Source organism: Cajanus cajan, chromosome 10 (assembly GCF_000230855.2).
Source record: "Cajanus cajan strain Asha chromosome 10, NIPB_CcT2T_4, whole genome shotgun sequence".
Lineage (NCBI taxonomy): Eukaryota > Viridiplantae > Streptophyta > Magnoliopsida > Fabales > Fabaceae > Cajanus > Cajanus cajan.
The window spans coordinates 45,897,578-45,949,519 of record NC_138526.1 but is presented as its reverse complement, the minus strand read 5'-3'; the positions used below and the strand labels follow the sequence as shown (position 1 = coordinate 45,949,519).

The 51,942-nt window shown below is 32.7% G+C and overlaps 4 protein-coding genes and 1 long non-coding RNA gene across 7 annotated transcripts; 3 read left to right on the top strand and 2 right to left on the bottom strand.

Annotated features, from left to right (window-relative positions):
* Window positions 1-1,733: 1,733 nt before the first annotated feature.
* LOC109817338 (uncharacterized) lies at window positions 1,734-6,482 on the bottom strand. Its single transcript, XM_020382569.3, has 6 exons — window positions 6,310-6,482; window positions 6,187-6,237; window positions 6,040-6,091; window positions 5,664-5,722; window positions 4,450-4,495; window positions 1,734-3,644 (listed from the first exon to the last, which is right to left on the bottom strand). Exons 1-6 carry the CDS (start codon window positions 6,391-6,393, stop codon window positions 3,529-3,531), a joined length of 408 nt encoding a protein of 135 aa, XP_020238158.1. The 5' UTR covers window positions 6,394-6,482; the 3' UTR covers window positions 1,734-3,528.
* Window positions 6,483-20,696: 14,214 nt separating this feature from the next.
* LOC145952600 (uncharacterized) lies at window positions 20,697-23,839 on the bottom strand. The gene is made up of 4 exons (XR_014430082.1): window positions 23,699-23,839; window positions 23,225-23,261; window positions 20,968-23,114; window positions 20,697-20,834 (listed from the first exon to the last, which is right to left on the bottom strand). It is a non-coding gene; the product is annotated as an uncharacterized LOC145952600 (long non-coding RNA).
* LOC109817334 (myb-related protein 2) lies at window positions 22,079-24,633 on the top strand. 2 transcript variants are annotated; one of them, XM_029275210.2, is made up of 6 exons: window positions 22,079-22,289; window positions 22,384-22,460; window positions 23,097-23,151; window positions 23,232-23,316; window positions 23,427-23,496; window positions 23,654-24,633. In XM_029275210.2, exons 1-6 carry the CDS (start codon window positions 22,079-22,081, stop codon window positions 24,398-24,400), a joined length of 1,245 nt encoding a protein of 414 aa, XP_029131043.1. In that variant the 3' UTR covers window positions 24,401-24,633. The 2 variants fall into 2 exon arrangements, with proteins under 2 accessions (XP_029131043.1, XP_020238153.1); XM_020382564.3 differs by having other exon boundaries at window positions 23,094-23,151.
* An 11,993-nt stretch (window positions 24,634-36,626) lies between these two features.
* On the top strand, window positions 36,627-39,112 carry LOC109817353 (large ribosomal subunit protein uL1). The gene is made up of 6 exons (XM_020382585.3): window positions 36,627-36,650; window positions 36,763-36,821; window positions 37,033-37,252; window positions 37,660-37,825; window positions 38,156-38,361; window positions 38,845-39,112. The coding sequence occupies exons 2-6, from the start codon at window positions 36,817-36,819 to the stop codon at window positions 38,896-38,898; spliced, it is 651 nt and encodes a 216-aa protein (XP_020238174.1). The 5' UTR covers window positions 36,627-36,650; window positions 36,763-36,816; the 3' UTR covers window positions 38,899-39,112.
* Window positions 39,113-40,658: 1,546 nt separating this feature from the next.
* LOC109817328 (ferredoxin, root R-B2) lies at window positions 40,659-42,748 on the top strand. Of its 2 annotated transcripts, none has more exons than XM_020382558.3 (2): window positions 40,659-40,905; window positions 41,933-42,748. In XM_020382558.3, exon 2 carries the CDS (start codon window positions 41,940-41,942, stop codon window positions 42,405-42,407), a length of 468 nt encoding a protein of 155 aa, XP_020238147.1. In that variant the 5' UTR covers window positions 40,659-40,905; window positions 41,933-41,939; the 3' UTR covers window positions 42,408-42,748. The 2 variants fall into 2 exon arrangements, with proteins under 2 accessions (XP_020238147.1, XP_020238148.1); XM_020382559.3 differs by lacking the exon at window positions 40,659-40,905 and adding an exon at window positions 40,927-41,811.
* Window positions 42,749-51,942: the final 9,194 nt, after the last annotated feature.

The window sequence follows — 51,942 nt, the reverse complement described above, 5'->3', positions numbered from 1 at the left end:
CATACAAGAAGTCAAGAACCTTATTCATATCTCTTTTAACTTGGTCAATCTATTTAATTTCTTTTATCACGCAAGTTAAATGTTACAAGATTAGTCATGCACTGAGTCCAATATGCTGAACTAAAGGCCCATTACTGTTTTCCTATCGTCCAGTCTTGAAATATCTATCTCATCTCACCATCTAAATTATTGTCTATTAATAAGCTTCTTGGTCAACGATTCTATTAACTAAACAGCTAATTTCTCAAACACTTGCACAGATTGAGTTCATGACTTTTGTTCTTTGATAAGAAGTGATCAAAATCCTAAATGTCTGCCATCATTGTTGATTAGTCAACATAGATCAAAATTAAGATTTCGAGTATCCACAGTCAAAATGATGCATAAACTACTGAATTCAGTCAGTAGTTAGCAAATGCTCCTATTCAATTAGACTAACAAATAATTGACCTATTCCACAATCAAAGCAAGCAATATGCTATTCAGACTTAAACTTTAGTGAAATTGGCTTGCATCCGCTATTCTTCATCAAAATTTTCCATCAAAATAGACAATCCTTGCAGTGCTGATGTGCGGAAAATCGTTTACTTCAAGATGAATGATCTCTATAATGTGTCAAAAATTATGTGTCAAGTGCCCTAATCAAAAAAGTTGGCATAGTAATAAATCCAAGCACCCCAGATTGTCATCATTAGTATAAAATTCATTAGTTACAATGTTATGCAACGTAAACTTCAAAACTTAATCAAAAAAGTAATACATAGGCAAAATGAACGTTCTTATTTATATCTTGATTTGGTTTACTTGTACTATATTACTTGGTTGATATTTTTTTTTTCTCTTGATAGATTGAACGTTCTTATTTATTATTTAAGTTCTCACGATATACCTTGAAATATTTGGATTTCCTATTTTTGTTTCCATTTAACATCTTTTTTTACTTCTTTAAAACTGTACAATATTAAAAAAATAATTAGTGGTTTTCAAATTTATTGATTTTTATTTCAAGTTTCTAGCTTGTTTGCTGATAAGAATGAAAAGATAAAACCTCGTGCATCGTATTTCCCTCTTGTCATCATTTTTCCATGTATAATTGAGTGCCGAGTATTTGACCATGTTCGGAATGCTTATAATTCTACGGTTTATCTTTTTAAAAAATTGAATTATTTTTAAAAAAGACTTTAAATATTTTTTACTAAAATAAAAAATTCATTTAAAATAGTTTACTGTATGAAAATCAATTATTTACTGTATTTAAATAAAATTAAATATTCCTTAAAACTAATATCTCAAAATTACTTCTCATCAAATTTATATAAACAAAAATTTATTTCAACTATAACAATAATCATTTATTAAAATAATCTAATTTTCATAATTCATAATTTTTCCGTACACACTCTTAATTTATTTCTTTTTAGGACTTCCTTGCTTGATTGCGATTGATGTTATTTTGAACGGTATCTACCCCGCAGCAAGAGAGCTTTTGAACCTATTTTAGATTGTATTGTATTGAGTCACTATATAAATCAAGTTCTATGAATATTGCTGAATTTGTTATTTATCCTTAAAATTAACCGGAGGCATAATCAATTTTTACAAGTGTTTAAATTTATAAATTTCGAAATTATTTTTTAAATCCAGGAGAGTTCATGCTGGTAGAAATATACCTCGATTCGAGGGTTTATTGTCTGGTAGAAAAATAAATCAAGTCATAAATTGCTATCAGCCCATAAACAGTAAAAATTCTACCATAAACTGTAATAAAAATCTAATAATTATGCTTAACATATACACTAATAATGGAGCATATAAATAGGAAGCAACAAAATTACATTGTAGTCAGGTTGGCGAGTACAACCTTAACAATACAGATCCAAAATTAAAAGATTAGGCATTAAACTTTGTCTCAGGACATCGCAAGAAAGTCTCTTCAACCTGTCAAACCAATTAATCAACAACCAAAGAGAACAGAAAAAATAAATGATTAAATAAAATTAAAATAATAATAATAATAATAATAATAATACACATTTGTATAATCGCTTAAAAAAGGAACAAATAATTTAAAACAAAATAGTTGAACTGAACATAATACGTTAAGTAAATAATCATTATATCCACACACAAAAAAATGCAGAAAAACGTGAAAATCAGACGAAAATAAGACAACATGGAGAATTTAAAATAAAAGAAAGCAAAGAATAAAATAGGGAAGCCCGCGTGGCCATCACTGCCCGAAGCAATGAGAAACAAAGAAAGGGGCTCTGACCGCGGGCAGTCTTCATTGCAGGGTTCCAACGGCGAATTGCCCCTTTCAGTCGCGCTGAGTCAGAGTCAGGGGGCAGAGCCGCCAATCACGGAGGCTCCGCCGTCACCGTGTGCGCAGCGGTGAAAGGGGAAAAGAAGAGGCGCCGTGGCTTCCTCTGCTCAGATAAGATCAAGTAGTTTTGAGCTTCTGCTTAGGGTTTGTGCTCTGTTTAAATACCAAATCTCTCTTTCTCCTATTCCAAAACTACCCTTACTATAAAATCAACCCTCTCTTTATTTCTAAATTATATATATACGAATATGATTAAAAAATGGAAAAAGTTATGTAATTTAAAAAAAAAAAAAACAAGAAAACCAAAAATAATAGTTTTATTATTTTAAGACAATTAAATATAATAGTTTATAAAATAAATTTATGTCGTAAATTAATATTCTTAAACTTGAAGCAAAAAGTTTGGTAATTATATTGCAATGTGTAACCATCAGAGTTCTATTTATAACAAATTATTCTCTTTCTCTTTTTTATTGCAATAAATTATAGAAGATATTACGTTTTTTTCTAATTTTCCGTGCAATTCTATTTGTACTTATTCGTGAAATTGGAAATGAAAGACAACCGCGTGGTTAAATTATTTATTGCAAAACAACAATGTGTTATGGGAGCAAAGAAAAATAATGACATGAATGAGCCTTTATTAAATGAGACTCCGAAATGCAATAAAATAAAATGAGGGGAGTCCAAATTATATTAAGAAAAACTTTTATTAGATAAATTCTGGAAAAAGAAATTGTAAAAAACTATTTTTGGAATATTTTCTAAACTATTTTATTTTATCAGTAACTAGTAGGTTTTTTTTTTTTGTTTTTTTTATTTCTGACTATTAGTTACTACCAAAACCAATTTCCTATCCTCTCTAATCTAATGAACCAGTTTACAGGAGCTGAAATTACATACTGAAACACTAACTCAAAGTATGTAAGGTGAAAAATCGTAGAAATAGGGGGGTAAAACTTTAAATTTTGAATTGAAAAGTAATAAAAAAAATATAGAAATCAACTTTTTTTCTTTATTTTTCTTTTACATCCTCTTCAGTCAAACAAAATAAAAAACATTGTTATCTATGTATTTTTTTCCCTTTCTATTATCTTTCCTCTCATCCAAACATACTGAGTTCAAGAGCAGTATTTACACATGAAAAACAAAACTCTCAGCACACTCATCATGAATGCGTGATCAGAGAATGAAAGCATATTATATCATTTTCTTGACTTTTGAATATTTCCATCCTTTGATGGCGGAGGTAAGGTAGAAGTTGAGTATGCTGCATTATAAGACGAGGAAACAAGTTGTGCTGCAGCAGGAACAGCCCCACCTGCAGTTATGCAAATGAAACTGTGATCAACATGGTACATCCGCATATGGATGAGACAAACTCTTCCTATAAATGAAGACATTCATGACTTGAATTGTCAGATGGTAACAAGATAAAGACAAAGCTACTCTTCAATCAACTAAACCACAACTTAAAAAGTTTACTGCGTGAATCGAGAGTAAAGACTATTCAAATATATTACAACTTTCGTCCCTATATATAAGACCTTTCTACTATTTTGTTTGTCTTTTTTCATAAGACTCTCTTTTAATTGTCAGTTGTATAAATTATTTTTCTCTAAAATACCATTATTTAATTAACGATTCTTTTAAACAAAACATAATAAATGTTTGAAATTAATTGAATAAATATTTTCTATCTATTATTAGGATTGGAAAAGATAAATAGATAAATAGACACAGATATCCATCTCTTCCAAATATTAATTAAGTGAGAAATGATTACATGGAAAGAGAGAAGGTTAGTTTTGAAAAATTAGTTTAAATTATTGACAAATTTAATGTTCTTAATTAAATTAACTAATTTACTTAAAGAGTGTCATTTAGATGGAAGAGTCTTATAATTAGGGACAGAGAGGTAGTAATAGAATTGTTAACTCCATATAAACAAACAAATCAAGACAAGGACATTAAGTTGCATTAGTTTTTTCACTTTTGAACACAACAAATTCTTGCGAGTTTTGTGAAACATGGCCTACAAAGTTACACATTCTTCAGCCTTAAAACTGAAAACAAAGACCAACAGAGTGTACAAGCAGAGTATAACAACATGTTCAGAAACTCACCTGCCAGTCCTGCACAAGCTGAAGAGAATACTATCACTGGTGGTGCCTGAATTGCAGAGAGGTTTATGTCAGTATGACAGCAAAAAAGTTGACTGAATCAAGAATGCACGTAGTATTCAAATGTTCAACTTATATGAGTGAAAGTTCTATAATGCTTCAACATCTATGAAACGTCAATCCAAAAAGATAGCACAATATAGTGATTGCTACCCCAATGATACAAGTTACACAATTAAACAAAGAAGAAATGAGTCCAGCTGAATTTACAGGGGATAAAACAGCATTAAGATTAATGTATCATGTATGCATCAAAACAAGACTAGTCCAAAATGGATAACAACGAAGATCCAAGATGGTGCACGCAACAGCTTTAGAAGTTGTAACTAAAATTTCCTCAGACAAAGAAGTTCAAAATGGATGCATAAAAGCAACTTTTTAAAAAGCTGCTTAAATAATGATACACAAAAGTCTAACCTCCCCCAACCCCTTTCCCAAAATTATCATTTCCCCTGTTGAATAGTGAAAATTCACTATCTATCTAGTCCAAAATTTAGACATCAAAGAATTACGTGTAGAAACACGGCAGGAATGAACCTATGAATGATGCAAGTCATTTTACTTCTATCTAAAGTGGCAAAATGATTCTAGATCAGCAGAGGAAACAAAGGTGTCTAAGTCACAGGGGCTGTACCTTTAACAATACATGAAAGGTTACAGGGTACGGTTAAATGTCTAACAATGTCATAAATATGCGAGAATGATTCAATACCTTGCAAGAATTATTTTAGGGGCCAAATGGTTCTCTTTTGTATATTTAAGAATTTAAATAAAGTTGCCAACATCAACTGCATCATTTTGCCATTCATTAGGATTTAGGAGGATAATAAGGAAGAAGGAAAGACTTTTGAATCTTGATTAAGAAATCTATCCATGATTTCTTATTAAATGAAAGCAAAACTCGAAGTTCATATATGGTAACATTTTTAAAAACATGATATTATGTGCCAAGTCATACAACGGAATACTATGAAATAGTATGAATTGTTTAGGATGCTTAATTTTATAACCTAAGAGTTCAATAGTCAAAGATTTACATCTCCAAAGCATTGAATCTGTAGAAATCAATGAACTAGTGTTGCAAAAAGCCACAAACTAGTAAAAATGAGTGAACAAAAGCTAAAAACAAAAGCAATATAAAGCACAAACGAACTTACACCAATGAGAAAATGCAACCACATGGGTCCCTTTATCCTTCTCTGGACAACCGGCATAACTGCATTAGAGAACCAAAAATTGCTTCTGAATACATTATAAAATTGAAAACACGTGAGCTTCATGGGCATGATCATTAAGTCCCAAAGATTGGAAGATTCAGTGTAATGGTGCAATGATCTAAGAAAAGAAGTATAAATACAGGTTTATAGAGTTTCATGCTTTAAATTAATAGTTCAGTTTCCAAATATTAAAAATTAATCCTCAGTTTGGAAGATGAAAATTTGCACAATTAAAATTTACAAACCAATAAAAAAATTGATTAAATCCATATATGCTCATAAAAATGTATAAACAGTGAGAAAGAAGAATGCATACCGAGATTGAATCCATAAAATGCACTTGCAGTGCCGCCAACCGCAGAACCAATCTGCAGAGTATTGAAACCCCAGAAAGAAAGATAAAAAATTTCGCAGAGCCATGAATATATGGAAGAGTACAATGAAGTGGGTGGGAAGAAATTACCATAGAAAAGCTATCCCTGATAAGAGGCGATACGGTCCAGTGAGTGGTTTCCTGAAGAAAAGTGGAATGTTAAAAAGGAGCATAAAATTGATAAGGAAGAATAGAATAGTAATATTAATATACCATCTGGTTGGAGAGAGGTCCTGCGCAGTGATGGCATCGAATGTCTTCACTACTGCTGCTCAGTTCGGAGGCTTCCATGCTCATGGCATACAATAACCTAACCTAACCTAACCTAACCCAACCCAACACACACACTTCATCTTCATTATCAAACACATTAATAGGATACTCCTTAACTTTCTCTATATTACACATGCACCTCGGTTTTTTGTTTTTTATGTTATACAAACACTTCTCTATCCCATGTAAATGTTACCTTGTTACATTCCTGGCAAATACTATTAATTTCATTTATTTTTCCACTCACGGGATTTTTAATAAAAAAAATCATATTTGTATAAAAAAAATAATTTAAAAAATAAATGAACAACTAATAATGATATTACAAAAAAGGAATATCAAAGTAATGTTTTTAAATAGTGGAGCGGCAGGAGCCCATGTGTAATTATAATAAACTTCCAGAAATATTATTATAATTACTTTAATAATATATATATATATATATATTTTTTTTTTTTTTTGAGAATATAAAAAAAAAAAGATCTAAAGGAAAAAAGATGAAAATATGAATAAAGAGAGGTCTCTATTTTTCAATTCACCAATGATGATAATTGTTTAACATTTAATATTTTTTTTTACATTAATTATTCGCTATATAAAATGACATAATCAGATGCAACTATATTATATTAAAAAAATATAATATCATTTCAATATAAAGAGAGATAAAATGGTAATTATAATATTATTTATTTTACATAAAAATATAACTATATAAAATATAATTCAAAATGTCAATTTTTATGTATTTTTTACTTAATTTTATTCTCTTATTTTCTTCGATTTTTTGGATCTTCAATTAAAGTATAAGTAAAAATTACGTGATTAAAAAAAACAATAATTTTTTTAAAAAGTAAGTCTAATAAGTTAATTCACTAAAAATATGCTAATTGTACTATCTGTACTGCGTAACCGAGCTTCGAGTTCGGCACCATAACGCAAGCCGACCTCGGACACGCACCACGTGACATCAGCTCGGTATTTAAGCGAATCATAACTGATCTCTGAGGATCTCGCCCCAGACGAGGTCCGTTATCTAATCATATTACACCTCATCTCAGACTCAAGGCCCAAAGCAACCATAATTCACACATAGGTACGTGCATTACTTATACGAGACTAATACTCACACAAACACTAACTTTAGCATCGGAGTCTCTTTTGCAGGTACCACCCCCATCTTGGAGCATCAAGCGTACCAGCGAAGGAGGCTCACCGATCTTACCTGGCGGATCAGCTCTACAGTAGATTTCCGGTAAGAACATTTGGCGCCCACCGTGGGGCCGATCAAGACAGCTCTTATCGGCCACGCTTATGGTTTTCACCAGAAGCCATAGTAGACGCACAACAGACGACGCAAACCACTCAACCACCATGGATAACGAAGCAGCGTTGAGGAGACTAATCGACCGGATCGAACAGATGCGGCAGCAACATGCCGTCAACCTACAAAACATGTGTGCCAAGCACGACACTGACCTAGCGGCAATGTGTACCGCTAATGAGGCCGACCTGGCGGCGCTACGCGCCGAGAACGAGCGAATCCGCGCTCAACTCCCTCGACACCACTCCGATCATCCTCCTCATACGAGCAACCATAATGGAGAGGAGGAGCACTCAGTCTCTCAATCCCGGACTGCGACTAGGGCACCGACTTCATGACCCGCCACGCACCGATCTCATGCATCGACGCACAAGTCGGGCCTAGACGCCAGCAGAGCACCCACTCATGCCACAGAAGGCCAAGAAACCTTCCGCCGACATCCTTTTGTGGACGACATCATGAAGACCCCACTCCCTCGTGGATGGAAACCTCTCCATCTCGACCGCTATGACGGCACGACGGACCCCAATGAGCACATTGACCTGTACACAACCCAGGTAAACCTCTACACTAACAGTGACGCTATCCTGTGTAGGGTTTTTCCGACCTCGCTCAAAGGAGCCGCACTCCACTGGTACACCCAGCTACCCGCTGGGTCCATCGACAGTTTCAGCACCCTGGTCCGGCGATTCATGGCGCAATACGCCACAAGCCGACCTCATCACACAACCTCGACCGCTTTGGCCAACCTCAGGCAGAATGACGATGAACCTCTACGAACCTTCATGGAACGCTTCTCCAGCATCTCGGTGCGGATCTAGAACTTGAACCCTGAGGTTGCCCTGCACTCCATGCTCATGGCCCTAAAAGTCAGCCCCTTCGTCGACAGCCTATGTCGAGACCCCCCCCCCCCTGTGATATGGACGAGCTTCGCGCTCGCGCGGCCAGGTACATCCAGATGGAGGAACACTCCGTTTTACGTGACCAGGTTCGCGAAAAAGGTCCAGCAAAGTCAGAACAAAGGCATAAGGACAAAATAAAAGTCAACAACGACAGCCAGTTCAAGAAGTCAACTAGGGCAAACAGAGGAGGGAGATACGACTTCTACACTCCCCTAAACGCACCTAGAGTCCACATCCTGGAGGAAGCCACCAATAACAACCTGCTCGCCCTTCCATCGCCAGGCCACACTCCCAACAGCGCCGACAAGTCCAAGCACTACCGGTACCACAGGAACCATGGTCACACCACAGAGGAGTGTTGCACACTCAGGGATCATATCGAAGAACTCATTCAGGCAGGCCACCTCGGCCAGTACGTCCAGCGACAGCAGGGTAACCGAGGCGGCTACGGTGGTCGGGGACGAGGCAGAGGCCGTGGTTCGGGAGCTCGCACTGACCCACACCCGGGTTCCCATCAAAATACTAGCGGCGCAGTACAAGCCGAGATAAGCCAAGAGACAGAGTCGGCTCCCTTACGGGGAGTAATCAACACAATTGCGGGTGGCTTTGCAGGGGGAGGCGCCAGCAGCTCGGCTCGAAGAAGACACCTGCGAAGCATCAACTGCGTCCACTCTACCACCTCGGCCCCGCATCAAAACTCATCGCCGATCTCTTTTTCTGACGAGGACTACGCTGACGTCAGCCCTAACCAAGATGACCCCATGGTCATCGTCGTAGAAATAGCCAACTGGGAGGTGCAAAAAGCACTCATCGACTAGGGGAGCTCGGCCGACGTCCTGTACTGGCCGACGTTCCTCAAACTAGACGTCCCCCACTTTCTCATACAACCTCACACTGAGCCCCTAGTCGGCTTCGCATGAGAGCGAGTTCATACTCGAGGGTACGTAGACTTACTGACAACTTTCGGAACACCACTGGATACAAGGCGGGTCATGGTCCGATACCTCCTCGTGGAAGCCAACACTTCCTACAACATCATCATCGGAAGGCCCACCTTAAACCAACTCGGAGCGGTAGTGTCAACCCCACACCTCACCATGAAGTTCCCGGGCAAGGACGGTAAAATCATCTCCGTCAAGGCTAATCAGAAAACGGCTTGGCAATGCTATGCCGAGAGTCTGAAGGTCTCCTCGTCCAGCAAGCAAAGCAAGGGGGATCCCCCCACCGCAGCTTCTTAAGTTTCATTTCTTTTTTCAGTTTGAACAAAGTTGTGCACTCTTTTCCCGCCCCAGTCTTTGACTACGAGGGTTTTTAACGAGGCACACAGGCATAATAAATAAAATTACTCATTTTGCTCAATCCATACTCTTATCTTTCTGCTTATATAAAGGACGAAAATGAACCTTAAACGCACAAATGCAAATTCCGAGGTCGAATACGAACCTCAACACTCTCGCTAAAGGTCGAGTTCGAACCTTAATTAAATAGTTCATCTAAAATCTAAGGTCGAATTCGAACCTCGGTTTATTAAGGTCAAATTTGAACCTTCATTAAAATCTAAGGTCGAATTCGAACCTCGGTTTATTAAAGTCAAGTCTGAACCATCACGAAAATCTAAGGTCGAATTCGAACCTCGGTTTATTAAGGTCAAGTTTGAACCCTCACGAAGCTCTAAGGTCGAATTCGAACCACATAATCCGAGGTCGAATACGAACCTCGGCACTCTCGTTAACGGTTGAGTTCGAACCTTAATCAAATCGTTTCACTCAAAATTTAGGTTGAGTACGAACCTCAGCTCAATCGTTTCAAATTGAAAGTCAAACTTGAACCTCCATGAAAACCTAAGGTCGAGTCCGAACCTCGTGCTATCAAGGTCAAATCCGCACCCTCATGAAAGTTTCAGAGAACAGACATTAGAATGCATACACAACGAAAATCGAGCACAAGCGTAACTCAATCGTTTCCCTCAAAGTTGAGGTCGAGTTCAAACCCCGACACCCTCACCTATGATCGGATACAAAACCTAACATATTAATCTAGCGACGAGTGCGAACTCTCAATGAGTCACTCAAACTTAGGCCGAATCCAAAGCATACCAGGGACATCAAACATATGTCTCAAAGCACGCAAGTGTCGAAAATCAGACAAAGTCGCAGATGAAGAAAAACACATATATACATAGAAGCAAAGTTTCCAAGGTTCAATACATAAAGTCAGGAAAAGGAAAACATAAAGCAAAAAAGAGAACAAGAACGGCCTAGGCTGAGGCATTTCCACTCGAACTGTCATCGACATCATCCTCCCTGACCAGCCTCCCAAAGCGGATGACCTTTTCCACATGCAAGGAGGAGAAGTCGAACCCGGGAGCCAGGAGACGTGCCTGACGAGCAGCCTTTTGAAAGCCCCTCTTATGCTCCATCACAACAGAGCGTTCAACCTCCGCGAGCCTCTTCTCCGTGGCCGCTTTCCCCGCCGCCAGCTCCGCGAGCTCCGTCTTCAAGGGGGCAATCTCGTCCTCACGGCCACCAAGAATGACCTCGCTATGGAGGCGCTCCTCAACCGCCGCCGCCAACTCTCCCTTAAGAGAGGTCACAACGTCCTCCAGAGCCCGCACTTGGCTGGGAGAAGACGTCACCTCATCCTCCAAAGAGCGAGCGCGACGCCGAGAGAAGGCGGCGAGCTCTTGCAACTCCCCCACCTGGGAAGCATAAGCCTCGTTGGATCGTAAAAGCGATCTCAAGAGACTTCTGCACCCTTGCAAGATCGCCCCGCGCAGACCGAAGCTCCACCTCCTGCCGCCTCGCCTCACCAACAGCAACACTGAGAGCCTTGTTCTCCTCCCTCAGGATCTTATTTGCATCCTTCCAGGGTTGAAGTCGGCCCCTCAGCTTGGCCAGCTCCTCTTGCTGCTTGGCCAGGTCCTCCTGCTGCTTGACCCACCTCGGCTTCCAGTGGCCTAGGATGCCCATAGCCCTCTGCAGCAGGACCTGAGCAGCATCGAAACTATCCTCGGGGCCGACCTCCTCTATCAGCCCCTGGTCCTCGAAGCTCAACGAACCTTGAGGGAAGAACTTCTTAGTGGTCACCCCCGAGCTCCACAGGGAGTCCAGGTCGGCCGAGGCGCTCACATGGTCCAGCCGCACCTTTGGAAGGCCCCCCCGAAGCGATGGGCCAAGTATCGGCTCCGGGAAGCCCCCTGTGACGAGCCAGACGGCGGCGCCGAAGCTGCAGCGGGGGACGAGGGAACCTCCGACCTCACCTGCGGAAACCAGCCCCATGTCAAAAAAAAGATAAGATGACAAACAAGAAACCACGAAAGTCAGGGAATACTACTTACCTCAGCAGCAGGAGCGACCTGCTCGGTGGCCGGAACCGCCACCTCGGCAGCCTGGGCGACCCCCCCAGCAGCCTGCGTCGCCGCCTCGGCGGTATCTCCCTCTTACGACAGACGGCCCCAGGTCAGAACACAGAAAAACACAATAAACGACATTAAAAAAGCAACAGTAACAGGGTTTTCACCACCTCAGCAGCCTGGGCGATCTGCTTAGTGGCTGGAATCGCCACCTTGGCAGCCGAAACCACCTCCTCAAAAGCCACCTGAGGGGCCTCCTTGGGCGGTGGACTCTCAGTAAGGTCCACCGCACTCGCATCAACGGTCGTGGAGGTCACCTCCTCGGCGTCCGCAGGGGTAGAGGTCCCCCCGACCTCCTTAGCTCCCCTTTTCCTCTTTCGGCTGACCTTTAGAGGGGGAACATCCTCCTCTTGAGGCTCGGGGACCTCGAGTTCTGTGACATTGTAGCGATGCTTGAGCTCGCGCCACAAATTCTTCCCCATGATACCTACAGACAAGAAGCAAAACACATCAGCAAAAGAAAGCTACACAAACCCCAAGCCACCAAAAAACAAAATACTCACTCTTCAAACCCCTCTCCCTGTATGTCGAGCTCGCAAGCGACAGAACGAGCTTGCAATCCAGCGGGCGAGGAAGTGCAGTGAGGTTGTCGATAGCGGCCACCTCCGAGGCCGTCAGTTTCACCTGGCCTACCCCATGAAACCTAGACGGTTTGGGGCACCAGTAGAAAGGGAATTTCGGCAGCCCGCCGAAATAAAACGCCCCATCCTCCAAAGGGTCAACATTCACAAGGGCAACCCGGAAAAACTCTTGCTTGAAATTTTTATATGACTGGGAGTAGAGGGTAAACAAACCCCCATCCCTACTCCCACTCAAGGACAGAATGCCATATGGCGGAACGCCTAACTTTAACTGATAGAAATGAAGAAAGACGGGAAGGGATACCTCTATCCCTAAAACTGTACACAAGACTTGAAAAGCCCTCAAGAAACCCCAACTATTGGGATGCAACTGGCAAGGAGCCGCGTTGACATGGTTCAAAAAATCACACTCAAACTGAGTGAAAGGAAGATAGACACCTAAATCCCTAAAGAAACAATAGTACATATAGAAATGGGGAGAATCGGTAGACTTCCCCATGTACACACCCTCACCAGCCTGACAGGGTTCAAGCCGGATCATTCGGGAGATAGAAGGATCGCAAACCCTGCACGACCTGGCGATCCTATTGACCTCAAGAAAGGTCTGAAAGACACTTTGGATGCCCCCCACCTCGCACTTGACCCAGTCATAGCCAGGAATGCCCGGCTTTGGGCCCCGGGGCGGATCCCTCTTTTCGGCGGCGGCTTTCCCGGTAGCCACCGCCTTACCACGCGCCTTGCCCCGAGAAGGCGCAGAAGAACCGACACTACTTCCCCCAGCCATGAAAAAGACAAGAAAGACTTGAAGAAGGTTGGGAAAGAAGGAAAAAGAAGACTGTAGAAAGGAAGTACCTGGTACTCTCCCTCAGAAATTAACCCTAACAGTGACTGGGTTACCAGAAACGATGGCGGAAACGGAGAAAATGGAGATCGAAGACGAGCAGAAAAACGAGAGGAACAGCGCACGCAAGAAGCTGAAAAAGCGAAAAGTGAGCAAAGTGAGAAGCGAAGAGGCGCGTATGAGAGAAAAGAAAGTTTTCTCCCAAAATTCAAAGCGGTCATGCCACGTGTCAACCTAAGGGCACGCCTGACAACGCAATTAATCGCAAATTCATCATTGCATAACCGTCATTTCCCATGACACGCCACTTGCACGTTTCCGGGAAATGAACAGTCGCGACACATGTCACCACAACAAGCAAACGTACGCGATAGGTCACCTCCTCCCAGCGAGCTCGGCCTTAACTCCTCGACCTACGGTCTTCAGAGCTCGGGGGGCTAGTGTACTATCCAAACCTTGAGATCACATTTTCTTAACAAAGGTCGAGTTCGAACCTTTATATGCCAAGGTCGAGTCCGAACCTTGAGATCACATTTTCTTAACCAAGGTCGAGTTCGAACCTTGATATGCCAAGGTCGAGTCCGAACCTTGAGATCACATTTTCTTAACAAAGGTCGAGTTCGAACCTTGATATGCCAAGGTCGAGTCTGAACCTTGAGATCACATTTTCTTAACCAAGGTCGAGTTCGAACCTTGATATGCCAAGGTCGAGTCCGAACCTTGAGATCACATTTTCTTAACCAAGGTCGAGCTCGAACCTTCAAACAACAAATTTGGGAGCTCCTCAGAAACCCCTTCACTCTTACATCACTCGGTGCTTGGGGGGCAAGTGTACTGGCCAGCCAAGTTGTCGACTTGTCCTTCACCAATCTATTGACTCAATCAAAGGTTTACCAGCCTGACCAAGCAGTAAACTCATCATTGCCGAGTTCCTCAGCTCGGCCATGAAATATGAACATCGGAATACGACATCGGCCCAAAGAGGCCACGTCATCAAACAGATAAAAATACAATTTTGTTACCACGCCGCCTGCACGTTCTCGAGAACGAGGCGACAGTTGCAACACATGGCATCTTAACTCCTCGACCTACGGTCTTCGGAGCTCGGGGGGTTAGTGTACTATCTGTACTGCGTAACCGAGCTCCGAGCTCGGCACCATAACGCAAGCTGACCTCGGACACGCACCACGTGACATCAGCTCGGTATTTAAGCGAATCATAACTGATCCCCGAGGATCTCGCCCCAGACGAGGTCCGTTATCTAATCATATTACACCTCATCTCAGGCCCAAGGCCCAAAGCAACCCTAATTCACACCTAGGTACGTGCATTACTTATACGAGACTAATACTCACACAAACACTAACTTTAGCATCAGAGTCTCTTTTGCAGGTACCACCCCCATCTTGGAGCATCAAGCGTACCAGCGAAGGAGGCTCACCGATCTTACCTAGCAGATCAGCTCTACAGCAGATTTTCGGTAAGAACACTAATGATTAGATTTTAGTAGTTTTCATGAAATTTTAAGAACAACTTCAATGGAAGTTGCTTGTCCCATTTATTGTTTCAAGGCACAGTTTCTTCCTATTGGAGCACTCCTATGTGGCAATACGAGTTGCCTGAAGAAGAGAGAAAGTTACTTGTGCAAGCAACTGTTGTTTACCAAATTTTGGTGGGGGAAGAGATCAGCAGAGCAAGAGTGGACGGTAGAGCGCGAGGTTTGACTGCGGAGACACGGGGTTTGACGGCCAGAGTGGGGTTTGATGGTAGAGGCGTGGGATTTGACGGCAAGGGTAGGGTTGCAGAGGCGCGGGTTTGACAGCGAGAGCAAAGCCGCACATGACGACTTTATTAAAAGTGTCGAGAGCCTTACCGGAGCATCACCATGACCTCTTGCAATGGCCACAGTGCCTCCCACCAGGTGCGGCACACGAGCAACGCCATATAGAAGCGCTGAGAAGTGGGTGGTGGGGAGATGGAGGATGAGGGGAGGAAAAAGGAAAAATGTGAGAGGAAGAGAATGAGACAGAGAAAAATAGAGAGTATGAGGAAAAAAGTGATGGCTGAGGAGGAAAAAAAAAAAGTCGTTAGGCTTAAAATTAGAAGAATTTTTTTTCTATAAAAACTTAATTTTTTAAAATTTTTACTATTAAAATAAATTTGTGTTTAAATTACTTAATATGACATATTGTAAAATTTACACTTTTCAATACATAAAATAATTCAAATGAGTTACTTCTATTAAATATACCCTCCTTGTCATCTGTGGACCAATAGATGAAATACAAAGTCCAATTCAAAGCAGAAAATAATTTCCATACTTTAATGCCATCGGTCTTATCCGTCTCCGATGCTAACTTTTTCCTTTTGTGGACTGGGTTGATAAGAATGATTTTGTAAAATGGAACGAATTTATTACAAGAAAAAATAAATAAATAAACAGTGTAAAGATTTTTACAACATTAATCAATTAAAATTCCCTAATTATTACAAATTCACTAATCTTATCATATACAATTATTGTGATTTTTTTAATTTTGATTCTTATATACAATTATTGTGATTGGATAATAATATATGATACATTTATAATTAAATAAAAGTTTTATTATTCAAATAGTGTTTATTTAATTAGTCTCAAGGTATTTTATTTCAAATCCGTTTTAGCATGCCCAAAATTCAGGTGCAATATTTGAACTGACTTTTGTTGATATTCTATAATTAAAAATTGCAATAACCAATGTCAATTATTAATGTTGATCTTTATCATAAAATTATTATGATAAAATTTTAATTTTAATTACAAAATAATAACACACGAAACATTACATATAATTCATCCTTATAATATTTAAGTTGTTAGTTTTCATAGACTCTTGACTCTTAACATAGTTTAAAAAACAAAAAAAAACATAATAATAAGAATTGTTAGGAAAGATAATAAATAAAATTGTCTGATACAAGATCAAAGAATAAATTATTATTCATGAATCTAACTTTTTTCACACTTTATGTAATCATAATTAGATAATAAAATGAATAATTTCCATTAAAAATATAATAGTAATACAATAATAATAATTATCTAAAAAATATTTTAAACACTCTTTTAATAATTTACTCAAAAAAAAAAATTTATCGCGTAGAAGTAATGTTAAATTTCTCTCCGAAATTCCTTATTTTTTGGTTTCTCAAAAGGATATATAAAATTATATAGAAATAAGCTTTATTTTTCACATAAGAAGGAACTAAAAATCCAACAAGTTTTTTTTTTTCTTTCCATTAAATTTATATAAAAACTCTCGTATTCTATTTCTTATTTTATTCATTCCTTATCTTTCTCTTCTCCACGGAATAAAAAGGAAAATCATCAAGAATCCCATTTTGTTAAATTGTGAAAGTTACGGTAATAATAGACTTACTCATAAATTAATTGAGGCTACTATCGATCGCTTTGGTGCAAAGTCCATATTCCTGATAGCAATGGCTATATACTTCATGCACAAATTTTTTATTGAATAAATTAATTTGAGCATCGCTGTGTTCATCAAATAAATGACTGAAATCTTCACATTGTGCTGAAAAATGATTACACCAGCAACTTATGTTGTGAATTTATGACTGGCCTTTATTAAAAAATATAATCTTCCGTAACTGCATACTCTCTCTATGTTTTAATTATATATATATATATATATATATATATATATATATATATTAAAAAAATTAGTTATTTATATTAGATTTTGTATTTTTAAGATCCTTTCTAAATTATCTTTATTATAAATATAAAAAAAAGCGCAACTAAAATATCATAGATTAAAAAATATATTTTAAAAAATATTGATACAAAAAATAGTTAAATTTATTTATATATTTTTATAAAAAAAATATGTATATATTTTTTCTTATAATAAAAAATAAAGGGAGTATGAATTAAACATTTTCCTTGGGAACTGCAAAACACTTTGTAAACCACAAAACCTGATTGTATTTTTTTTTTTTTTTTTTCTAACACGGTTGGGGTTTCGTAGAAAAAAGAAAATTCCGTCCAGTTGTGTTAGGACTTAGAAGAGCATGTTTTTAAGTGTCTTTGTTTTTTAATTCCACATTCTAATACATAATCAACAAAAATGTATATTTTCATATGTAATTCGAATATAATTTTTTATATTTATTTTTTTTTACCTTTTTTTTTTTATACTCATTTTCTATCTATTTCCTTCCCTGTTTGCATTACAGTTCCAATCACATTTATCATTTTTTTTCATCTCTTTTTTTAGAGTGCATGCATTCAAACTTCAAAGAGATTGTCAAATCATTTAATTTAGCCATGAATTAGTCTAGGACTGCCAATGGCTGTCATTCTTTAACATATCCTTTTATATAATAGAATCATATTCACTCTCACGGGTATATATATAAATCTCCCTAACATGACATCTATTAAATTTGTTGTCATATCAAATCTAGTATAATCATATATTATAAAAATGATAGATTGCTACTTAGGTGATCAAACTAAATATCATTTGCTTATAAAGTTGATGATCTGAATTGGAGACCAGGGCAATCCCATCAGAAAAACATAAAGTGAGAAGGAGGAAAAAACGTAGAAAAGGTATTGGAATTATCCAAGTGGGTACAAACTAAACTCAAATCAATTAGCAGGAGAGCAGTCCAAAGGTCAACTAACTAAGTCACTTCCTAGATGAAAGAAAAGTTACTCTAAACACATGAATCAATTCAGACAGAATTATTGCTGTTTAATTAATAGTTTTTAATTTGAATATTAAATATACAACTATATAAAATACTCAAAAGATAAAATAAAATTATTGACTATAATAATATATTAAATTTGAATAGAATTATCTTCTCAAATAGAGAACATAGTTTATGTAAAAATATGAATGGATGGAAAGTTGAAGTAAACACCAAATCTCATTAAAACATCTAAACATAGCAAATCCCATAATTGATACCAGTACTACTAAGATGTTGTTAGTCACAATGGATGCTGAAAAGCATCTGATTACAATTAGTAAAAAGATAGGTGGGGAAGTGAGAATCCATTTTTTGTGGCTTCCGGAGAAGAAGAATAACATAATTCTTTACTTGAGAATATTTATTCTAAGTTAAGATTCTCATATATATTCTCATTCCAAAGAATCTTTGAAACTTTCCTTTTCCTTGCTTTATTTTTTTTCCCTTTTCCCCGCGAGGAATAGCATTCTGTGGTCATTTCTCACTTTTTCAATTCAGCCAATGCCATCATGTGTGCCCTCTCAACCAAATCACAGCCAATAACTCTCAACAAATGGTTTTGCTCATGATTGACCATTTAGTCTACTAGTTGATTCTCACTGTGTCTTCTGCTGCTTCTAGACTCAAAAGTGAATCTATCTTACGTTAACTTAACATGTAAAAAAGTAATGAACTAAATATAACGAAGAAGAATAAAAATTTATGTCCCATGTCACAGGTGGGACATTACCATATTGTAAGATAAAGCTAGCCAATTGGATACTACTAGAAAGAGATAAGTACTCCTCGGTTCTGTACAAACACATACTCTTTAAAGATGCAAAAGTGTAAGGACAGTTTGGCAGCATCAAGTAAATTATGACTATCCGTATGGAAAAAAAAAAAAAAGGTTGCTACAAGAATGAACATGATATCAAAGCTGCCAAAACAAAGTTATGCCATAAATGGATTTAGTTTTGAAGAATTTGTAGCTTTTTGTGACTATCTACAAACTCAAACAGAATCAAAGCATGGTTTCAGCTAAAAAAGAAATGACATGAAAGTTGTAGCAACAAGTTTTTCTATGTATGGTTAATTATGATTACATAAAAAAAATCAATGATCATTGACCCCGCCACACAGAACCTCTAATTGCATGGTCAACAATGATATAATATTAAACATGCAATGCAGAAAGAACTTAAGACTAACACCAATTGGTAGATAGAAGCAATACCAAAAGGTGAACTTAAAGGTTAGTTTCCTTTATTCTCTTGCAATACATCCTCCTTTTGATTTTTTTTTAAACTTATGTTCTTTTCATTGTCACCTGAGAGTATAATATTAAACTTCACCTCCCGTATTTTTGCGATGGGATACATTCTATACTAAGAAAAAGCATACCTCTCTGAGTTACATGAAGAGCTATAACTTATAAGTGTAGATAACTTTATCCCTTTAACATGTGGTCAAGAATTTGATCCTTAGATGAGGTGTATGAAAAAAAAATTGTTTAGAAAATGTCAACCTCTTAAATAAATCTCAGTACTTTGAAGAATTAATTCTTAACTTTCTACCGGAGATACTTTGGTTTACCAAAAATTTATAATTTATAAGTGTTTTTGTTTATTTTTGATGAATTTTAAAGTTTTGTAGTAGTGCTGTACAAGACAACAACTTCAAATAAATGCTCTGGCCAAGTGGTTATACCAAGTCCATCTAAGGAGCAAATTCGATATCAAGACGGAAAAGTACCAAATCAATCCTCTTGCTCAAATTATTCCAATCCACATGCAAGAAAACTACTTAGGAACTCAGCTTTAACTTTCTCCAAAGTCTCTCGGGATTCTCCTGGCCGCATTAAATATTCTCAAAAATCAGAATCAAGAACAAGAACAAGGAGAAGTGATATCAAGATACTGTTCAAGGAATCTTTCGTTTGGTCTTTTTATTTTTATGGTTTCCATAACTTGTCCATAAATGTTTATCTTACTGAACTCTTTAGCACCTGATGAATGGTATCATCAATCAGATACGGTTTGCAAATGGCTCTCTACTCTTACATTTGTGTGATGACAAGTTTTTTTATTTTTTATTTTTATGAGCTATGTATATGATATCATGTTATACTCTAATTTATACTGTATTAGCTGTTAATCATTTAAATGCTCTTCGTAGAATTTTAATCACCTAGTATTACACTACTTGCTCTTATAATGTTATTACAGTACAGTGTACAACACTACAACTACATCTTTCCGAATGAATAATGCAGATTTGCATGCACTTCACATGCATTGCCTGTGGAAAGCGTGGCTTTAATTAAAACTGAATCAGATTCTAATACATTTTTCTAATTATTTTCATAGTGGTTTAGCAAGGTATATGCCATTTAGTGAAAGGGAAGTTCCCCATGGATAAGAACAAGTGTACAGAAAAAGGGGGAAAAAAAAGTGTGGTAACATAAGGAATGACAAATGTACCTATTCTTACACAAGAATCAGCTACATTAACCATGGTACAAGTCAAGGGCAAGGGAAGTGGTCCTAATCCTATGCTGCAGTACTGTATTTAACCAAATGCAAGTATAAAAGCAAGTACAATTCTATCTTTCCCTTTTTATTAGGTCCCTCTTGCTTAGGATTCCAGAGGCTAGTGCCTGTGTTTTTGTGCCAAAGAAAGAATGAAAAGTTCAGGGTCCATCTTCCTTATATTTTAAACGGTGCAGGCTGAATAAGTACCAAACTTATTGAAGGAGACAAAACAGAATGTGTTCTTATTCTATTCCTTACCTCCAAACAGTTCCATGAAAAGCATCTTCAAACAATTGCTTTTAACCTTCATTTGCATGGCATGGCATGGTATTCTAGTCAATGGAATCCTTCATCTATTGTTCTCCATATACAACCAATTAAGACCATACTTCATGTCTCTGTCTGCAAACTTTACCAAAGATAAAATTAAACCAAACTCCATAAACTACTAAAGAACTATGTACATTTAAGAAGGACTTGAAAAATGGCATTAAGATCAAGTTGTAGAACAACAGATTTAGGCTTCTAAGAATCTTCCTCTAGAACAAAAATAATGGCTACTCCAAGTCGAGAGGGATATCAGATTCCCTAGGGCTAGAAGCCTAGAACCAAGTCAGAAAAAAAAAAGGAAAAAAAAAAGGAAAATACTCCTTCAAATGTGAGCATATGATTCCCACTTTTACCTGGCAAACGAATAAGAATGCATATTGGGTTAAAATTTGAAGGATCAATTCTGGAACCTAATGCAGTTTGGAAATTGATATTTGCACATTACTTTTTATACATATCTAAATATTAAAATGATCAGATTTATATGCAATTCCTGCACAGGAAACCCATAATGTGTGTGGATAAAGGTTGTTTATTATGGAAAAAAAATATTATTTACGAAGTTTCATTACAGAGGAACTCAAATGGACAGCACTATCTGAGAATGGAAAATGGAACTAGAAAATAGGGTCCACTAGTGAACAAAAGTAGGAAGGAATAATATCTATTTTCATGTCACCACACTGAGGGATTAAATTGGGTTTTCTATTGGTTCTATCCAAGATTCCATTGATTACTAGCTCCCCTCCAACTCTCAGATATAAATACCAGTTACACCATGCTTTCCACTAGAGAAGTGTGTATAGGAGAAACAAGACAAGCACAACAAGCATTCAGAAATTCTCTTATTTGTTAGTATAAGGGCTAGTAACAGATAATCTTGAATTTAAAGCTTCATCTAGTTTCATCTTCCATAAGTAGAAAAGTGATAAAGAGAATACCAGTCATCAGGTAATTACACAACTGGTCTTCGGCAGTGGGAGTTAAGTTGTTAGTTTTTATATGTTGGGGTGCTTATAAGTGGCTTTTGTAGGTGGGGATGTACCATCATCACCAACACCAAGGAAAAAACATTCATTCTTCTTCCAGAATGCCAATCCCCTCTGAGAGGCACATGTTCCTTCAAACAGGAAATGGGTCTGGTGATTCTGGACTAGTGCTTTCAACTGATGCTAAGCCTAGATTAAAGTGGACACCAGATCTTCATGCCAGGTTTATAGAAGCAGTCAATCAGTTAGGGGGAGCTGACAGTGAGTATTTACACATCGGCTTGTGGATCTCAAATCTTGAGGAACATACAATTTGTGTTCGCTAATGCAAATTATTACAATCTTTCTATTGCAGAGGCAACTCCAAAAACAGTAATGAAACTCATGGGGATTCCGGGGCTTACCTTGTATCATCTAAAGAGCCATCTTCAGGTAAAAAATCATCAAGGATCTGTATTGCATCACTTTAGTTATAAGAACTTGCAAACCATTTGAATTTTAGTATCACGGTACCTCCTAAGTTGAGAATCAAACATTGTTTTTGCTAACCAAAATCTCTACCTACAGGATACCTGAATTTTTCATCTCCAAACCATACAAGTTAAAAAAGGATGTTACACATTAAAAAACTTGCATATCAATTTGTTGTTTTGGAATTGGCATGAAAGTTTTCCCACACTATATTATGTAACGAAAATTATCGTAGGAAACCTGATATATTGTGTATAGAAGTCATGCACAAATCATGATCTATCCCTGCTTCGCCATAATCGATCATATTTGTAAATTTAATTCATTTATGATCTTGAAATCATTAGTCTCATGTTTCAGACCTTGTAACTTTGTAAGTTGTAATGACTATCCTGTATACTTCGGCTAGATTATATATCATATATCTGCAAAGTTATCATGTCTGATGCATCATAGAATTCTGGAAATTTGTTAATGGAAAAAAATAAATAAATAAAATTGTCATACATAACATGCACAAAGCTACAAACCCATAATCAATTTTCCATCTAAACTTGTCAAGTGCAATTACTGATCTTTTCCTTTTGTCACTAGAAGTACAGATTGAGCAAGAATCTGCATGGACAAAGCAACAACGTGACACACAAAATCAGTAAGAGAACAATCCTTTTCATTTTTCTGATCTACTAATGAAACAAAGAGCTGTTTTTGATGGTTAAACTTGCCTTTCAGCACCAAATGCATCAACTGCCGAGAGACTTTCTGAAACCAATGGAAGTCACATGAACAAATTAAGCCTTGGACCACAGACCAACAAGTAAGAAAAGCTAAACATTTTTGACATGCTTCATGTAATCTCATTAAATAAGAACTTTCTATTGCTTAAATATTTTATAGTTATACTAATATTCAACACCGTTTTGCCAGAGATTTGCATATAAGCGAGGCACTGCAGATGCAGATTGAGGTGCAGAGAAGGCTCAATGAACAACTTGAGGTAAATCTTGATAGCAACTTAATTACCATGCATGCATTTTCCATCCCATAATTATACTAAACCAGTGACCTGTCCAAATGATAAGCACATGCCTTTTTTCTTTTTGACTCAAAATTCTTTCTCAAATTCTTACAAATCATTCTGATAACCCTTTCAGGTACAAAGACACTTGCAACTTAGGATAGAGGCACAAGGAAAATACCTGCAGTCTGTGTTGGAGAAAGCTCAAGAGACTCTTGGCAGACAAAATTTGGGAATAGTAGGACTTGAAGCTGCCAAAGTTCAACTCTCTGAGCTGGTGTCCAAAGTCTCATCTCAGTGCCTTAACTCAACATTCTCAGAACTAAAGAAATTGCAAGGATTTTGCCCTCAGCAAACACAAACCAATCAGCCAAACGATTGCTCAGGGGACAGTTGCCTCACGTCCTGTGACAGATCACAAAATGATGGCTTAAGACACTTCAACAGCCATGTATTCATGGAACAAAAGGAGGCCACAGAAGCTCCCAACAACTTTAGGAACTCTGAACTCAAGTGGTGTGATGATGGGAGAAGGAACACCTTCCTTGCCCCATTGAGCAAGAATGAAGAAAGAAGAAGCTATGCTGTTGAAAGCAGTCCCAGCAACTTATCCATGTCCATTGGACTTGAAAGAGAAACAGAAAATGGAAGCAGCATGTATCCTGAGAGACTAATCACAGAAAGCCAATCAAATGGTGAGTTCCAGCACCGGAACAGAATCAAGACAGAAACAATGAAGCCAGTGAATGAAAAAATTTCTCAAGAGTATATGTTACCTGCTTCTTACTTTGCAGCAGCAAGATTGGACCTAAACACTCATGGAGATAATGAAGCTGCAACCACTTGTAAACAACTGGACTTGAATAGATTCAGTTGGAACTGAGAAGAATCAGAAGATACAGAAAGCAATTATGCTTCTTCAAAATTTGATTCAGCATAACGGGAGGATGATAGGAACACTGTGTTGTTAGTTACTACAATACAATTTCTGCTGCTCTTTCTTTCAACCCAACAAATGACCAGATGTAAGTCATTTTTAGCTAAATGAAATAAGATGCAACAAGACCAATGATCAATTTGTTTACAATTATTACAAAGGAGATAGCTCCAGCAACATCAGGTTTTGTTCTAGTTTATTCAAAATTCAAGACAACATGCATTATTATTCTAGAGATCCACTTCAACTTCTATTCAAATTTAAAATTAAAATGACGCAATTATATAAAGTGGCAGTAGTTTTATAATAAACATCACACCCCTCTAACAATATTTACATGTTACTCTTGTTAGAAAAAATTAAAGAGAATATAAAAAACGGATGAGATCGTTTTGCTTTTGTCACACAAGTTGCATGAATTGATATTATGATTATAGAGTAACATATGCCGGCTCTGGAATATACGGTCAATTTAGTACGTGTTTGGTTTCACGTTTCAAAAATCACGTTTAACATGGAAGCTACATAACTTCACGTTAAACGTGATTTTTCACGTTTCAAACGTGAAACCAAACACAGGCTTAGTGTTATGAGAATCGATTTTTTTAGTATTAAAATAATAATTAATTAACAAAATTTTTTAAATACCGATTAATCTTTAGTTGATTAATTTTTGTATCGAAATATAATCAAAATCTCACATCATTTGAATAAGAAGATGTACATAAATTTATATATACATAAGTTTTTAAAAGACCTTTTAAATAATATTTAAAGATAAAATCGTGAGAATTTAAATCCAAAATAAATAATAACTTATCATTATAGAGATGTGTGTAGAAACTTATACACAACACTTTGATTGTTGACTCACTGAATCATATCATGGAAAAAAAAAAACACACATAATCATTACATGATTTTTAATTAACACGCTAAATTGACATAATAACGATAAGTCTTTATTCTTTAATAGATATTAACTCACAACCTTTCATCTTCTAACCCATCATTAACAACTTTTTAATTTTTAGTTATTATTTGTGACAGTTCGCTATATGTATATAGTAATCATAGGTTATTTAAATTTCTTAACTGTTCATGTTGTTCACATGTATACGTGAAACAGTCATGATCTAATGTACAAACTGGACGCCCCATAAATTCCACGTCTGCCACCATTGAAAAGAAGGATATGTGGTGATAATAAATATTGGGTTTCGAAGGGCACAAAATTAGGGGTGAGCTGAGACCGAACCGAATCCGAAAAATCCGATAAAAAATATTGCTTATGGATGGGTTCGGACGGGTCTTATGGATAAATCGGGTTAAAATTTTGATTTTATACGGGTTATATTGGGCGGATTTGGTTTTGAATTTTTAAACTCGCTAAAAACTAAACTCAACCGAAAATGAGATAAGTTTAAATTTTTATTACTTTTGTATAACTAAACAACAATGGTCCAAACTTAAAAGTCTTTATTTCAATTATAATATAGCCATCAATTTGTAACTTATTTTTTTCCTTTTTCTCATAACTTAGATATTTATTTTATCTTCTCTTTCCTCATTCAACTTTTTAACACACTAGTCCATTTTGAGTACAACTTGTGCGACTGTGATTTTTTATGGATTTTGTAATCTAACTTTAGATTTCTTTTGCATGTAACAACTATGAATTTTGTTATCTTTTACTTTTTCTTCTTTAGTTTGTAAATGTTTCATCTACGAATCTATTTACACCATCTATTGTCACCTTCATTCTATTTTTATACACTTTTAAAAATATTTTTTTTATTGTTTTAAGCTTCATCTTCGTTAAAATAAATTAGTCTACAAAATAATTCAAATCCGATTGTACCCACCCGCTCAAATCCGAATCTGTTTCAACTCGAACCGTCTCAAATTGAAAGCTCAGTCGATCGGACTCGGATATGGGTCACATTTTTTCAAAGTCAGTTTACAACAGATTGGACATTTTTCACCCGAATCCGACCAAACCCACCCGTTACTCACCCTTACACAAAACCGTAATAGCCGAAATTATTGATCCATAAAACACGATGGGCCAGAATCCACAAGTTTCAAATTTTTGGGTCAATTCATGGTTTTGTTCATATCATACCCTCACAAGTAGTTGCTTTCAGTGAAGGGCAGAAGACTATTGAAAAATTATTGCATACACATGTTACACGCTTATACTTAATTAAGGATACCTAGACAATAAATTATTGACATATCATTATTTGACAATTTGTTAAGAACTTATTTGACTATTACATCTAATTTGGGCATTCAAATAATAGGGAAGTGTTTTCTTAATTTAGAGAAATGAATAGATAGAATAAAATAAAATAAAAACTTATTTTATTCTATAAAAAAAAAAAAAGCTAATCAGGCCTATCTAAAACATAACTTTCATGTGATCTTTTAATCATAAAGATATACATCAATTTTAACCTCTAACAGTTGTTCTACTATAACATAAAGAGGACAAAGGAGCTTATAACTTTGATCGAAAAGATGTTTCAACAACTTAGGGATGAAGAAGTTTCATAGTTGTCTAGCGAGTATGGTCACACGCAAATACTCTAATGTTTTACCATACCCACGAAGGAGGATCCTCATGTTGTATAATGAGAGAGAAGTTAGGTAAAAATTGGTCATCTACCTATCAATTAAGTATAGGTGTAGCCAGGATACATTGTTAAATGCCAACTGCCACTGGTGAACCTATGTGTTGTTAAGGGATTGTAAATGCACATCTCTTGAAAAAACTAAAAATATGTATGGCTAAAATACATTTTTAAATAAAATACATTTTTAATCCTTATAATTTTATTTATTTTATATTTTAATTTTTATAATTTAAAAGAAATATTTTTAATCTCTATATTTATTTATTTTAATAATTTTTAGTTTTTGTTGCTATTTTTTTTTATCACAGTTAATGTGATAGAAGTTTTCAACATTATATTTATGTTTGAATTTATTTTATTAAAATTATTCTTAATTTGATTTTTTGACGCTTACATGGATACATCATTTAAAAAAAAATGAAATGTCAAAAATTTTAGTAAAATAAATTCGACATCATAGATATAAAATTGAAAATCTCAACCATATTAACACAAAATAAAGAACAACGTAAAAAATCTTAAAGTGGGTTTTTTTTAAACTTAATAATAATATATTTTGATAAAAAAAATAAAAATATTTTAGAGATGTGTCTTAAAAAAATTATTATATTTATATATTTTTTACTGACAAACATTTAAAGCAAATTTTTAAGAATGTAAAAAGTGACTTTTAAATTATGCATAAAATATTTTTTTTGAGGAAGTTTAAAGCGTAAATTTTGTTAAACTTGTCCTTGGATTGACCTTAATTCACAATACAAAAAATTAATGATAAAAACTAAAAAGAAATTAAAAAAAATATAAATATAAAAACTAAAAAAAATATTTTAAACTACAGAAAGTAAAATAAATGAAATCATAAGACATATATTTTAAGTAAAATAAGTGAAAATATATTTTAACCGTTATATATTTAGTTTTTTGTATTTGTCTTTGTCCAACTAACATATATATGTTACTTTTTGTTTCATTTTTAGCTCTACGTGTACTTTACATTTTATTTAATTACACATTTCATTCACCTTATTACATTTCATTTCTTTTCTTTTCACAATAATGATTATCATTAATTTTTTATTTTTCTAAAATAAATTGTCTACACTTCCTAAATCCACCACTGCCAACTATCGTGGTTTGATGTCGAGGTGCATGACCAAGTTCCCAAAGCAAGTAAGCAACGCTCCACAACAACAATATTTACATCAATTCCTTCAATTATAAATTTAATTATTTATTTAAACATACATGAATTTAATTAGTTATTTAAACACACATCTCGAAAATGTCTTAAAAATCAAAGAGGGTTTATGAATTTAATTCCTTTCACTAGTTTTACAGACAACAATCATGTTCATACAGTTAGTCTTGTTCTGTGTGGTCGTCGTGATATATCTGTTAGCTAGTCTCTTTTATATGTATTTTCATATATAGTTTTTATACTTTGCTGCATTATGCATGTTTGTGCTGGCTTAGTGCCCTAAGTACATTTTGTACTAAGTGTTCCATCCGTTTTAATAAATTCTTTTTGCCTAGAAAAAAACTTATATACCGAGAAGTTTTTATGTTATTTATTTATATTTTTTGGGTTTAATTAAGTCTAATTCTAGCTAATGTATGCCTCTCCTTAGAGGTGGTTTATATCGAATTCAAACTCATAATTTAATAAGCTCAACCTATTTTTGCAAGTACATGCTTTTATATATATACATGTGTGTGATGTGCACAATTTGAAGTAAGTTTTTTTATAAGATAAAACTAATTCATACATAAATTAAACATGATTTTTTTGGTAAACTAATATGAAAAATCTTTTATAAATTAGTTTAAGTGTATAAACTAATTTTAACTTATAGAAAATTTTATATATTTAATAAATAATTAATCTTTTTCATATAAAGAACACATACATGTGTTGCGTCTCGATTGAAATCTAGTGGCATTTAAAATAATAGCTTTAAATAATAAATAGTGAAAATCAAAGAAAAATAAATAAATAGTGGGCATATACAAGAAAAATGGCAATATATAATAGAAAAGGGTAAAGATATGTAGGGGATTGAACGAGATGAACTGTTCCCCTTTGCATTTTTTTTTTGTTTCTATAATTAAAGAACACATATTTAGTATAAAAAAAATTAAATAATAATAATATATTCTCTTGTTATTGGTTTTAGTTGAAGTGCATTTTTTTTAATTAAAAGAATAAAGAATATAGTTCATTTGATTCCAAAAATGAGAAATTAGAAAGTGGGTAGAAAAAGTGGGATGGGGCAACCCTATAATCATATGTGACAAATGTGGAAATGGACATCCATAATCTGGGTGCATCTTCCAGACATGCAAAAACAAGAATACAATTTAAACAAGATCCAAATCCACGCAATTAACTTACATGGTACATGGTGTAATATTTTGAGGATGACTTTTTGCCAACCCCTTGTAAAAACCTAAAATATCTTGGTAGTTGGCCTCCTCTCATCCATGTCCACATCTCTCTTCATCAAATCAATTCCAATAAAAACTACGACAATTGAAATTAAAGCACCAAAAATCTTCACACTTTCCTCGATCCATGTCCACCTCACAAAAACCCTAAATCCAACCTCTCAATCAAACTTAAACTAAAATCTTTTCCTTCTTTTATTTCCTAGCTACGTACGTTACGACAAAACCACACAATCTATTTCTCGAAGACCACTAACTTACGTAGAACCGCCACATGCCATACAAAAACACGTATGCGACGTGTACCCTAAAACACCACTCAATGCTATATATTATTCTCCTTGCATAAACCCTGCTTATAGCTAAGCTTCTCCATAGCTACAACAACAACAACAACAATCACTTTGCCAATGGAAGGAAACAAAAAATTGTCCCACGACATGCCTATGATAAGGAGTTCAACAAAACTCACTTCCCATTGTTCCCAAAGTAGTGATCCTTCGTCATCATTGTTTTTCCTTGAATCAAAAGAGAAGCTCAAGAATAAGACTCAAGAATGCAAGTCTCTGAACACTAAAGAGAATGATGATAAGGGCAAGGATAAAGAAGAAGGGCATGAGGCACGTGTAGAGGAAACGGGGCGTGAGAGGCTGAAGAGGCTTCGGGAAGAGGTGATGATGGAGAAGGTTAAGATACCAGAAAAGTGGGGTCAAGAACAAATGTTGAAGGATTGGATGGACATTACTATGTTTGATGCATTCTTTGCTCCTCCTCATAGCATGATTGTCACGGCTCGTGATGCTCTTATTGCTAATGCACGTAAAGCAAAGTCACCTAGATTAAGGATCTAGAGTAGTTGCTAATATATATTAATTTCTTAATTTTGACTACCTACCTCTAGACAATATAGTAGTGTATGTTGTTCTTCAAATATTTACAGGCACTGGCTATGGGAGGAATGATCGATATATGTTCTCAATATTCCCAGGCCTGGATCTGATTCTGATCTTCTTTCTTCCTCTGGTTAGTAAAACAATATATGTGAACACTTGCTAATTATAACTTATAATATGATTTTTTTATGCACTGATTATTATATATATGTTCCTTGGTGTGTGTTTGGGTGATTTTGGCAAAATATATCATGAAATTTGATTTTGTAAAATTGATTTTCAATGTCCATAAATTACCTTAATTGGCTTATATTTCAATTTGTTTTTATGGATGATGACTTAACATGAAACCAAATTTTCAAACTGATTAAGTAACAAGCTAAATTTTTTCGAGGTGAAAAGATCATCAAACTGATTAAGTACATTTTTTTTCCGAACAAATTAATTTATATAATATGAATTAATCAAGAGTTAACTGCGTACATTGCTTCCTATTAATCTTAATATTCTTAATCATGCATCTTTATTTTGTCCATGCAAGAGCTGCTGCCCATATAATGAGCTATTTATGCAAACTGTAAGCAGCAGGTGAAAATTAGTTTGTGTTCTTAGATATTGTTTTGTGATTTATTCCTCGATCCTGGAATAAAATTGAAATTCCACTCTTAATTAAGAATCTATGGGCAATATATATATATGTTCATTAGATTAGATAGTTGTATACGACTTCTTCATTTTGCCACAATGAAATTCTAATAACCATCTTTCGCACACCTGCATATTCTATCAAACATTCAGGATTTGAATTAGAGTGATAAATTTTACATTCTTTATATATTTCTTGTATACTGACTTCTATCACCGTTGATTATAGTACTTTTGCCTTCGTCAGTCTTCCGTTAATTAATGCAAGAAATTATCTAAATGTTAAAACTGAAATTTCAACATCTCAATCTTAATTAATATTTAATACAAAAAAAGTCATGAAATATTTAATAAAAATAATTAAGATTTTCTTAGAGTATATTAAAATTTAATGATATTCAATTGAAATAATTATAATTTTTTAGGATTACGTTATAATCTGTTAATATTTAATTAAGACATTTTTTTACTTAAAAAAAATCTACTAGTATTTAAAAATATAAAAATTTCAATAAATTATTTTAATAGATGAATTTTGTAAGATTTTTTAGTAAAATTTATGTATAATTTGTTCATCTAACAATTTTATCAAAATTATTGAGATTTTTGTATGACTTTTTTCTTGTTTATTTTTTTTTTCTCTCTCTCCTTTTTTGTTTTTGTTTTTTTTTTCCCTCCTCGCCCTCTTTTTCTCTCTCATTCTCTTCCTTATCTCATTTTTTTTTTCTCATTCTTTTCTTCCCTCTCTCCCCTCATGTCTTCTCTATCTTATATTATTTTTTTATTCATCTCTCTAGTTTATTTTTTCTTCTCTCTATTTTTTCTTCTATTTTTTTATCTATCAATATTTTTTTGTTATATTTTTATCTATCAATATTGATATTTTATCAATATTTGTTTTATAATTAGTAAATATTTAAAGTTATTTTTAAATTATTAAATATTATATATTGTTAAAATTTTGAAATTTGACCAATACTTATTTTTAATAAAATTTAATATTGAAATATCAAATTATTCAACATATATTAAAAATATATTTTAACAATTTTACACATTAATGAATATAACAAATTTGAACATAATATTTAAATTCAATAGTATGAATGAAAAAATATAAATGCATAAAAGGATGTATGTAGAGAAATGTTAGTTAAGAAGACATTAAATCAAAATCAATTATTTATTAAAGATTGAAAATTTTATTGATTTTATTTTTTATATATAAATCTTGTCATTTTTGTATGTAGAGAAATTGTATTATTTTTAAAAAAATTCATATTGTCCTTTGAAATCTTAACACCCTTTCAAATCTTATAAATTGTTAAGATACAAATTCATTAAAATCCATGTTATAAAATCCTGATTAAAGAAGACTTTTAAAAAGATCTTAAAAGTCATTATATTCTTACGAATTCTTTTGAAAAAAAATTAAAACTCATAAAATTTATACAAAATCTTTTAAAATATACAAGAATTTTTTGTGTTAAAAAAGTCTTATGAAATCTCAATCTAATACACTCTCATTAATCATTACCAACAATTCGAACATGGTTTCAATTATAAGTTTTAAAAATTTTAAAAATCGCAATTAGTTTTCATTTTCAATTTTAATTTAGTTTTAGACTCTTAAATTTTTTCTAGAGTTTCTTATTTTGTTAAAATTAATTTAAGGGTATATATGTTGGTGGAAATATCAATATTAGTCAATAGTGCTAGTGTTGTTGGTAATAAATCGGTGTTGTTAGTGATGATGATATAATAGTGACGATAATGGTAGTTGTAATATTAACAATAATGATAATAATGATCGTGATAATACGACAATGATAGTGATAAAATGATGATACTATCTTGTTGTAAGTGGTAGTGGCAGTATCACAATGATAATGATGATGATCATGATAGTAGTGATGGTGTCAACGGTGATTGCCTGTTATAAGAAGGATTATGTCAAATAATAAATATAACAAGAGGGTGTTTTTTTCAAAATTCATTAACAACCAAATTCACAATTTTTCTTCATTTTAAAAAAACATAAAAGTGTTTAACAAATTGAGTTAAAAATATTTAAGCTCCATTTTAAAAATAAATGTAAAAGTGTTTCAAAAGGGAGAGATAATAGAGAAAAATAGAAATATAAAGGGGCAAAAGGGAAGTGTGGAGAAAAGACACACACTAGAAGATTGTTGAATAGTGTGTATCAAAAACTCATACACTTGTGTAACGAAAAGAAAATAACTTAACAGATGAAGCCTTAGAGAAAAGTAAAATGAAACATTGAAATTTTTATACCAGCTTATCTCAACCACCGAGACTACATTTAGTTCTCAATCCAATCAAATTAAGTTTCACTAAATTTTAAATAAGATACAAATATTTTTTCAACAAGCTACTTTTGACTCAATTCTAAGTAGTTTTTTACTTACCTCTTTAAGCAACTATCCAAGTATTCTTTGAACAACAAGTCTTTTCAAGCTCGGTACCAAATATTCTTTCAAACAAGTATCTTCAGGCTCAATCCTTACAACAAAGGTTGCAGAAGATAATAAGGTTATTTCATCTATTTTAAACGTGTTGCAACTAATAATGAAAGTACAAGTGATCTACAAAGAATCATATATAAAATTCATAATGAATGTTTCTTTTTATGAGTTTTTGCTTTGTGTTTTCTTCTTTTATATCTCAAAGGCTTGATCTTTATATAGTAGCTCTAGATCTAAAAAAGATGACTGTAGTGGTAATTTTGAGTTAAACTCACGAGTTGCTTTGTTTGTCTTCAATACTAGTCATAAAGGAGAGAGGTTACCATTGCTTTATTTAATATGAGTATTAAATGTTTTTAAGTAAAACGTATATCTTTTATCTGATATAGCAGACTACTTGTCATTATTTATTTCTAAAATGAGCATAGCCGAAGTAATATCAACACAGAATAATTAAAGCCAGCGCTGAGCAATTCTTTCAAAGCCTTTTTGTTTTTTTTTTCGTGATATTCGATCTTTTGCCTTTTGCTTCTGGCGGATAATTTAACTTTTCCTTTCTTTAACGAATTTCGAGAGTTCCAAAACATCTTTCTTTTCTGTAAATCATTTATTGAAATTTATTGTTAGTCTCGTGTAAAAGTTTACATTTAGTACATAATGAGTCGGGCTGTATGCTTCGTCTAATTCTCTTCATTTGTCAGATAATATACATTTTACACTTTATCTAATATAGAGTATTTTGTAGATAATTTATCTTGATTAAAAAAAATATTTTATTTGTTATCATTAAAACTTGAGGAATTCAAAATCGTTTTTCAACTTAACATGAAGATAGAACAAAGAAAATAAGTATAGATAAAAGATACATAGTAATATAGTTAAGATAAGAGAGAAAAAATGAAATATTTCAAATTCTTACTTTTGAGAAAAATTCAAGATTCTATAATTTTAAAGAATTTAACACATACTTAAATTTGGAATTCTTTACAAATTATTCCTCCAAATAAAATATTTCACCCCAAATTATTTAATTTTTTTTTTAAACTACTTCATTAAAATGTCTCATCCAAACACATTATTAATTAATTAATTAATTAATTATTAATTAGTATTATTATTATTATTATTATGCTTGCTTGCATTATCGTATCTTGTAAAAGTTCAAAACATTTGATACATAAAAAAGTATTTTTCAATTATATGCAAAAATATAGTAAAAATGATGTAAAGTAGTCATATTTTTCCTTTTATTTATTTATCAAAAACAATTTCTCCCTTTCTTATATGGTAACATAGTTACAACATTTATTTTGTACCAAAAAATATTTACAACATTTAAAATAAACTATTTGATTTAATAATGATATTTTTTTTGTAAGAAGTAACTTTTACAAGTTCCATTTTTTTTTTTAGCACAAACACACACATATATATATATATATATAAGGGTTATAATAATATTGGTGTAACTTTTACTAAGTATTACATTGTTTAATAACTTTATATTAATTGTGAATTTTGTAAATCCAACCGTTAGATTGAAAGTTCATATCACTTTATGTGTATATCAAATTTTATTTAAGTTGAACAACAACTTGAAGGTAATCAAAGTGACCATATTTTAGTATATTTTGAAATGAATATATTAATTTTATTTTATAAAAATATAGTATCAAATCATCCTAGATTAATATAAAATTTTGTTTATATAATCTAGGAATAAAGAATTTAGTATAGTTACACCGATATTATTATAACCCTCATATATATATATATATATAAATTTTATTATAACTTTTTTAAACAACGAAATAAAATTTTATTTTATCTCATTTATTTTGTTTTCTCTTGACTTCCACTCTCCTTGCCCTCTTGTCATTCAGGATCTTGATAATGTGAATTCATTTCTGTTTTTGAAAAAGAAAAAGAAAAAGAAAATTCAAAAGATATTTTCTTATGGGGGTCCATAAATGAAAGCTAGCTACGCTGGCATAGAGAATGGAATTAAGGAAAGGGTAAGTTTTGGGTCTCAGTCGAGGACAGACCAAAAACAAGTTTTCAATTTTTTTTTATAAATATATTAATAAATAGAGGTTTATGATATATACACTTCTTTTTTTTTTTTATAAGTACACATTTTTTATAAAAAAAATAATTAAAATTTTAAAATATTCTTAAATTTTTTTATTTTTTTATTTTACATTCACAACATTTAATTTAGAACTCTTTTTTACACATTTTTCTCATTTTTTTTAATTTTCACATGCACCCCTTATTTTGGTCAGTAGTTTTTTAATTTTGCATTACTTTCTTTTCCCTTTCTCTTTCAATTTTCTTATTATTACCCCCTCTCTCTCCGCTTTTAGTTTTCACATACATGTAAAACGTAGAACTAATTTTCAACAATATAATAGGTGTGTGACTTTCTTGACAATGTTTTTTTACATATTGTTCCGGAAAGTACTTTCTGAAAGTATGTAAAAAACACAAAGATCCTTCTAGAACACTAATTTCACTATCCTACACAGTATTCTAGAATAGTGAATTTTTTTCTTCATAATACTAAATTTAATATTAAGGTTTTTTGGAGGGGTGAAAAGAAAGGAAGTGTTAGGAGAAAAAAATATGTGTCTAGTTTGATAGAAACTGTCGAGGAAGTCGCACATACCTATAATGTTGTCACGTACCAGTTCTACGGTCTGGTCTGGATACATATAAAAAGGTGAAAGTGGTGAGAGAAGAAGAAAATAATGTAAAAATCGAGAGACTTAAAATTATCTATTAAAATAGGTAAGAAATTGGAGGAAGAAAAAATTGTACATGTAAAAATTGAAAGAGAAAAAAAATATATATAAAAAATAGTAAATTAAAAGTTAAAGATATAAAATTAGATAAATAAAAAAACTATAAATATTTTATAATTTTTTTTAAAAAAATAAAAGAGGTATATATATATCATAATCTTAAATAGATAGAAGTGAAAAGCCCATTTGAACTCTTTGGCAACCAGGCCCAGCCCATTCCACGGGTCCACGCTATATACTTGTTCCTCCCGCCGCGCGAAACCCTAGCTAGGGTTTGGCCTGCGGTACTTTCTCTGCTCTCACAAGACTTTCCTATTAGATTTTCTACCATTTTTCTTCTGCTTCCTTCGCCGAGTCCAATTCTCACTTTCTCTTTCTCTGCATTTTTGTTCGCAGCTTTTAGATCTATATCCACCTAGCCCTTCATTTGGAAAACCCCAAGTTTCAAACATGAGGTACGCGTTCTCTCGTTTTATACCTGTCTCTGGTTGCATATCTTCGCTTGTTCGCGCGTTTCACTGTGAATGCAGTGCTTTTAATTGTTTTTCCATTGATAACCGATATGTACTTTGTGTGGTGCTTATGACTTTAATGGAATGTATTCAGTGGAAGTGGTCTACTCTAGTTTTTGTGGTCTCTGATCTGTTTTGGGTGTTGGTTGTGCAGTAAGCTTCAGAGTGATGCTCTTAGGGAGGCAATCTCAGGAATCATGGCTGATTCCAAGGAGAAGAACCGTAAATTTGTGGAGACCATTGAGCTCCAAATTGGACTGAAAAACTATGATCCCCAAAAGGACAAGCGTTTTAGTGGCTCTGTCAAGTTGCCCCACATCCCTCGCCCCAAGATGAAGATATGCATGCTTGGTGATGCCCAACACGTTGAGGAGGTAAGGAGCTGCTTTAATCATCAAACTCTTTTGTGAGATTTTCAATTGGGTGCAATGTTTTATTGTCCGGAACCCCAAGTTCATCTGAATATTTTATTTTAGATGACCCCTGGTTTGTATGTTTGGAAACACTTTAATTGTGCAACACAATTTATTATTTAAGTGATTGTCTGCAGTTAGTGGTGTGCTATTTGATTTGGTTTTTTAAGTTATTGGTTGTAATGACTGCTTTGTTGAGTAATTTTGAGGTGACACCACTTTTGTAATTTTGTAACCGCCATTCAAGGAGAACAATGTTCTTCGAATTGGGTAGTGAATATTTTATGTCGTGTTTTAGTGTATTGTTCAATTCTTATCATTCAATTGTTGTTAATGTCCATGTCTATTATTATAATTCTAATTTGTAGGCCGAGAAGATAGGATTGGATTACATGGATGTAGAGGCATTGAAGAAGCTTAACAAAAATAAGAAATTGGTGAAGAAGCTAGCCAAAAAATATCACGCTTTTTTGGCTTCTGAAGCAGTCATCAAGCAAATTCCTCGTCTCTTGGGACCTGGTCTCAACAAGGCAGGCACGTTTTATTGTTTTGGGTTTAGGATTTTGATCCTCTTGGATGTTCTAGAGCGTACTTGGTGATTTGCTTGTTCTGATCAGTTCACATAATACATTGCTGTGTTCTTGTTAATTTCTGGTCACATTGCGCTATATTGTATTTACTTGGATGTTTTTAAACATTAACTACATAATTTTTTTAAGTGGCTTTGGTTATCCTTTTGAATTGGCTCTACTATCCCTTGCTTTTAATTTGATTCCCTGCTTTTTAAAATTGTTATATTTTGGGTTTCTGATTTCAATATTGCTTTAATTGAACCTTATTTTGATATTTTGCACCACTTTGCAGGGAAGTTCCCAACACTTGTGACTCACCAAGAAACTCTCGAGTCAAAGGTTAATGAGAGTAAGGCTATGATCAAATTCCAGCTTAAGAAGGTGCTCTGCATGGGAGTAGCTGTGGGGAATGTTAGCATGGAGGAAAAACAAATCTTCCAAAATGTACAACTGAGTGTTAACTTCCTTGTCTCATTGTTGAAAAAGAACTGGCAGAATGTAAGTACTCCACTCTTAAATATGGGAAGAATAGGTGCTTTGTTATCTTTTATTTCCCTGGATTTTTCTTGAAGTTGTATGTTTAATAGATGTCATTATAGGAAGTCCTAAATATTAGGTGTTCACTGCCTTCGATTTCCATATTTGTTTTTGCTTAACTTAAGCATACAGAATGTGACTTGTAATTAATGGAGGGAAAATTAGGAAATGCTGTTGTAGTTTTGCAACTTTTGAATTTTTTTTACGTCAAATAGCTTTAGAAAATTGTGTTGGTATCAATTTTTTTCACTGTTTTAATTTTTTTGGCCAAATAATTTTAATTTTTTCATTGTTTTGATTGGCCATAATAACTCTTTAATAGTGCTGATGCTGTTGTGCGTGTGATTTTTTGTTGTTTTGTCAGTACTTGCAAATTGCAATATTTGATCTAGTTGAACCTGCTAATCGATTGAATGTAATCTATTTTTTTATTTTTGATTTCAGGTAAGGTGCTTGTATCTGAAGAGTTCCATGGGGAAATCGTACCGTGTCTTTTGAGTGGCTGTTCTTTAATTCAGTGAATTTCTGATCGCACTTAGTTTGCTTATTTATCTTGATAGGTGGACATAATTTTTCATCGTTCTACAATTTTGTTGGATGAGTATTTTTGGTTAATATTTCTTGTTATTGATATGCTATGTTTCAAGTGCTTTGCAATGTCGGATAATTTTAGGGGTACTAAATTTAAGCTACCCGTGTTTTTACTATACAACTCATTGCGCTGACTATCATGACTACATCGTGTTTGAGTGTATTCTATAATTTTAGGATTTCGGGTTTATTTAATATATCTTTTTTTTATTTATAAGAAATCGATCATTAAAATATACCTTTTTTCTATAAGAAATCGTTCATTAAAATCGAGATTTATTTAAATTGAGACTCATTTAAATTGATAAGTTTGGTCAGATTTGAGTTTAAATAATACAATTTGGGAATTATATTAATTTGGATTATATTTAGAAATCGATCTGACCATTGATCATTACTAGTTGTGGATCATTTATTGCAACTTTTTGTGTTATGTTTATTTTTGTATTACTCGCCCTTTTCATGCCATTTTACAATATTTTTGTGATGTATATAAAAGACCAATAGGTGAATATCAATTATATTCTTAGTATTGAGCTTATAGATATTGTTTATTTTTAGTAGAGAAGTTTCTAGAAGTGTTTCTAGATTGAACCTAAATAGGGTCTAGGGTCTATGTTTAATATGGTTTATGGGTTTTTCTTAAGGGTGCCGGCCAGTCCACCACCACGGGTATAAACGTTGGCCACAGCCTACCCCGATATCCAAGCCAGATTAGTAGGCTTCTTAGCTTAAACACAAAATGTTGCAAGGAATCATCTTATTTCTTAAAGTTTACAGGGATGATATTTTCAATTAATAGTTAACGATTATTTTTTAAAATATAAAAAATATTGTATCAATTTTACTCGTTTCAATTTAGCCAAACTTTTCTCACACAAATGGTCATAAATTAAAGTCGGGATATTATGCTTGAGTGTGATTATCTATCATTATACTTTTGGTAATGAACAATTCGCCACAATTATCTACCTGTCGGAGTTTAATATTCTTAACGTTATACTTCTAAGTTTATTAGCATGGACAAACATTACATATATAAATGCATACTAGTATCTTTTCTTACAACAGATAAAAAAGGTATATATTATTTATTTTTAGGATGTGTATAATTTTTTTTTGAGATGTTAATTTGTACGTAATTATGTTCTCAATGAATTACAAAACACATGAAAATCATTTTGCATATGACCTTTATAAGAAGGGTTCACTTCCCAAGAATGAGGGACAATATAACTATGAGTTCGGAACTAAATTATATAAGTACAAAATTTAGGTATCATTTTTCATGTGTTCCAAGTATTTTCTCTACTTTAAAATTAATTTTAAAATTGTCAAAGTAAAATTATAAATTTGACAAGAAATAATAGTGAAAATATCTAAAAATCATATTTTAATTTTGTCCATAATATATATATATATATATAGAATGATTTATAATCACTTTTCATTTCAACTTTTTTTTTAATATATTTATTCTTACATTTTTAAATAATGTTTTTTTTTTTAAAATTAATCTCTCTTGTAACTCAAGTAAATTAATCACTTATAATTAGTTAAATTTTTAATATTTAATATTTGATTTTTTAAATAAATATATAGTCTGGGTCTACCCACTAGTTAATAATAATATGGAACACGTGAAGAGTAGAAAATGGATATAGAAAAAGTATGTAGCAGGCGGACATTAGAAAGTGAGGCATGTGGCCATAAATAATTCCCGGTGGCTATTAGGATCTTTGACTCTTAGGCCCAAGCCCAAGCCCAAGCCCAAGCCCAAGCCCAAGGAGAAGCCCAAGGAGGAGGTAGAAGGCGATAAATAAAGTTTTGGCTCTCTTGGTTGACCTCATACAGTCCTCTGTTGTCCAAAAATTCCGACAAAACAAAACAACAGGAGTCGGTAGTAATTGAACCGTAAGCCTTCTCTTCCTCAGCTAATGAAATCCTCAATATAATTTCATTTTCTTTTATAACCCTTTCCTTATAATCTTATCGAAACGGTCGGGTTAGGGTAGCAACACACAGTTAACACCGTTGCTTGTGTTCTATGCATAGCAAGTGTTTGATAATATTCACTCTGCTCAGTGCTCAACTCCATGCTTGTGTGGTTTTGGTTGTACTTTTGGAGCCTCGAGTGAAGAGCAGAGAGCCACTCGCTTGCTTCTTCTCATGTTGCTCCATAAATCAATTGCCTTATAAAGTGACAAGGACTGGAAATCATTCCATTTCATTGTCAAGTTTATTGGCATAAATTTGTGAACTGCTATCGTGTGAAAACAATCCACAATTTGTTAGGATTGGATTTACCATACCTCTGCCTAACTTTAGAATAGATACATAGTTGGAGGTTTTTGGAAAGGGGATGTATAACAAGCCACGTTGGAATGAGAATAACTTAGCTCACAAAAGCATCTAAATTGTTCGTTTATTATTTTGTTCACGTGGATGGCATGAAATACTATATATGAAATATTTCATGTTTGTACAAGACACATCTAGTTACATTTCGGAAGTGAGTATAATGAAAGCAATATTGGAGATATACTAGCATTGTTTCTTCTCAAGATTTGGTTTTCCTAAAGTGCACCCCTGCACTCTTGAGGGTAAACTGTGGAATCGAGGAGCCAAATCTTAGTTGTTAATCGAAAATTCATTCTTTTTATGTTTATACTTTTAAATGTAATCAGCAATAGCAATATTATGCATTAGATGAACTTAAATCTCTGGCCAGCCTTTTGTTGTAATTTAAGTTATACTTATTCTTGAAATTTCGCCTACCTATGTTGAGTGTTAACCTTACAGAACTTAATTTGAATCCAGGTTGGTTTCTGTTATTGACTTTTTAATTCATTGAATATGATATATTTTAACTCCTACTATGATTTGTACTAATTGCCCCGTGAGTTCTTCCATAAATTTTGTAGTATCAATTCATTTTCAGGGTAGTCATGTCAACCATGTCAATTACGAACATTTCCCTCCATTGTGTGTTCCAAACTGCAAGCCAAAATCGATTCAGCACTGCTGCCAGAGTGAAGTGCCCTTCCTCTTTTGGGTCAGTGAAGAATGTTTCCCGATTTTTCGGCTTGAAGTCATCATCTTCATTTGGAGTGACTGCCATGGCTGCTTACAAGGTTAAGCTAATTGGTCCAGAAGGAAATGAACACGAGTTCGATGCACCTGATGATAGTTACATCTTAGATTCAGCAGAGAGTGCTGGAGTTGAACTTCCATATTCGTGTCGGGCCGGAGCATGTTCTACCTGTTCTGGGAAGATTATTTCTGGTTCGGTGGACCAGTCTGATGGGTCATACCTTGATGACAAGCAATTGAAGGAAGGTTTTGTGCTAACCTGCGTGGCATATCCAACTTCAGATTGTGTCATTCATACTCACAAAGAAAGCGATCTCTACTGAGAATCACTGGCCAGAAACTTGAGAGCCCTTGCTTGATGGAGGAGACTTGGGATGTTAGGTAGACATTGCAGCCATTCTGGATTGTTCTCATTTGCACCATTGTTAGTTTGTTGCGTATATGGGGAGTGTAAGTTGTTTAGGATAATAAACTATTTTTTGTGCCAACAAACTTTGTTGATTAAAATAAAATAAAATGAAATGTAACTTTGCTTGGCATCTAAAAGTTTAAGTGGTCTTTTTAGTGACTTGTGCCATATGCGCCTATGTTGCTGTTGGATGGTTGCTTTTCTGATATAGAAAACAGAAATGTTAGTATTCCAGTATGCAACATTTTTTTTACAGTCTTGGGAACATATTTTTTATCGTTAGTTGAAATTTATTAAAAATAATCGTTTTTATGGATTGCACTTTTTTTTGGTTAATTTTTTTATTAAAAATTAATTAATAGTATAGTGTGTTAGAAAAATGTGCCCTTATTAAGGAAGCCACCTTCAACAGACCTTTGCACACCTGCACCTTTGAATCGCATGACCTCATATCAACGGGGAATTGTATGATGACTTTCTGTAATATTTTGCTATGAAGGAAGAGGGATTAAAGAATGGAGAATTATAAATTAGTTGAAATAAATTAATCATGGTTGAAATTTATTATAATAAGGCTGTTTCTAGGGCCGATGAAACCATTCTAATTGCCAAGGATGTGTTTAGAAACATGTTTGTATTGATGTTGTTGTTTTCGAACATCACTTAAAATGCCTTTTAATCAATGAAAATAACTGTCTATATAAACTGATGTCCATCCTTTTGTTTGAACGATATGAAATTTTGTTTACATCCCAACAATCCTCCCCTCAAACAAAAAGTAATGGTTTTACCTCCCTCTTTTTAATGAAAAACTATCGGTCCACAAATATATCCAATAGTGGAATTTTCCCGTCAAACAAAGGATCATGGTTTTACATTCTTTTTCAGTCCACGAGTATATCCAATAGTAACTAATAAAGTTTAGTCACATTTTAAGTACTTGCACTGTTGTTCCATCGTGAACTCATAATAGTGAAACACGCCTTATAATCCTCTATGTTACGAGGAGAACACTCCTCCATATATAAACTCACTGTTAAGAAAATTACTTTCGATATAAGGGATTAAATATTCAAATCCACCCGTACTTTCGATATAAGAAATCTAATACCCAAATCCCTCCATGTTACCAAGAGGATACTCCTCCATATATGGACTTATACCCAAATCTACCTTTTCTTTCGATATAAGGGATCCAATATCCAAATCTTGCCGACTCAATCATAGTCACATTTGATATCACTTATTATATATTCGAGGATTTCAGCACATACACATATCTCTATGTTGGTAAAATATTGTTCATTTTAGGTTCAAGTTCTCACAGTTTTTCTTTTAAACATTATCCAAAATGCTTCTTGATCAAACAAGACAACTGTATATATATAAATCTATGTTCGTCCTCTTGTTTAAATGATGTAGAACTTTATTTGCATCTCAACTAATATAAATTAGAATTCACACATTTCAATACATTAAATTTAGAAGTAAATTTTGACTTTTTCATTGGAGTTGATTTTAGAATTTTTCAATCGAAACCAGCCATGTATTGACTAGTCCATGTAAGCACAATATTGACGACATAGACAGTATTAACAAATTTGTAATTTATCTTTGATTTGATTTTATTTCTCTCATTCTTTTTACCGTACGCCAGTACTTAATTTGACCATTTCCTTATAGTAACTGCGCAATTAAATGATGAGTAGAAAAAATGGGATCTCATGGGTGTATCCTATTCCTCTATAGAAGTAGACCATTTAAACATGGTGGAATTGCTAAAATTAAATCATGGTTAGGTGATAAACGAGTCACAAGTGGAATTTTTGTACATTTATTTATCACGCTAACCAACAGAAATTGACACTTTGGCAAGTAGCTATTAGCATGCGGTGGTGTTATTGTTATAGAAAGCATTGCCATAACGTGATAATGCTCGCTGCAATGTCCGTTGCCACCAACCCCATCCAAACCAAATAAGTTATCTGTTTGGTCAAATCGGTTTCATCATATCTAACTCTTTCTCTCTTTTCCCTCTTTAATTCATCATGCCAAACGATGTCTAACTTTTTAGCCCATGATGGTGACAAATCAGAAGAGTGCTTTTTTAAGCGTCGCTATCCAACTTTCATAAGCACGCACGTCAAGCTGACGTTCAATGATTTCACTCCCAACGGGATTTTCCATCCATTTGCGGTTAAGCACGTTTTTTAAATATATATTTTATTTTACAAGTAGACACAAATAAATAAATATAGTTATTGGTATATTATTAAAATATTATAAAAGTATTTAAATATTTTATAGCGATTAATTGTGTTGCGAGATTATTGACCAACACATGAAGTTTTTTTTTTTGAAGAGTAAATATGATTAATTTTATTTTACAAATAATTAAGAATAAATAAATATATATTGATGAAGTAATTTAGTAGTGATTAGTTTTTCCTCATAAATGATTAATGGTGTTATAAAGTTATTAAAGTATTTATAATAATTTATGTCACCTTGCATGTGATTTTTCTACACATAAATACTAAACTTGTTGAACCAACTGAGCTATTTTTCGGAAGAAAAAAAACTGAGCTATTTTTATTTTTATTATTATGCTGAGGCAATGGTCTAGGTACTCTATTTACATTTTGTCTTACTTATTTATATATATATATATATATATATATATATATATATATATATTCTCTGAGTATAAATTGACACGAGTTATAAGTAGGTATGATTATATTATTTCTTTTATTCCATATGTCTGTTTGATAGATGAAAAGAAATAAGTAATAAATACTTAGAATAAAAATAAAGGTGTTTGGTTAAAAAAAAGAAAAAATAAAAATAATAATTCAACTTTAATTAAATAATTGACAAAAATTTAATTCAATCGATTAAAGTAAAAAAAAAAAAAAGATTATTTTTTATTTAATCAATTGAATCAAAATTTTGATCGATTCAACTATTAAAACATAAATTTCTCAAGAAAAGAAAACTACAATCAATTGCATATTTATATTAATCTGTTAGATTTGTTTCTACAATTTGCATGGTAGAATTTCTTGGCTATTTTGTGGGAAAATAAAAAGAAAAAGGTGAAAGATATACTAAGATCACACTTTTTTTAATTTCTCTTCCTCATCATTTCAATGTTATCAAACACTGAAATTCTTAATTTTAATCCTAATTCTTGACCTTCTCTCTTGCTCTTTTACATTAAGATATAAGATCCGTTAATAAGAAGGAAAAATGATGGTGTTGAATTGCCGTCCTCTCCAATCTCCATGGCAGGTGGAAATAAGATGTCAATCAATCTCTGGTGGTTAACTAAGTCGGCAGTAAAGGTCCCAGAGTGGGCCTCCTTCCTCCTATGTCTCCATCACTATGGCTTTGTTTGGATTTAAGGATGAAAAAGGAGAATGAAAAAGGAGGGATTCGAAGGGAAAGTGAGTGGAAAGTGAGGTTGTTTGGATTAAGGGAAAGTAAGTGAAAAGTGTAGAGAAAGTTTGTGAAAGTTTGTGAGTGAATTGATTGATGTAATAGATAAAAATAAATTTTTAATTGATGATTTTGTAAGATTACTATTTTATCCTTAGGTTAAAAAAAGTTTATAATTATTATAATTAAAAGAAAATATAAAAATTTTAACTAAAAAAATAAATATAAAATCTTAATTTAAAAATAATTTAATTTAAATATTTGCTTTAAATTTAATGATAGATAAAAATTAAAAATTTAATAGATAAATATGTAATTTATACTTTTACTCTTGGATTAAAAATGAGTATAATATTATTTATTATAAATAATAATAACTACAATAAAATTATATTAATAGGTATAATTTATTAAAAATAATAAATAATGATAATAATAATAATAAATATTAAAAAAATAATAAGAATCATAATAAATAATAATGATACTAATTATAATAAATAATAATAATATTAATAATAATGATAATAATAATAATATTTATAATAATAAATAATAATAATAAAATATACTATGATAATTATATTTTCTAACATTATTTTATTAATGTTTATGAAAGTGTTATTATTTTAATTTTATAAACATGTATTACTTTATTTTTTTTTATATTTTCTCTTTTTGATGTCAATATTTAAATAATAGAATTTTCTTAATATAAAAAAAATGTACAATAAATTTTTTGAAAGTTAATTAATAAATTAAAAAAATTGATAAATGATTGACATAAATTAGAATGAAATGAAGATACATTTGTTAATTGTATAAGTTAATTTTTACCAATTAAAAAATTAAGAAATTTTTTAAATTACAAATTTGGGTTGCATTTTAAGCCAATTTGGAACGGCCCGTTCTCAATTAGGATTTTTAAGCCAATTTACTAGTTTGGAACGGCCCGTTCCAGTTTCGGAACGGTCCGTTCCATTTTCGGAACGGCCCATTCTAGGCTACTAAATTACTCTTGTTTTGGTAGTTTGGAATGGCCCGTTCCAATTTTGGAACGGCCCGTTCTGGGCACGCCTGGAAGCGAAAATATGCCACATAATCGATTATGTGCCATGCATAATCGATTATGCTGGCCCATAATCGATTATGGTGATCGATTATGTGTCACCATAATCGATTATGTATGCCCCATAATCAATTATGTCGTCCCTCATGTATAAAGAAAATTGAAGTTTACCTACAATGGCACAGTGTCTGCATGCATGGGGTAGGAGTATTATCGAGTTTTCTCAAATCTTACGTGAATTTCATCTCTTTTCTTCGCAAAAATGAGAAGACGCCAACACTCCTTCTCTCGCTTTTCTTCGCCTTTCTTTCCTCGTAACTGAGTAGAAACAAAAGTGCAATTTCTTCGCCTTTCGTTCGTCGTGAACAGTAAATCAGTGGAAACAAACACTACCTATAGGAGGAACAAACAACACAATTTTATAAGAATATTAATATTTTTTAATCAGTATTAGACTTTTTAAATAATCAACAAACATATATTTAAAAAGTTTAAGTTTAAAATGAATAATATCATAACGTTAAAACTAGGGATGGCAAATATACTCGTACCCGCGGGTAATACCGAACCCATCCCGACTTTGACGGGAAATACCCGGTTTGACCGGATACGGGTACGAGTACGAGTAAAACCTGATATATTAAATCGAGTACGGGTACGGGTACGGCGGGTATGTACTTACCCATCTCGTACCCGTACTTGTACCCGTCCCCGTTCTCATTTTTAATTTAATACTCACTTTCAATTTAATTATATTAAAAAAATTTAATATTTTTTTATGTATGATTATTTATTATAATATGAGATAAAGAAATAACCTAATTATAATTATAATATAATAAAAAAAATAATTTAAAAATATCATTTTTTTACAAAAAATAAAAAATAAAAAAAAATTGACGGGTACAGGTACGGGCAGTGACGGATCCAGAAATTTTAGATAGTGGGGGCAATATTTATTCATATATTTGTAATATTAAAAAATTTATATATAATTTTTAAAAGTATAAATATATATTATAATTATTTTATAAGTTTTTATATCTATAATCACGATTAAGGATGGAAATAAATTAGGTCAGACTATGTTATATTATAATTTAATATATTTGAGCCTAACTTTCTTTAAAAATACATGTTCTAAATATGACATATTTATCTGCATAAACATTTTTTAAATGTTTAGTTAAAACTACAATCTTAAATACCTACTTTATAATAATTTAAAACTAATAAAAATATAAAAATAAATATGATAAAATTTATAAAAATCAAGTTTAATTTACTTATGATATAAACATGTTTTTAATATATGATATAAATTTTTAGATGATAATTTATTTTAAAACATATTTTATAATAAAAATTATAAATAGATCTTCTAATCTTTTCTATTTTGATTTTTTAAATCAACATATACAATCTTACAATTTTTACTATTTTGATTTTTTTTATCAACATATACAATAAATAGAAAGCACAAAAGGTAAACATCCATGTTGTAAATTTTATTTTATCAAAAAATAATATATTATATTATACATGTGAGCATTAATATATATACACACACACACACACATATATATATATATATATATATATATATATATATTATAATTAAACTTTTTTAAGAATATTAGTTCGTTATTAAGAAATATTATTTATCACATATAAAAATTAATATTATTCAAAAGTTTGACAAATATCAAATAAATGAATAATTCTGAATTTATATTTTATACATACAATGATTTAAATATATATATATATATATATATATTAAAATATAAATTTTATTTTTTAAAATATATTATTTTTTAAATAAAAAAAATTATATATATGTAAAATGGTAGTGGGGGTAAGTGCCCCCACTACCTTGTAAGTAAATCCGTCCCTGGGTACGGGTACGGGTATACCCGATACCCGACGAGGACGGGAATGAGGATGAAAATCTATACTCAATGAGTATGGGAACGAGAACGGGAATGGGTTAAACTCGCGGGAATGGAGACGGGTATCATGAAACCCGTACCAAACCCGCCCCGTTGCCATCCCTTTTTAAAACACAATAAGTATATTTTGAGATCAAAAGTCTTTTACAGTAACAAACAATGTAGTATCAAGACGAAAAAGATGTGTTTGACGTGGTTCATTTTCTTGTTAATTAGTTTTGTTAAATCTTCTTCTATTAGTTGTGATATTTTCATATAAAATTTGTGGCATCCTTATCAAATTATTTTCTTCTCGAGTGATGACCTCAAAACACTCGCTTTTCTCGCTGACAATTTTGTTATTCTTGCGTCTTACGTTTCCAACCTCACGTTATCATGAGTGGCGAGTTCAAACTTTGCTCGTTGTTTTCTGTTTTTGAAAAATCTAATCAATAATTGTTTCATGTGTTCATTCCTTTTAATCAAGATTGTTTAAATACATCATAGTCATCGTGAACCAATAGTAAAATTTACATTTTGTTGAAAAAAAATCAAGTTTCATACATTAATTAAAGATAAAATAAGAAAATAATATACAAATAAAAGATTATTCTTATTTTATGATTCGATTTTATAAAATTGAATTAAATTTAAACCTTAAGCATAATTTAAGATGGATTTTGAATAAATTTTTGTTTCTAATTATGTTTTTTCTATTTATAATATTTGAATCCAAAACTTTCAAGAAATTTGAGCTTATCTTCATACTTACCAACAACATGTTAGTATTTAATATAATATTTAATGTGATATATATAGAGAGATTAAATTACTTTAGAGTAATTCTTGATAAAGTTATTACGCTTAATAACTCATGATGTATGTTAAATTTTAATAATCCAATAATTAAATTAAAAGTTCTTAATACATAAATTAAGTTTACAAGTTTTATAAAAATTTGAAAAACTATTTGATACTTTATTTCATTAATTAAAATTGATGGATAATTATAAAAACATTTTATATATGTTGATTTGAATCTATATAAAAAAATATCATATCATTTTCAAGTTTTAAAAAAAAATTATAGACTTGACTTACACATTAATAACTTATTTTTAAAATTTAATACATATAATGAGTTATTGAGTGAAGTAACTTTACAAAGAGTTACTATTAGGGTTAGTGAATCACTCCTCATGTATTAAGTTAAAAAGTTTTTAATGTATATATTAAATCGACAAGTTTTTAAAGAATTTGAAAATAATTTGATACTTCATTTTATTAATTCAAATTGATAGATGATTATAAAAATATTTTATATATTAATTTAAATCTATAATGAAATATCATATGGTTTTCAAATTGTTTAAAAATTTGAAGACTTAATCTATACATTAAAAACTTTTAATTTAAAAGTTGAATCATTGAAATTCAATATAAAACACAAGTTATTGAGTAAAGTAAGTTTATCAAGACTTACTATTATAATAAATGTATTTCTTTTCTTTCTCTCTCTCTCTCTCTCTCTCTCTCTATATATATATATATATATATATATATATATATATATATATATATATATTCTCAACGTTGTATATTAAATATAAAAATAAATGATTTACAAATATAAGTTTTAATATCCTTAGTGATAATTTTGGTCTTTTAAGAACTAAACGACTGAGCATTTAAGAAGGTCATTTAGGAAGTAAAATAACTATTTATTTTTGTTTCGGCCAAAAGGACGACTAGGTATCTTCTCCTAGGTCAACTCACTAAGCCAGAACATTCAAGAGTGTAATATGACCTCTTAGCTCTAGGGTTTAAGGTCTTATACTTTCTTGTTTATAGGCCCCATGAGCGTGGAGATTTTCATGACGATTTTTATTTGAGAATATTTAGTTATTAATGATGGGATTTTATCCTTGATATGTTTACCACTATTAAAGGCCTCGTCCTGTGACTCTCAGTGGACTATTGTCTTGGTAACAACGTCTCGGTATTTGCATGTAGGGGACCTCGATTCAGCTCGGGTTCCTAGTCTACCCCTCTTCTCTAGAGGCATATCGGCACTCAACCGAGAGGCTTTATGGATTTTAATAAATGTTCCCTAAGTATGATCAGTTTCGGATCTTGTTCGAGAATCTCCTAGGGAAATCATATCGGATAATGACCGAGACAGAACAATTTTATTATTTATTATTTATTTTTTATGGACATGACAATTAAAAATTAATATATACGCATAGGGTGTGACTTACACTAGTTAAAAATTATTTACTTTATTCATGTTATTTAGGAGGAGATGGTGATATATAGTGTGTTGTTAACCAATCAAAATATGATTGTTCTTAACTTTTTTACTTAAGTTCTAGGTTTGATTTGTAAGAATTTTTCTAGCGAGAACATTTTATAGTTAATCTAATCGCTTAACTAAAATTTTAACATTCAAAAATGTGTCTTTCTTCTCCCACTTTAGAGTTAAGATTTTTATATTAATCATTATGAATTTATAGACCTTAAGAATTACGAGATTTCATAAGATAGTTATCCATTATTGGATAATATATTTCAATATATAATCTCGATTATTTATATGATAAGATTCTTTATTAAATATTGGGATTAATTTTATTTTAATTAGCTCTATACTGATTCAATTGATTATATGCAAGGTGCTAATGTTGGACAAGTTCCATTGCCCCTACGTACATGATACATGTAGGGATCGGGCTAATTCATATCAACTTGTTGGTGTAAAAATTGGATTAATTCTAACCTATCCTAGAAAGTATACACTTATCTATTGATCCTAAATTTAAAAGACGTAAAAATTAGATCGAAGCATCTTTCAAATACACACGATTCTCCACAATATTAAGATAACCGTATCAGTGAATATCCTGAGGATAAAAAAAAAATAAAAATTGAAATCTTAATACTATATATACGCCTCAAATTACAGACCAAGGAAATCATTAAGGAGTTCCATTTGAAACATCAAATGT

Excerpts from the sequence above, each read along its gene's own strand:
- LOC109817338 (XM_020382569.3), bottom strand. The coding sequence starts at position 6,393 with ATGAGCATGGAAGCCTCCGAACTGAGCAGCAGTAGTGAAGACATTCGA. Across the intron at positions 6,092-6,186 it reads TCAGGGATAGCTTTTCTATG|ATTGGTTCTGCGGTTGGCGG; the intron begins GTAATTTCTTCC and ends AATACTCTGCAG. Across the intron at positions 4,496-5,663 it reads GGTTGCATTTTCTCATTGGT|GCACCACCAGTGATAGTATT; the intron begins GTAAGTTCGTTT and ends TCTGCAATTCAG.
- LOC109817334 (XM_020382564.3), top strand. The coding sequence starts at position 22,079 with ATGTACCATCATCACCAACACCAAGGAAAAAACATTCATTCTTCTTCC. Across the intron at positions 22,290-22,383 it reads TCAGTTAGGGGGAGCTGACA|AGGCAACTCCAAAAACAGTA; the intron begins GTGAGTATTTAC and ends TTTCTATTGCAG. Across the intron at positions 22,461-23,093 it reads ATCTAAAGAGCCATCTTCAG|AAGTACAGATTGAGCAAGAA; the intron begins GTAAAAAATCAT and ends TTTTGTCACTAG.
- LOC109817353 (XM_020382585.3), top strand. Across the intron at positions 37,253-37,659 it reads ATGCCCAACACGTTGAGGAG|GCCGAGAAGATAGGATTGGA; the intron begins GTAAGGAGCTGC and ends TCTAATTTGTAG. Across the intron at positions 37,826-38,155 it reads ACCTGGTCTCAACAAGGCAG|GGAAGTTCCCAACACTTGTG; the intron begins GCACGTTTTATT and ends ACCACTTTGCAG.
- LOC109817328 (XM_020382558.3), top strand. The coding sequence starts at position 41,940 with ATGTCAACCATGTCAATTACGAACATTTCCCTCCATTGTGTGTTCCAA.